Source organism: Myiozetetes cayanensis, unplaced genomic scaffold (genome assembly GCF_022539395.1).
Source record: "Myiozetetes cayanensis isolate MyiCay16 unplaced genomic scaffold, myiCay2020 scf2-11, whole genome shotgun sequence".
NCBI lineage: Eukaryota > Metazoa > Chordata > Aves > Passeriformes > Tyrannidae > Myiozetetes > Myiozetetes cayanensis.
This window is the reverse complement of record NW_026087411.1, coordinates 65,969,091-66,029,009: the sequence shown is the minus strand read 5'-3', so window position 1 is coordinate 66,029,009 and position 59,919 is coordinate 65,969,091. Positions and strand designations below refer to the sequence as shown.

Below are 59,919 nucleotides of genomic sequence, written 5' to 3'. Positions count from 1 at the left end.
AATGTCTTGAATAGCTGGTGCCTGAGCTTTATTAGAATTCAGAGCATGGCACCTACCACATCAAGATGCTGTAGGAGTACAATCTTGAGCTACAATATCTAGCTGCAAAGCCTAGGATTTTGCATCCAAATTATGGTTGCATTTTTGGTATCTCTTTTTTTTTTCTTTCCTTCCTTCCATCTGATTGAAAAGATTGCTGGTCCTCTTGTTGGAAGTTCAAAGTCAGAGGTCAGGTGATGCAGTGGTTACATAAGTCACATAAGAATGGAGTTTTGGGTTTTTTGTTTGGTTGGTTTTGGGTTTGTTTGTTTATTTCTGCTTTTTTGGTGTTTTGTTGTTATTTTGTGGGGTTTTTTGGAGGGGATGGGGTGGGTTGGTTTGTAACTTATTTTCTTCATTATCAGGGATACAAATTTCCAGGAGGAACTTCTTGTAGACTAATTACATGAGGTCACCTTTACCCAGTGGAAACAGCTAACTGTGCCTTGCATCAAGCAATTGAGTACTGGTAAAAGCAGGAAAAAAGTACCTTTAGAAGGCTAAAATGCGTGGACTGAAAGTGAGAAGGAGGAGCTGGTCCCTTGAGACTCACGAAATAAGCAAGCAGTTTGTGAACTGCAAGGTTATTTTACATTTCTAAACAATTCATGGAAAGGCCGAGGTTAGATGCTCTTTGTCAAATCAAAGTGATTATTTGGAGTAGTTTGGGTTTTTATTAAATAGAAGCTGTATCCTGCTATGGCTGGTTGTTAGGGCATTGATTTATTAGCAATCAAAGGAAGTCACCATAGTTTGAGCATGTAGACATCACAGCAGGAAGCAGGAGTCAGGGCTCAAAACTTGTCTTCCTCACCAGGGAAGTGCAGTTGGTGTCTGAAAAAAAGGTTGGAAGAAAATGTTCCCTCTTCAGATCATGTCCTTTGTGCTCCTGGCTGGGGCTGTGCTTAAATGGATGGAAGGCTATGGGAGTGGGAAAAACGCTAGAGATGTATCAGAAACCTAGCAGGTGCATATATGGGGAGAAACTACAGCTCTAGTTTGTGAGTGTTTCAATGGACAGAGCTGAAGCATATCTACAAGAGGTTAAAATGACTGTGTAGCTGCAAAACTTCACATGACATGACGTGTGCCACACAGACCAGGGCTAATAGGGAGCTGATGTCCCTAGTGTCAGCCCGTGTCCTCTCCTAAGTACTGAAACCTTTTACAGCTTACAGGCCACTGGAATGAATACCTCCTTACATACCTACTGAAATGAATGCATTTTCATAATTTTTTTTTACTTTCATGCATATTTCAGAAAAATCAGTGATTCATGGGTTGTAATATCTTTACATGCTCAAGTGTTCCACTACTTCCAAAAACTGCCAGAGTACATGAAAGCACATGAGAGAAACAGGTTCATGGAAAGGCTCTTATACCTCTTAACTAGGGGCTAACATAGAAAAGAGTCTAAATGAAAGGTCCAGTTACAACTGGATGCTATGGCACGATTCAGTTGCTTAAGCAAAGGCATACAATGCTATCTGCAACACACTCAACCATCCCTCCCAGCCTCCAGCTGCCCTCCCCGAGAGGCATGGCTCTTACTTTCAACCAGAGCAGCATGTCTTAAATACAGTAAGGTGCCTCAAACACCACAATACTTGTTTCAGCAGATGGCTCCACAGTTTCTTAAACCGCATTAACCCTGCACAGCAGAGTTGCTAGTCAAAAGCCAGTTCAAATATCCTTTTGAGATGCCTTTGAGACCTAGGGGTTATACATTTTAAAACATACACAAACATAGAAATTAAAAAAAGGAAGATGTTAAAGAAACACTTTTAAAAACATATTTATTTTATTTATCCACGCTACAAAAGAAATATCTTCCTATACCTCAAAGGATTGTCTTGCGCAGCATCTAAAGCACACGTACTCTATCTGGACAGTACTTTCTTAGACCTCACAGCCAATGCCAACATTGATCCACCTCTGTGTTCATGCTTACAGATGATACCTCTAGAGAAACCACCTAACTGAAAAGAAGTTCAGTAGTAAACTAATCCCCTGTGGAACAGACTGTACTGTGAAGAAACAGAGGACCAGTCACAGAGGGCAAATAATTACATTTACAGACATAAACCATGACCAGGAACTCCAGCAAAGTAGTTCCATAGTATCTTTATCCACTGCTTATTAACAACAGTGCATAGTTTGATACAAGACAGTAGGTGTTGCTCATTTAAGCAACTAAGAAAATAACACATTTTCTAGTAAGACAAAGACTGCAGCACTTCAGAGTTAGTTACATCAGGATGGCAGTTTTGACTGAACACCAAAACTACAGGTTTACTCCAGTGTTGTGCTTTTCCAGAACCCCCAAGCATTTACAGAGACATAGTTCAAGTCTAGAAATTGTTGAGTTAGAGTCACAGTCCACAAGTTTAATGTTTTGCATCCAACAAATTCCACAAACAGGTAATAAAGGTATCCTTTAAGGAATCTTCTCTGATGTTAAGACCTGAGAAGCACGGCAGCGAGCCTAAAAATAGGTGAGGAGAGAGGGAAAGAGAATAATTTAATTAACAAAATCGCCACTTTAGAGAGCTTTTTCCAAATTAGTACTGTAGTAAGCTTAATGAGTATAAAGGCTTATATTTCATTTTAATTAAATGGGAGCTTTCAAGATAACATTTTAAACAACTGATATTTTTAAATACAAATAAAATCTTTGAAAATAAGGAAAAAAAAGTACCAAACTAAAGACAACAAACCCACCCCTTCCCAATCCCAAATGACACTTCTTTTTACTGTCTTGAATTTTAAAGCTTTTGTCAGTAGGAGGAGAGGACGGACACATTTCACTAATATTTCTGACATGTTCAGGGCCAGATAACACTTAAGACAATACCCCATTTCAACATACATATGTTAAATACAGTTGAGCAAGTAATTCAGTCACCAGTTATTTAACAGCTTAAATGAAAGTCTGTCCTGAAGTTTGAATGTAAGGCACCACAGAATTGGAATAGGTGTCCTCAGAATCAATTTGTTAGTGTAGGAAAGAGAAAGTCTTAACACAAAACTACATATGGCAATCAGCTGAAACCTTCTAAGGTCTTAAAAAAGCTAAAATGCCCAAAGCCAAACACATGGGAAGGGTTTAGAAAAATTGCAACAACTCAAACATTTAAGTTTCTCAGATCTGTGTTTTAGATATATGAAGTTCTAAATACTTCTAGAAAGCTGAATGCACTAGTTGTAGTGTCCAAGCTGAGAAGACATTGGATGGTTAGGCTCAGTCTCTGTGCACCTTGTTCTTCAGCTAACAAAGGCTGATAGACACCACACAGCTTTACAAAATTGCAATAAAAACCTCTGAACGTATTTTGCACTACGAATCTTTGTAAGTAACTTCCATGGTCACAATTAGGTATTTAGGAGAAAACATTGTAAGAAAATGAAAAGTTAAGAAAAAGCCTAATAAACAGCTGAAAGCTTCATATAAGATTTAGAAGTTGTCAGTTGCAGCAAAGTGGCATTCATATATATGCAAAATGTTTTTGGTTTTGATATCCTGGGATTATATAAACAGAAAGTAGCACAGAAGAAGAACAGGGATAGTGAAGAGATGAAAAAAATCCCCCATGCAACCATGTATGAATGTGCATTTGAGTATTAAAGAAGAGATGCAGATTGTCTTAAATGTTCTTAGACTAAAACTATTTTCTGAAATACATACAGCTTTCTCTTCCAAAGACAGCACCCCATCTACAGCCACTATTTGGTATTGCTTTTCTTTTAGGCTACCCATAAACTTCCGAAGTAGTTTGAGATTAGTTCCATCACTGTTTTGTTTCAGCAGTTTCTGCATTTCTTGGGAAGAACATCCTGGGTCAAATAGTAGCAAACACAAGCTTTTGTTTTTCTTCTCTTCTATTCCAACAACAGTACGACTATGACCTAATATCAAAATAGAGTTTCAGTATTTTAAAAACATATAAATCCCATATACTTCCTTGTAGCATACTAGTGATTTTCAGATCAAGGAATGCATTACTTGAAATTTAGTAAGATAGTTACAAGTAAAGAGCACAACTCAGAAAGTTGAAATCCCAATCACATTCAGTTCTTCCATTCAATAAATTATTCAAAATAAATTTGCTCTTACTAAATACAAAATAAAGCCATGCCTTCAGTTCAATGAGGAAGGATTTTGAAATGCTGCTCTGAATTACAGAACATATCAAGAGAGATAGAGAACAGTAAGAAACCAGCATATAGTGATACTGACCTTGATGTTGCAAGTAGATGGGTGGTTTGGAAGTACATACTACCTTTGCACCACCTTCATTATCTGTAGAATAGTAATGCAAAATCCACTCAAATAAACGAGGGTGTGTACCCATAGGACCAGTTGGTTTGTGAAAGTCAATGATTTGGCATCTACAAAACACAGAGAATGAAAACAACAATAAAATTTCAAGGAGGTTGTTTGCTAAAAAAAAAATTAAAATTCACCTCTTCTCCCTTCCTCCTTCACCAAGAATGTTTTATAAATACAGCAATTCAAGGCATCAGGTGGTCCTTACCACCTTTTTTTGTAATACAGGATAAGGGACAAAGCAATGCAATATATACTGTGCCAAACTGGAAGACTTCTTACATAACAAAGAAATGCTCTATTCTGTTCTGTCTAACAAGAAGTTGTGAAGCTTGTAAAAATTAATGTTAGATTTCTTGTATGTAATACACACACACTAGAGAATCCAATTAAAAGATATAGAAAATAGCTGAAATTCAGATTCTTCTTGAGAAGAGACTTTTAAAGAAATTAAGCTTTTAATCAGTGTTTGAATTCCTGTATATGTGGAATATATATGTGTGTATATATATATATGTATATTTTGCACCAAGTCTCAATGATCTAAACGGTTACTGGGTTTATGTACCTCCATAAGTAATTATACAGATTCATGCTGCACTAAATCAGATCTGTTCACAGACTGGTTAAATTTAAAGTCACTAAGGTAGCTTTGTCATTACACACAAGAATTCTAACTTTTAAAGGTCTAGCACTTAAATTGGCAGTTAAAAATAATAACAAAAAACAGTATTTACTTCATCCTGAGACTGGTTAACAGTGAATAAATTTCACATGCTCCTATCCATGCTTTGGAACCATGTAATCTGTTGTTGAAGTGAGATGCCCCATGAGGATCAAAACCTTCTCTCCAGGCATCTTCAATCATGGACTGAATCTTTGGTATACTAGGAATTAGTGTAGTATCTGGAACAGAAAAGCTTTTGAATTGTAGTTACAGTTATAGAAATAGTCTATTAATTAAAAATATTCAGCTTCTTTTATAAGAGGCAGTTAATGTTACAAAGATGCACCAAAAAAACTGAAGGTAAAACTTCAACCACATCACGTCTTGCAAGTATTCGCCTTTCTGACTCTTTCCACAGTTAAGTCCCTGGGGTATAACAACCATTTAATAGGTATCATTTACCTTGTACATACTTGCTGTGTAAATGAAAGGCAAAACATCAATCAGCAGGTTGTCATCCCAGGTATGTGAAACAAACAGCATTTTGCTTAATACCTCTCAAGCAGTCTCTATACAAGCTGTTCTGCAACAGTGAGGAGAGGAGCATTTGGAAGTTCCTGTAACCACAACCCCAGCCTCTGTCGCCCAAGGATGAGTGGAAGTGATCTACTCCTGCTGAAAGCCATACACGCCTCACATCTTTGTTCTCATTCTGATAGTATTTGCACAATGCTTCAATGACTCCTAAAAGAAGACAAAATATAAAGTTTATCTGCAAAATGAACTACAGAATTTGCAAGAAGATTCTCTACCCAGTTTGGAAATTATACAGATTAATACAATTTATTTTAAAACTTCTAAATGATTCTACATTAAATTTAGAACCCAAATCACAAAACCAGTGGACATTGCACCTACCTAATTTCAATGATCTTTACTTTGATGAATTTATGTACTATGAAGCTTTCATAATGACATCTATTTTTTCACTGTTGCTACACAATGAGTATTTTAAATTAAACAGCTTGGACTACATTATAAACTGCAATAGTCACATTACAATGATATAGAAAAAGTATGTCACCAATAAAGCATTCCTATGTCTCTGCCACCCCCAGTATAACATCCTCTTAAAAACATGGCAACACTTTTTATTCCCTACAACTTATTTTGCCAGGAGAAACAAAAAGGAAAAAAAAAAAAAGGAATGGGACAGAACTTGAGAATTACTGTACATATTTTAAAATAATGTACTCGCAAGATATTCCAAATCCTCCTTTGTTACATGAAGGAACATACTTGGGAATGCTCTCTTCAATCTGTATATGTAAATTCTCAAAGGCCCCTTATTGCCATGCTATTGTGAAGACAATTATTCCATAGTCATCATAAATTATTTTCTGAATACCTCTCTGAAATCCAAATCGTTATCAAGAATGAAAACTTTAAACGTGTTATTTCCATGCAATATACTTAATAGAAGAAATTTTATTTCACCTGTCAAGAACCAAATGGATATTTTGTGAGCTATTGTGAGCTACTGCCATTAGCAATAAGCTAAAAGACCTTTGAAGTGTGGTCTTGGAAGGGAAAGACAAGAGACTCTTTTGAAAGGGACACAGAAATCTATCTGCACTGTATTTTTTTAACAACTATAACACATTTAAAAGAAGATGTATCAAGTAGATGTCTATTCCTCCTAGTCCTCTCTTGGACTTTGTAATCAGATGTGTAACCAGGACACTGTGCTTACCTGCAACAAGCTTACATGATATTACATATAACTGAAACACAAGATTAAAAAACTACTGTAAATCTGAAATCCTACACTAGATTAGGAACCAATTAGTACTAAGTAGTAAACAAGCATACAGGAAACCAACTTGTAATGACAGTTACATCTTTTGATACATACTCTATTTGTGGTCTTAACCAGACAATGTGGTCCCAAAGTTCCAGGGGGGGGAAGAAAAAAAGGAGTAAAAAAAGCCTACAGTTTAGATTACAGATTAGAAACACACCAAGTTTTAATTTCCTTATTAGTTTAGGACTACAAGGGTATAGATTGATCTAGAAAATAAGGATTAGAACTAGGATGCAACTAATACTGAACCACCAATTACATGTTTTGTTACAGACTGGTTTGGTCACTACAACCTAAGTCTAGAGAGTAAAGTCTTAGTCGTATAATTTCAGCATTTTTACCTGAGGTCTTTGTTTTCCCGTCATCTATACCAAAAGCCAAACTTTCCATCATGTCAGCTTTTCTTTTGTGATATTCAAAGGGCTGCATCCTTCCTCTATCAACTTCTCTTTCCATATTCTTTAGAAATTGCTGCTTGTAGCCACCAGAATTATCCAAGCCATACTGTCTCTGTTAGGGATGGAAAGTGCATGACTTACATCACAATTTTAAAATTTACCTGTTGTGCACGTAGCTTTTCAAAATAACTATCACTAACTTTGAAAAACAGACACTAAAACTTCAGAATTACAATTATTTTAGAGCTGAAGGCTAAGTTTCATTCCTGAATATGAGTGTGGGTCTATGAAAGCCGCACCTGGAAAAGCAGGCACATCCCTCTGCTCCCTCTTGGCAGAGCCACTGGCACAGAGGCAGTCTGGCGAGGAGGTGGTAAGAGTGGAAAATGAGTTACCAGGGCTGTGAGGTGGAAGGCAGAGGGAAGCACGACAGAGAGCAGGTGATGGTATTCTGGAAGAGGAGAGCCAGGATGCTCAGGGCCCTTGGCACTCTGACTGCATGCTGCACTGCAAGGCAGAGCACTAGGGCTGGGTGGAGCACAGGCAGCAGGTGTGCTGGTGAGAGCAGTACGGCACGCACAGGGAGCACCCAGCCCCATCCTAAGCCAGCACCACTCAAAGCAGTAAAGCCAAACAGCTAAAGGCAGGCAAGTCCAGCACCTGTGCCAGGATCAGGGTTTCCAAAAGCATCCATTTGCTTCCAACCCACTCCTGCACCATCACCTCAACACAGACTGGTGACCTGCACAGGTCTGACCTGGTTGGGCCACCTCGGGACATTTAAAATTCCAAGATACTCAGTTTCCAATGGCACAACTGTCCATAAGTTTACCATTTAGAAATAATAGTGTACCTGCAGCTTTTTAAATTCCTCCCTCTCTCGCTTTTCTTCTTCTGATCTCTGCCATTTATCTTCTTCAGACTGGAGCTGCTGAGCCAGTTCTAAATCTCTTATGTGTCCACCTACCCCAGAATAACATTCCAAAGAGAGGTGATTTGATCAGAAGGTTAATAATGCTTCGATGGATCACTTATTTAATTTTTAAAGATTCCTTTCTAAGCAGACATATGTAAACACAACTGGGCATTAATTTTAGGAAATGCATCCTAAATTATTTTGAGCTATTAGCAACAAATACTGAAAGGGAATTCAGACTGCATTCAGTCTGCCAAGACTCAGACTCTTGACCTGGACAAAATTTATGCAGTTATTGGAGCAATTACTTAGCAAATAATGCATGTACCTCTACCACTAAGAAGACAGTTTTTGTTTATTATGTTTCATTTCATTGTTAGCAAGAAGTCCCAGTCTCTTGAATACTACACACTTATTAGCTTCTAGGACCATTGCTAGCAGTCTCATAAGGACGTGACAAAACCAAATCTAGGATAAGGAATTTCTAGGATTTTGTTAGCCATGCTAACAAATGAAAGCCATTCTGATATGACTAATGAATCAGCACAAGCATTTGCAGAAAAGAATTGAGGAGAAGAAAAGAACTCATAATATATGTGTTCCATTCTCTTTTAAAATACAGAAATATTTATATTAAATTTTGTGTGAGATTCTATTCGCCAACATGCAAATACTTGTAAACGCTTTCAAGTATTATCCTGCCTGTATCCTTTCACGTACCTTCTGAAAAGCTACGTTCCTCTAAGTGCAAATTCACATGTTCTTCAAGAATCTGAATGTTCATACAGGTAAGACTGCACATAGGACATTCATACAGCTGTTCACCATTTCCAGTGTCTGAAAAAAAATGTAAGTTTCTTGATTAATGCAATTACAGAGGGTTTTCATGAAAATTACCCCCCTAAATGATATACAGTCTAAGTGTTACTGTTGAAATTCTCCAGTGAAAGGCAGTAAATTCTAAACAGCTGTTACTCTCTTAACCACTTAAGAATTTGTATCTAAATACACATCAATTTTAAGACATTTTTCCTGCTTTCCATTAAATTTTGCCCCATTTAACTTACAGATCAAAATTTGCTATGATTATATTTGTATTAAGAAATGCTTAGTCTTAAATATCAAACCCCTAATAAAAAGATCTGTTCTGCTAACAGAACACTTGCTTACAAAAACTTAATATTCATAACACGGTGGTTGATGGGCTGAAAGAATAAAATAAAACGTATTGTAATTCTTACTTTGTTGGTCTTCCTGCATCTCCTTAAATAAATATTCTTTCTGCAGTGTTAGTAGTATTATTGAGAGTACCACATAGGATAAATAAAGTTCAAATGTATTTCTTAGTTCCTCATAGCAGGGTCAAATTTAAACATGTCAAGTTACATGGGGCCTTTTCCAGTCAGTTTTTGAATTTCAAGGACGGACACTCCATACGCTCCCCAAGCAACATATTCCAGTGTTTGACCACTCTCACAGTAAAAAAAAAAAAAAAAAAAAAGGTGTTCTTGCATTTAAATGGCATTCTTTGTATTTTGATTTGTGCCCACTGCTGGTTGTCCTGTCACTGAGATCCACATTGAAGTGCCTGACTCCACCTTTACTGCTCTCCTTTTGAGTCTCTAGATTTTACTTGCACCTTCCTAGGCTCACAAAACACAAGATTTATTATTCTATGGTAGCTGTTTCTGGAAAGCATTTGTCCAGGCTAAATATTCATGATGGGCTGGAGGGAAACTTGGTGGTATAATAAGCTAAATTCACCAGGAGCATTTTACATAACACTGCAAACACAGGGTTTTCTTAAATATACTATGCACACAAAAAAACCAAAACACCCATAAAAACCATTTTTAAAGCATAAATTGCCATGCAGGTAATTTAGTTATTTATTTAAGCTGCACATTATTTGCACCCATAGAAGAAAGATGTTCTTCAATGTTAAGACCTGTTTTTTTGGTTAAAAATAACATTTTAATCACAGATTATGCAGTGTGGTCGATTATACTGCCAAATTCTGCATTCTGATAATCTGTAGTGGGTTTCTGTGGCTAGGTTTTGCTAGCGGGCGGGGCTACAGGGGTGGTTTCTGTAGAAGCTGCTAGAAGCTTCCCCTGTTTGATAGAGCCAATGCCAACCAGCTCCAGGACAGACTTCCTGCCACCGGCCAAGGCCAAGCCAATCAAGAGCGATAGTAATGCCTCCGTGACAGCATATTTAAGAACAGAAAAGTATTGCACAGTAAAAATTCCAGACAGGGAAGGGCAGAGTGAGAACATGTGAACAACAAGGCAGACACCAAGGTCAGTGCAGAAGGAGGGGCAGGAGGTGCTCCAGGCTCCAGAGCCGAGGCCCTGCAGCCCGTGGTGCAGACCATGGTGGGGCAGCTGTGCCCCTGCAGCTCATGAAGAACCATCGGGGTGCAGAGACCCACCTGCAGCCCATGGAGGAGCCCATGCTGGAGCAGGAGGATATCCAAAGGAGGCTGTGGCCCTGTGGGAGGCCCAAGATGAAGCAGGGTCCTACCAGGAACCTGAGAGGACAGAGAAGCCCATGCTGGAGCAGGTTTTTCCCAAGTAACACATGGGACAGCAGTTTGTGAAGAACTGTTGCCTCTGGGATGGACTCATGCCGGAGAAGTCCATCAAGGAGTGTCTCCTGTGGGAGAGACCCCATGGGAGCAGAGGAAGGACTCATCTGAGCAGCGACAGAAACAACTGACCATAACCCCCATCCCCCTGCACTGCTGTGAGGGAGGAGGGAGAACATGGACGCAAGGAAGGGTGGCGGGAAGGTGTTTTTAAGATTATTTTACTTCTCACTCTTTTGTTCTGACTCTGTTAGTAATAAATTCAATTAATATCCCCACTTGGAGTCTGTTTTGCGTGTGATGGTGACTAGTAAGTGACCCCTCTCAGCTCTTAACTCATGAATCCTTTGCTGTTTTTTTTTCTCTCCTCCATCCTGTTGCAGAGGGGAGTGAGAGTGCGGCTGTAGTGACTGACTACCTGCCCTCCAGCCAGGGTCAATCCACTACATCATCATTTTTATCTTGCCAGTATATATAGTTTGTTTCATCATGAATGCCGTCTTCTAAGGGAATTATCCTCTAGCAAAGATGCCATCAGTAAGCTTCTGAAACAGCTACCAGCAACTTTGGACAGTTAGCCAAAATAAAATTCTGACCATGCCTAAAGTAAAATAACTATTCAGTTGCGCTTTCGGTCACTCGCTTCCCCTTTCTAAGTGACTCTTCCCCATCGCCCTCAGTCGCTGCCCCGTGTTTGCACCCAGAAGCGGCCTCGGAGCTCTCCGGGATGGAAGCACAGAGGAGGAGGCACTCCGGGAGCATCCCAGCGCGATGCGCTCATCCCGGGTCGGTTCTCCGCTCCCCGACCGCAGGGGGAGAACGCCCCTCGCTCACCCGTGCCCGGCGCGCCCAGCAGGTGCCCGTGCCGCTCCCAGACGTGCTCCTCCAGCTCCCGCCCCGCCGCCTCCCCGCAGAACGGGCACTCGTGCGGTGCCCCGGGGCAGGAGGAGCCCGGAGGCCCCGGCTCCGGGTGGGCCGTCTCCAAGTGCCGGCGGAGCGGGCAGCGGGGCTGGCGGCGGCACAGGGGCAGCGCCTGCCCGCACACGTCGCACAGCACCATCGAACCCGCACAGACACCGATGCCCGCCCAGGAAACACGGCGCGCCGGCTGCCTCCCAGTACGTCCAATCCAGCCTTGCCTTGCCCTGCCCCGCCCCGCTTTGCTTTGCCCTGCCCTGCCCTGCCCGCGCGCGCGCGCGCTATTCCCGCTAGGAAATTCTCGCGACGGGGCGGGCGCGTGCCGCGCAGAGCCAGCCGGGAGCCGCGGGCTCCGCCCCCCGGCCAGCGCGGCGCGCGGTGGGGCGGCGGCCGCCATCTTGGCCGGGGTGCTCTGCCGGCGCCGGGCGCTCCGGGGCAGGGAGCTTTGGCTTGGAGAGCGGCGAGCGCCGGGCGGCTCCGCTGCCATGGGTAAGGGCGGAACAGCGCCGAGAGCCGGCGGGCAGGGGCTGGAAAGGCTGCACCGCTTGTGGGGCGGAGCGGGGTTGGGCGGGGTGGAGTGCCGCGCCGCGCCGCGCCGTGCCCATGTAGCCGGGCTCCCCGGCGGAGGCCGGTCTCTCGCTGGCTCCGGCCGGGCATTGCCTTCACGGCAGCTCGGCCGGGACTGGGACGGGGCCGTCCCGCACTGTTCTTAGTCAAGGGGGCTCTGCTGTCATCCCGCTTCCCTGTCCTGCTGCTGGTGGAGGGCACTTTCCCATCCCTTCTTCTGGGGACGCGGGTGGAGAGCTTCGCTACTCGCTGTGTGTAGCCGAGGTGTGTGTGGGGGGTTGTTCGTCCCCTCGGACTGACAGGTCAGCCCTGGCGGTCTCGGACTGGCCAGTCCTGGCGATCTCGGCCGGTGCGAAGCCCGTGGGCAGCGTCCGGCCGGAGAGGGGGCGGCGGAGCAGCGCGGCGCGGTGTTCCGGGAGCCTTGCGGAGGCAGGAAGGGGGAAAAAAAAAAAAAAAGTAGTACGATAGGTCCTAGTCTAGGCACAGCAGGTGGGCGAGATGCAGGATGTGGTGGGTGGAGGAATTTGGTGATAAAACGGGTGTAGTTTTGCAGCACAGAAGTGCAGGCTCTCTTGGATCTGGATGCCGAAGGTGTGAAATCAGGGGCTGCCAGTCTTTTTGCCCTTACGATGGCTATACCAAAACCCTTGTGGGGCGGAAAGAAGCTATAAATTCGTAAGTTTTTCTTTTTGAGACCTTCCTTCCAGCTGACCTTCTTTTTAGAGATGGTGACTGTGTGTCTTTGCATGTACACTTTGCTTGGCCTGACAGTGTTACTGGCACAACTGAATTAGGACGGTGGGAATGACTGAGAAAGGGACGGTGTTCTAGGACTAGTTAAGCCAGTAGCATTGCTGGAAAACTTATCTTTTTAAATTATACATTGAAAGTTATGTGACTATTGCTAGAAATTTGCTTTAGACAGTGGCACACTTATCATTGTGGTCCAGAGATGGCAGTAGTTTACTTAGGTTCTTGTGAAGCAAATATGTTTGGTGAAACAGGCAACCGAGTCTTTGGGGTATCTAGTTGATGTCAGCCTAAGTCTGCAGTCTGTTTTCCTCTCACAGCTTGTGTATCTTGCTCAACAGTCCTTGGTGCTGCTGATATAAAAAAACTAACCCAGACCAAACAAACAAAAAACCCAGAACCACTAACAAATTGTCTCAGTGTGAAAACTGATGGAGAATGTGAGAGCGTGCCTATCTGGGTGCCACTGACCCTTAAATTGTTCTTCTGTGTACAGTTTAGAAGGAAATGTAGCATAACCTTTAGATCCTGATGTGTCTGCAAGACAGTGAAAGTAAAGAAACAATGCCATAAGATATTAAATGAAGCAATAATTACTGTAGGTTTTCTTCTTGGGTTTATCCTTATTAATAATACATTTAATGTCATCTTCATGAGAGGAGAAATGCAAATTTCTTGACTTGCTGACAGAATGAAAATTTAGCAGCATCGTATTGTTGCTTTTTATTTTGCAGTTTGCTTGTAAAACCTATAATTTCTTTCTACAGTAGCTTATACCCTTTAATGATGTATCTGATCCTTGAGATGAACTGTACTTTAATCTGCAGTTTAGAAATGGCTATCTAGGTAAAGATTTTTCTGTGATTTCTGCCTTAAAGATTTTTGTTGATGAACTGGGTATTGCAAGCAGATGCAGGAATATATAGCTGCTGCTGTAGATACTTTTGTAGTAACAGAGATGGCAGGTTTGTCTTGCACGGTTTGGCCTTTTGGAGTAATTTTTCTTTTCTTTTAAATAGACAACATGGCAAGCCCGGGTAAAGATAACTTCAGAATGAAAAGCTACAAGAATAATGCACATAATCCCCAAGAAATGCGCAGGCGAAGAGAGGAGGAAGGAATCCAGCTTCGGAAACAGAAAAGAGAAGAGCAGGTAAGTATCTTGGTGAGCTGTTAGTTGTTCAGTGCTTGTGAAGCTGTATTCAGATATGTGAAAGGACTTGAGCAGACTCATCCCATGGAATAGAATCCAGAGCTCCAGATTGAACATTTGTTTTCTTTGCAGTCTCAGGAAGCAATAGGCCCATCTCAATAGCATCATAAAATAGTGGACAGAAGCCCTTTTAAGTCACTAGCGCACATGGAGGAGAGACCTGTGACTTTAATCCTTAGTCTAGGTTTACATATGTGAGACTGGACTGAAAGAATACTCTTATTTCCAGTAAGGATTTGAAACCTTGCGTTCTCTTCCAGAGTTTGGGTCAAAGTTTTACTATTTGAAGGAGGAGGATTATTTTCATCTTTGATACCATAATGCAAATTGCCCAGGAGCTCTTCTACAGTAACTTAATAAAGTGTCTACCAGTTAATGTCCCTGAATTATTGTATCAACATTTGCAGTTGTCCTCATTTAGTGATCAGACTATGTGAACATTGTATAATTTAATAGTTTGCAGTAGTCCCTGATTCCAAAATGTTTAGTAGATTCTTACCAGGAAGGTAAGGAATGTAGTATGTTTTTCTGGTTGGTCTAAAGTAGCTGAAATTGTCTCCCAAAACCTAAAGAGTGTCCCAGGCACTTATCTACAGTCTGCTCTGAGGTAGGAATGCTTACACTTCTACTGGGAAAGTGGTGCTACTGCATGGGAAAGGAATTTTAAGTTATTTGGACCAGAAAAGTAAGAGTCAGAAGTGGTGTGATACTGGAGCATTTCCCTGTAAATGGGTAACAGTTCCTGCTGAAAGTTTTGTTTGTGTATTTTGTACTACATACTCTCTAGATAAATTATGAAAATAATGTGTGATTCCTCTCCTATACTGACTGTTGTAACAATGGGACTACTGTTATGCTCTCCTTGATCCTAGTTTGTTGGACTGGTGTTTTTAAGCTCTTCCTGAAGTGGGGAGAACAAGCAGGGAGATAAGACTGCTTCGGTTCAAGAAGAAATTATAAGTGGTAGATAGACCAAACAATAATAGTTTATACATTTCAACCAAAAACTTCTGCATCTTGTTAAGTGCTAGAAAGAATGTCTTCTCTTCCAAAAGAGGAATGTTGTTTCTTCTTCCTTTGTGGGTTTAAATGGAGTTAAACCTTATTTACATTCAGATAGTGCAGTTGTTTTGTGTCCAGGATTATGCCCAATCAGAAGTGTGTTGAACAAGGGAGAGAATGTCTTGTTTTAGGTTCCTGTTTGAAATAGAGCAAGATGTAAACATGGAGTTGTTTCTGCAGTTTTATACATGTACAGCAGTAGAAAGCTAGGTCTGTAGGCACCCTAGAGGACAAAACCATCAGGAGGTGGTTTCATTCTTATGCTTACAGGTGACATCTTAGTCAATGGACTGAGATTTTATTGTTTATGTTTAAAGGTACCAACATAATATGCTTTGAATTATTAATTAGAGTAGCTGTAAGTGTACTACTGAAATAAAGATAAAAACTTTAGGTTTGGCTTCTGGAAGAGAACAGGCCAATGTGAAGGTTTTGCTTGTGTGCCAGAAAATGAAGAGGTGCTCATTAAACATTGCTTATTAAATACTACAGTGCAGGTATGTATTTTGAGTGTAGGCAGTGCATGCAGCCAATTGTAAAGGAATGTTTAATGTTACATAGTTCGAAAGTTCACCTTGAAGCTATGCTGTTTTTATCTCCAGCTATATTAAAATAATGTTTCCAGGTTAATATTTCTGCAACTATCTATGAAATGCAGTTGAGAGGAGGAATACAGTGTGCTGAAATACAAACACTGGCTATGTGTTGATGATTTTAGCCTATAAATGAAAAAAAAAGGGGAAAGTAGCCTATAGAATACTGTTTCCTGCTTAAAAATTAATGCTAATTATAAGGGATAAAAGAATTAAAGTAAAAAGATCAGTATCTTCTTTTTCTTGCATGTGGAAGAATTTATGGATCTTTGATTACTAATCAGAACTTCAATTTTAAAATGTCTATCTGAAGTGTTCCTGTGCAGTTTGTCAAGATACAGATATAGTAGTGTTTTTCTCCTTTTTGCTATTTAAACTTTCAGGAAGGATTCCCTTTGCATGGATGAGTAGGAAGGTGAATAGTTAAAATTCTTTGACTGGTATTGGTGGAAGCACTTCTTCAGGTGTATGTCACCAGTACCCACTCTCTGATAAGTTCTAATGTGTCCCAAAAATTTCTCCTTTGTTTAGCTGTTTAAACGCCGAAATGTTTCTCTGCCGGGAAATGAAGAATCTATGGTAGAAAGTCCAATTCAGGATCCTGATGTCAGCTCTACTGTACCTATTCCAGAGGTAAATACTTTGAAGTGTGCTTGGAATGTTATCTATTAATGTGCATAGTACTAAACATAAGAAATCTTCCTTGCTTTTTTAGGAAGAAGTTATTACAGTAGATATGGTACAGATGATTTTTTCAGATGATCCTGATCAACAACTCACAGCAACTCAGAAATTCAGAAAATTGCTATCTAAAGGTAGGGAAATGTTGCCTGATTTTTCTCTTTGCTTCTTTCTGTGTTATTATGAATTACACTTACCATCAGTTGACCTTTAGTTATGTTTAACTTCGAAATAGAGCTTTCAGAAACTTCTAGTTCTGTTTATAGAGAAACTGTGCCAAATCTGTTCCGACCTAATGGCTAAATACAGAAAGCTTCATTATTCTAATGCTAAGTCTTTCAGACAAAGTAACAAAAACAAGGATGTTTTGATTGAGGTGTCCGGGGCAGTAACTAACTGCACAGTAATGTAGTAATTGTTGCAGTGATTCAGTTTATGATTCTTATTCTGTAATCAAGGGGAGAAAAATTACATGGCTGCCAAAGAACACTTGCAACTTGTTTTTGTTGGGACTGTAAGACATGCTGATATTTGTATAGCGTGAGAGGAAAGGTGTGCTTGGTCATTTAAAATAATATCTAATCGTAATTGCTCTTCCACTGTCCTGAGCTATTGGTTGAAGGAAAAGTGTTTTGTGTTACTAACATCTGAATGGATAGTATGTGTTACCATTATCATACCTAATAGGGTGTTTACTAAGTTGTAGCACTCTATAGCGATGATCCTGCAGTCTTCTCAAGTCAAAAGAAGTAACACCTTCATTTGAAAATAAAATTATTGAATGAAATTATAAGAACTGCAAATTATAATCGTGTTTTGTGTCATACTGAAAAAGTAACTTATTTGGTCTTTTTACACAGAAAACTTTGTTTTTATTCCCTAGAGCCTAATCCACCTATAGATGAAGTCATACAAAAACCAGGAGTAGTACAGAGATTTGTGAAGTTTCTAGAGAGGAGTGAGAATTACACTCTGCAAGTGAGTTTGGCTGGTATTGGTTGGGGGTTTGGAATGCGATTTATAAACCTTGCAAAAGAGCTTTGGAAAGCACCTGTTGTTCTGGTGGGTTTTTTAATTTAGTTACTTTTAACTGCTAAAGCCATACATTTTAGTTATTGCTGTTAAAATTTTGACTTGACTCTGGTGAATTTCATAGTAGTCTTTAGAGTGATGTGTTCAGCTGGACAAATAGTTGGGTATTGGAAACAGAAGGTGTTCAAGAGGATTTACAGAGTGGTATATTAAGGATAAGCACTGATGTGTGAGCAAAATAGGTTTTGTTTGTGTTGAATATTTTTTAGTACTTTTCAACTGAAATCTTAGTTTCCTGTATTTTTTGTTATTTTCTGAAAGACTTGTTTGAAATAGAAAGTCTTCGCGAACTATCCCATGGGAATGGCAGTTAGGCCTTGTGGACATTCGTACCAGAAGAATTAACTTAATATAGAGTAAACAAAAGGGATTTTTACTATTTAATAGTGATTTGAAATCTTTCTTACGGTTAGTGCTGTAAGCCAAAATGTAAAAGTAATGGAGCTACTGAAGGTTCTTACTAAACAGAGTTTTTGTCAGTGCCAAGTATGTTACTGAATAGAAAGTACTCTAATAGTAATTGCATTTCAGTGTCCTAGGAAAAAATTTGGAAAATTAACCTCTGTAGCTCTAATGTCAAACTGTATTTCATGAATTTAAGTTTTAGTCCTGAGTGTTTTAACATGGTTGTCTTTGTGCTCCTCAACAGTTTGAAGCAGCTTGGGCCTTGACAAACATAGCATCTGGAACTTTCTTACACACTAAAGTTGTAATTGAAACTGGAGCAGTTCCCATTTTTATTAAGTTGCTTAGTTCAGAACATGAAGATGTACAGGAGCAGGTAAGTGTTTTCTTGAGGAGTTTTATAATTCTTTAAAATTCCTTTATGAATGTCTTTCTTGGGGTGTGTGGGGTTAGAGAGGCTTTGAGCCCCATTTGCCTACTAACCAGTTGATCTGTCTCCAGAAAGATAAAAATATACTATCAGTGTATTTTTTCCCTTACGATTTTTTTTTGTATTCTGTAACGTTTGCTGTAGAAAGTATAGATTATCCAAAAGTTGGTTTGCAAGCATGTAAAAATTCACTAGAACACTTTGCTTTTTAAGGCAGTGTGGGCTCTTGGGAACATTGCTGGTGATAATGCAGAATGCAGAGACTTTGTTTTGAACTGTGGAATATTACCACCCCTCTTGGAGTAAGTATTGTAAACTAGTACTATAACTATAGCATACATGTGTAGGTAACTGTAAACTTCAACTTAAAATATATTTGAAAATAATATAAACTTTTTTCCTAAATTGAGAATGCTGTTTTTTTTATTATATCTCTATAAATCTAGTGGTTTGGATTGTGTGAGATTCATGCATATCTTTAATTAATTAGTCCATGACTGGAAGCTTTCCAATGTTTGCAAGAGGAGAGAAGTGTTATTTCACAGATGTGAAATGTCTGTGTTGTGCAGAACTCTGTGTTGCCAGAGTTCTGGATATATAGGCTGGAAAATATGACTAAATTCACACTTGTGTGTTTCCAGCTGACTGGGCAATAGAGTGGTTTCCCCACCTTTGTCCAGTAGCTCCAAGCTCCAGTCTTCCTACTTACCCACTTGTTTGTTGAGATGAGCTGAGAGAGTAGTTGTTACACAAGCTGTGTTCCACTAGAAGATTTCTCTTAATTAGGGGTATCATTCCAGCATTTACATGGGCTTACAATTGTATGGAAGGTAGCTTCATCACAGGGAAAAAAATTGCACAACACAAATTTTGTCCAGTTTATTACCTGTTAAAGTAATGAAATTGTAAAATAGCTTAAAAAAGCAGAGGAGAATGTGATTACCTTCGTCAAGGGTTTAAAGCGTTAACAGTTTTAGATATATCTGGAAGTGAACCTGATTTTTCAGATATTCAGTCTTTCGTGTTCTGTTTGGCAAAAACAATAAAGTGTTAGTTTTCTTAGAAAGTCTTTGAAGTTCTAACTTTCTTATGAAACTATTTTTATTATTATTAATTGCATTCTCTGAATGAAACCATCAAATTTTATTCAAGGGAGGGGCCACATCTCCTGGTCCCTTCTAAAGACCCTCAGAAAAATCAGTTGAATGATTTTTCATTTAAACAATGGTTTACTTTATATGCATATATTCTATATGCAAATAGAATGAGACATCCACGCAAAATAATCTGTTGAAATTCAGTTGATTTTAAGAATGTAAATGTAAGACTGCAACCTGTAAGCTATGAAGAGAAATAAACTTAAACTAGTGCCCAGTAACAGGATTTCTCTTCCAGATTTGAGGTACTGTTGGTAATAATAGACAGGAAATTACTTAACTTTTTAATAAGAAATTACTATTTTTATTATTATTGTCTCTCTTCCACAGGCTGTTAACAAATTCGAATCGTCTTACAACAACTAGAAATGCAGTCTGGGCTCTCTCAAATCTTTGTAGAGGAAAGAACCCACCTCCAGACTTCAGTAAGGTATAAATAAAGTAGTAATTTTGAGAAATCAGAAAGCTAAAGGATACTTACGTTTGTAATATTTTATAACAAATAGAATCTTTGAATCTGGATATGGACTCCATTTTATGTTTTAATGTCCTTACACAGTTTTGTCCATCTGTTGTATCTGGGAAACCATCGCTTAAAAACTTGAGACTAGAGTTAGTCAAATGCAGATAGTCATTCACTAGTGGGAAATGATGGACAAATTATACATTCAGCACCAAACCCTTTGGGCCTGTATTTTCTCCAGAACTGTTTTAGAGGATGTGAGTTATGATTGAAGCTTCTTTAATTTTTTTTTGTTTATTTTATGACTGTGAGTGCATGCTGCATGGTTAAAATTTTGAGTTTTCTGCCCTGTCAGATGCAGTTAAATCAGAGTATGGTGACAGGAGTGATTTGCCTGTATGCTCTCCCCTTTTTATCTCTTCTCACTAATATGTAGTTATAAAGGCGGGATCACTATAGGTGCTAGTAGGAGTTTTAGATTATTATTTTCAGTATGAAATTAATTCCTGGTAAGGTTAGTGACATGAAAATACTGAACATTGGATATGCTGGTAAAAGAGAGGTTAATTAATCATTAATCTGGAATGAGTTTACCTCATGAGTTAGTAATGGTACTTAATAATTCTTGAACAGATAATAACAAAAAGGGGGTATTTCTGATGTCAGTTAAACAGTTACCTCACAATTTCTCTGCGTAAGTTAAATCTTTTAGTAGTGTTTTGGTCTGGTAGAGAAAAACCAACAAGATTTCATGCTACTTGAACAAAAAACTGCAGAGGAAAAGGATGCCCTTTAGGCAGCTGCTGATAAGAATAGGTCCTTTGCTTTTTGCCCTTTGCAATAGTGCCAGTTGGACATGTAATGGAGGCTGAATTTACATAAGCCACATAAGGTAAAAAATTAAGTTCTGCAAAGAATATGAAATTCCCAAGCTGTACAGCAGAAACCTCTCAGGTTCCAAATGGTGTTAAGATGGTCTAGTTTATTTGGCTTTGTCTGTGTGGAAGTTACTGGAGATAAGGCCGAAGAGCACAGCTGCAGGGAGAACTGAAATCAGACATTGCTTGTTTGATTGGTTTGGTGAGTGTTGGGTCCTCTGTGAACTACTCTAAGTTGGTTATTGCAAGTAACTGCCAGTACTCCTACTAAAATGGCAATAAAACCCAAATTTTATTTCTTTGGAATTCTATTCCCTGAGTGATTTAAAAAAGCATTAGTAATTCCTGATCACCTGGTTACCTGTAAAAGCAGATGTTTTTTGTTTAAGCTGAGCAATTATATATTTAGTATATCTGTAAATAAATAGGCTGTGAATCAGAATTTATCCAATTTGCCTGTTTGTTTGAATTTGATATCTAGTTTAATCAGAAAGTGTTCCACCTAGGTCCTGATTCATTAAAGAGGTAGTGTACTTTGGCAGTAAATAGTTTTGCACTTTTATGCCTTTGCAGAGTGTTCTCTGAAACTTGAAAAATACAGAACACCTAATTTTATGCAATATTTTCCTTTAACCTAGGTTGCTCCTTGCTTAAATGTTTTATCAAGACTGTTGTTCAGCAGTGACCCAGATGTGTTAGCAGATGCTTGCTGGGCCCTCTCCTATCTTTCAGATGGTCCCAATGATAAAATTCAAGCTGTTATTGATTCTGGAGTGTGTCGAAGATTGGTAGAGCTGCTTATGTAAGTATTCTCTTCACCAAATAGATCTCTTAGAGTTAATATTAAAATTCAGTTGTGTTTTGTCACCTCAAGTTTTTATTTTTGTGAGAAGCAATGAATATGAATTCAGTCCAAAACCTTTAAAGCTGCTTGCTAGGTTGCTCGGCTCCTGGGATTGTTCCTGAGACTGACAATGAAAAAAAGTTTTCTTCACAGTATTCCTTTATATTCTTTAAAATTTAATGCAGGATTTCATATACATATAGGAATAGAAGGGTAAAGACCAAAGACCAAACTTGAATTGGAAATTAATTTCTCATCTTATTTTTGTTTTAATGTCACTGTTTTATTTTCCTTTCTAGGAGATACAATTTCAATACAGACAGTTCTTGGACTCAACAAAGTCCAGAGGCAGGCTTGAGCCGCTTTTGAACTGTTCGAATATATTTGGTTTATGGTTCATTATTTTTCTTGAAAGCAAGACTAAATCCCTTTGTTCACATGAGGCTGCAGAGTGGGTCAGGGATAGTAGTTCCCAGCATTGACAGCTCAGCACAGTTCCCTGTGAAAAACTCACTTGTATAACTGTCAGAAGAGGTGAGCTTCTCTTCCATAGAAGCTCCAGAACAAGTGAGTAATTTCCTTCCCTCACACCTCAGGAAACTGAACATGGACTTCATGTGTGCTGGCTTCTAGGATTATTGACCTACAAAAGGGGGAAGTTGGCTTACAAAGGGAGGCTGTTAAGTTTTAGTATACACCAAATAATGCCCCTTTTGTTTCTGTGGATGTGGAGTGATGTATGTTCCAGTCTTGTATTTGATAACATTTGAGCTTGGTGAAATGGATCTGCTGGGCTGATAGATTGCTCTGAATTGTGTTGTTCCATAGAGGTGGCCTTTCCTTGATCAGCAGTCCAGCTGTGGGCTTACAGTAGTCAGATCTGGCTAAAGAGAGGGGAAGTGTAATAAGTAATGCAGCATTTATTTTATAACTAAAAATTTAGCACCTGAAGGAAACCGTAGTTCACTGAAAATGCAAAGTTATACTTTAACACTTTGTGTTAAATCAGTATTTATTAATCAGTATTTATCAATCAATTAAATTAATATCAAGCAATTTAATATTTGTCTCCAGGCATAATGATTACAAGGTGGTATCCCCTGCATTAAGAGCAGTTGGAAATATTGTTACTGGGGATGATATCCAAACACAGGTAAGATTACTTGATTAAAAAAAATTATTTGGCAAGACACAATTTTGTAAAAATTGTGACAAAATACATGTCCAGTATAGGTATCTGCATACATCACTGAAAGAGGCTCTGTAGAAATCTATCATTATTTTGACAATTGGGCTGCTAATGCGAGAATGAACTTCTATTTTACAACGTTGTAGGTAGTGGATTGCTTTCTTCCTGTATGGTACTTTGACTGTTGCTTTCCTTTTTTGATTTTCCCCTCCTTACTGGGGGATCAGTTAGTTATTCTAGTTCCCCTTTTCTCAGTCTTTAAAGGCAGTTAGAGTTTTCGCTTTTAAGCATTTGTGATACACAATTTGTCTATGAATTTGTATACGGTAGTCTTACTGATGTAATTTGTTCTAAAGATTTATTTTTTTAAATTTTATGCAATGTAATTGAGTTTGAAGCAATGCAGAAAATATCAAGTCAGGTCCTGCTTTAAGAAGAATTGTATTTAAGAGGCTGACAGCAAAATAAGAAAAAAGGTTAATTACATAAGTTGTGAGCAAAATCCTCTCCTCTAGAGTTAAAGAATTACATAGAAAACCTTTGACTCTTAAAAAATCCACCAACAAATTAGATGTGTACTTCTCAGTTATTTTGAGTTACTCATATTTTAGCCTTAAGCAGCCTAATTCAGTCTTGCTGTTGTCTTTTGGTCTGAACTTAAAAGAAGGCAAATTCTTTGAAATTGCTGGATTGTTAGTTCACACACTAGAACATTGAACACTTAAATTTTGCAGGATATTGTCTATGATACTTTATACAATATAAACATGTTGCAAAATCTTTTCAAGTCATCCCTAAAATACTCTTTTAAAAAATATATGTATGTATATTGTGCAACCCAATTTTCAATTCTCAAATTATTTTAGGTGATTCTAAACTGCTCTGCATTACCCTGTCTCTTGCACTTGCTTAGTAGTCCCAAGGAATCCATTAGAAAAGAAGCATGCTGGACTGTTTCTAATATAACTGCAGGAAACAGAGCTCAGATTCAGGTAAAGTCTGTGAATTTGTTGCTTGGTTGGTTTTGTTTGCATTTTACTACTTCACCTGATTTTTCTTCTCAAGGACAATTCAGTAGATACTGCATTGATTCCGCATTATATGTTTTAGTTGTTTCTATAATTTAACCTAACTTAAATATTTTCTTCTACATTTGGAAATACTATTTTAAAGAAAAATAGCTGTCATGATTTGTACTAGTGAAGCTGGTAAATTTCTCTCAAAGAGATTTGACTTATGCTTGCAGAACAAACAAAAGGATACTTCTCTTAGATCTGATATGAAGAGTTACATTTTCCTTCCGGGAGCATCATCTACTGCTACACTCTCTATAATTTTGTTCTGCATTGTAATATATGTATTAAAGTAATAAGAAACTCTGCTTCTTTTAAAAGTTGAAACAAAACATCTTGCATAAATTTGTCCAGTGAAAAGTGGACCAGTTTGGAATGTTGAACATTTTTCTTGGATAAAAAAACCTGTGTAATTTTTACCATGCTGAGTTGTATTTTTGTGGAAATTACTAAAATCCTGAGTATTGTTCCAGGTGTCCACAGCTACCTTAAAAATGGTTCTGATCAATAAAAATGAGAATTCTGAATTGGGGCATATTTCAATATGTTACTTCTTGATATAACTTAAAATATGTTATCTGATTACAAACATAGTCTCTCTATGGAGACCTCAAAATTAAAAGTGAAATTTTGTTCCAAGGCTTGCTCTTCAGTTCAAAAACTGAGGGTGTGTTTTATGATTTTTAAATGGGCCCATCCAGTAAGCAGAGTTCTGTCCACCACAAACAGAGAAATTGAAAAAGAAGGTATTCTGATTGCTGCTGCAGTGCAATGTCAGAATAGTTCTGAATTTCAGTTTAGCATTTCTAGTTTGTGTGGCAGCTTCTAACAAAATATTCTTTGATATTATATCAGCAGGTGTCACTAACTCTTGTACTTAAAGCTATTAGTATTCTGAAATCTCTATTAATTGTCATAAAATACTGCAATTTCATCTCTTAGGCTGTTATAGATGCAAATATTTTTCCAATACTGATTGAAATTCTTCAAAAAGCTGAATTTCGCACCAGAAAAGAAGCAGCATGGGCCATAACTAATGCAACATCAGGAGGAACACCTGAACAGATCAGGTAAGTTTGTGTATGTTACTATTTTCTCTGCCTAAGTATCTTCTCTGGGGCATTTGGATTTCTGGATTTGAATCTTGACAATCATAGCAAGAAAATCATAGCCTGAATTCTTGAAGCTGTACAGGGACTAAACATAGAAATTCAAAAAAATGAGAGAAATGCATGCAGCAAACTTAATAAATTGACCAATACTACTTTGTTTCAGTAGTTTTACACAAGGTTTTCACAGGGTTATCTTCCAGAGCTGATATTACATTGCCAAACACAACTGGAACAGTTAATGAACAGTTTCAGTGTTTCAAAATGGAAAACTTTGGGAGGATTGTTTAGAAAACTTGTGCAATGTGATTGTGTATTTGTGGAGAGACTTCAGGAATTTTAGTGTCTTCTTCATGTATTTAAAATTCACAATCAGTATTATTTTAAAGCAGATATCTAAACTCCTTTTTCAGAGCTGAGTTTGATTAAAATTTTAGTGTCAGTAGGTATTATAGGCTGCAAAGATAGGACTTCTTGAATTGCCAGAATAAAATACTCTCTGGTTTCTCTGAATACTGTCAGCATAATAATCACTTTGAATCAGTAATCGATAAATTGATTTATAAATTACTGTATTATTTGGAAACCAGAACTGAAAAATGGTGCGATAACTCTTCAGCATATTTGGGAGAGCTGTTGCAATGAGTACATGTTCATTTATTTAAAATGTAAATAATCCTGGTTTTCTTATAAACACTAAGTGTTATCAGAGGTAAGGAAAGTGTGTTGGTATTTTTTGTTTGTTTTTTAATTTGATTACTTGGATAATCTTAATATTTAACATTTAAAAAATAAATTTTAATTTAGGACCTTCAAATATTTACTGTTCTACACATAGTTAATGTGCATGAAATACCATAAAAATAGTTTCTCATCAAAAATAGTTATCAGTGTCATGAGGTTTTAGCCCTTCTAATGTCCTCAAGGTACTACTGTCTAACAGCAGGATAATTTAAAACTACTAAATAAAATATATTTAGTGCAAATATTGCTGTCTTCATTTTACTTACACACTGGAAACAAAGACACAGGTTATGACTTCCTGAAGTTCATACACAATTTTGTTCAGAATTGGAAAAGGGAACGAGATACTCAGAATCCCACTATTTTTTCTTTATAATTATGTCTTTCCCTTTATTCTAAGTGATGCTAATATCTTCATGAACTAGTAGTGTGGAGTGTGTTAGCAGAGAGCAGTGTCCAATGTTCTTATGTGTATCTAAGGTGTTTTACTTGATATTTTTACTACTACAAAATTTCAACTTCCTGAGAAAAGAACTTCTAGCTAAAACTTTTTCTCTTATATTCAGTTAAACCCATCTGAAGATCATAAGTGAAAAGACTACAGATTCCACACTCCAATTAGGAATACACACATTAAATTTTCTTATTAAGATGAATTGTTGTATTTATTCCATTTCAGACTAAGTTTATCTTTGTGTTGTTGCATGTTTTAGAAATTCTTTTCTTTCAGCCACCTTTTATATCAATAGTAGTAGACTGTCATGTCAGAATAAATGTGCTAGATTATCAGTTCTTCTTTCCCCCTCCCTCTGTTTTTATTCTGTTATGAAGGTATTTGGTAGCACTAGGTTGTACCAAGCCTCTTTGTGACCTCCTCACCGTGATGGATTCTAAAATAGTACAGGTGGCTTTAAATGGACTTGAAAATATTCTGCGTCTTGGAGAACAAGAATCTAAACAAAATGGAATGGGCATTAATCCTTACTGTGCCCTAATAGAGGAAGCATATGGTAAGAAAATACTTTTGTGAAACTACAAAACCTGAACTTCTTTTTTCCAGACTGTAAAAATAAAACCATTGTGAGTAATTTTGAAATTTGTAGGTAAGTTTATTACAAGAATTACTTCAAGCATAAGGAGACATAAGGTATCATAAATGAAGTAATGTAACATGGTGGGAAAAGTGGTTAAATACAGAAAACATCTGGGTGTGTATCTGTGGTCAGTTTATGAAATGTTCCTCTAGAGAAACATTCTCAGAAGTATTTAACGTGGATGTCCTAGTCTATTGGAGTCATGCTTTGCATAAGTTTATCAGACATTCCAAAATATAATTTTTATAACTTTAATACATAGTCCTGTCTGGTACAGTTTCATTACCAATAGGGATGCAAAATCAGGGTTTGTTTTACTGATTCCCAAAGTTGGATCACTTTTTAGAATAGTGAGTATCAGTAACAGCAAAATCAACTTCAGATTATAAAACTGAGCAAGTTTTCCCTTGTGAAAGTATTTTGTTCTTCTTCTTACAGAAGTTATTGAATTAAACTATGTTTTAAAGGCGAACTATCAAAACTAATTAGTGAAATTCCAAGACTGGAGGCTTTTGATTTAACAAAATCAGTGTTAAAATTGGCTTATAATGAAATGGCATTATTTATGGAGATTTATCTTTTTGTAGCTCTGACATAACAAAACTGGCAGACATTTGTATTTCAGAAAGTGCTAGAAACGGTTCTAGTTGACCACATTATATCTGATTAGATAGTACTGACTTTTCTGTAAAGCAGTCTTTGAATCTGAATTGCCTGTTACAGAGTTTAATTTCTAAAATCAAGCGCATAGTTGAAGAACTTTTCAGTTTAATGTTTAAGAGGAATAAGTACTGAGTACTTTATTGGAATTTATTCTGTTCTAGATTTTGAGTCCATTCATAACTTTAACTGTTGAATATCTAGGTTGTCTTTTTTCCCTTACTACTTAACCATAGTCTGCTGAAGCTGCAGAGTATAAGTTTAAGAAGGCAAAACAGCTTATTATATCACCCTCACTGCTTTAGCCTCTTAACTGAGGCCTTTATCTTGGCCTTAATCCAACTTAAGTGAAAACTGAATTATTTAAAATAGCTAACCAGCAATTTTGTATCAACCTAACTGACTGCCAAAGACTTAATTCAGCTAACAAAGCAGAGGTTACATCCTCAGTTTGCAAACAATAAGTCCTTGGAAAGTTAATGTCTTCAAATCTCACAGTTAAATTTGAAAAAAGATACCAGACTCTGCCAGTGATGACTCCATAATAGGAGATAGAATTTAGAGTTGGAGAAGACTGAAAGAGTAAAAGAAAAGAAATTGACATATGAGAAATTGCTATAGCAAACAGTTTTGTGCTATCCTAATTCTATACAGATTCAGTGTCTTTATAGGCATGGCATATTTCTTTGGAGATACTACAGCCTCCTTCCCAGTTTAACTGATATGCTTTTAGCATAGTTTTAAAATTGATTTGGACAGCAGAAAATGAAGTAGAAATACGTGGGTTAGGAAATTAACAATTAATGATACTGAATGAATTGAGGTGACTTGGTTTTGCATTTTTTTATCTAAGAAGTACCACTATACTGTAAGCTGTTTCTCTTTGAATTCATCATTCATTTAAACAATTAGATTTTTGAAAACGTTTTTTGTTTCTAATTTAGGACTTGATAAAATTGAATTTCTTCAGAGGCATGAAAACCAAGAGATCTATCAAAAGGCTTTTGAACTTATAGAACATTATTTTGGTGTTGAAGAAGAGGACTCTAGTATTGCACCTCAGGTGGATGAAAGTCAGCAGCAGTTTGTATTTCAACAGCAGGAGGCTCCGATGGAGGGTTTCCAGCTCTGAACTACTGAAGTAGTTTATGCATAAAATTTAAACACTTGTACGGTGTGAGTTTGGTTTGCGTTTTTTTCTCAGAGGTCTTTTCTTCCTGGCCAAAGTTAGAGGAAAAGCTGAATATGTTTTGCAGAAATAGATGAAGAAGCAGCTCATGCACTTTCATATATTGTGTTAGAGACAACTGTTCTCTGTTTTGTATTTGTGTTTTTCATTATCTCCTATGTACAGAAAACAACTGTGAGTAATCATGTCTAAAAGCATTAAATGTGATTTAACAAGAACTGTTAAGCTAAGACTTGGTAGGATTTTAGGTAGTGGTTCTGAATTTTTCATGTAGTCTCAAACTTCATATCAGCAATACAGTTACTGACAGTTGCATTTTTGGCAGTAAGCTTGACTTGCCCAGTCTCTATCAAATCTACCTCTTGCATTGAAGCAGAAATATTGCTTCAAAACCAAGGCATGAAATAAAGAAGAGCTTGTAAGAAGCTGAATTGGAATGTGAAAAATATTTATTTAAATTGTGAAACTTTTATGCATTACTTACTTTACAACACACTGTTGAAGTTTATTTATAAAATGTATTTAAAGACATAATAGATATACATATATAATGCTAATTACCTGATATGATATTGAATATATGAAAAGGTTTTTTCTGAATTATGTGGGAAGAAGACTATTTCAGAAGTCTCCAAATTGGAATCAGCAGAGAGCTTGCTGGTCATTTGATGTTGGCTCTGTAATGAAAGCTGATAAATGGCATTACAAACCAGCCACAACTGCAGTACTTTGCAGTGGAAGCAGTTGCTGTAGTTACCACAAGAATGCTGCAATTATGAATGACAGAGATGGTGATTTGCACAAATCACCAAGCAGATGGTTTACAGCTGTCTTCTGTCAAAATGTGGTAACACCACTTTAGTTTGAGAAACATTGTTTGCCTTTCTAGTACAGTAGCTTTTTAAAAGTTTAGACAGTAGGTGTTGTTTTTTGACCAAATATGCTACCACCACTTGAATTGTTCCTTAAGTTAACGAATTCAGTTTTCTTTTGCTAAGACAATAGAAATACTGCAGTGAAGAATGAATAGTGAATCACTCCTTTCCAGTTGAAGGAAAAGTTTGTTGTACTGTAAATAGCATTAAGTATGTGGACACCAAAACTAACTAGAAGTTATTGTCATCTAAATATTTAGGCTCTACAATATACAGTGTTTGCTGTTAAACACTAAAAGAAATAGAATTCTAATATTTTATGTTAACAGTTTTGAATACAGAAAAATGTATGCTCTGCTTCGACTTGCATATAAATAGTGTTTCTGGTGTATTAGTAGTATATATCGTTTGGAGAAATCAATACTTTGGGTTATCTCTGAAGTATTGCTATTTTTTATTACCTGTAATTAATATATTAACATCAAATTCCTGGGTTAAGTGAAATCCTTGACATATGAGAGCATTTCATGCTTCAGAAAAAGCTGCAGTTTGAACTTCAAATCACTCACCCATGGCACTGTGCTTATCGCTAAACAATATTTTAGTGCACTGAAAAATACAGGTTAAAGGTGGTATCATTTACAGTACCATTTTATATTTAGAATTTTTTTTTTACATGCAATTTAAGATTCTAAGATGTTTCACTTTGATGTTACAGCAATATATTCTATATTGTAATTGAATGTGGGACTTGAAGTGGATTTTATAAGATTAATGGTCAGTTTTGACTAAGATGTAACTGGGAGGGAAGAAACCTCCCTTTGAAGTCTTTTTAGTGGAAGATAGAAGTGTAAGAAGTGTATATAGGAGTGCTGTTACTTTATGAACTGAATAATGAGATATTTTAGCAAATGACACTTTAAACCTAGATTTGTACAGCATACAACAGTTTTGAATAGTGTGATAATACTGAGTACAGCTGCCAAATTTTCATATAATGTTAATTGATTGTACTTATGCCCTTTTTACTCTGATAGTTTTAGGTTTTCATACACCAACCTTCCTTCTTTCACGTGCTCTCCCCTTCACCCCCCCATCTATCACAGTACAGGGTAACAATCATGAAAATCTACCAAGATTAGTAGCAAATGCTGAATTTCAATATTGTTCTAGTGTAAGAAAATTATTCAGGTAACAGGGTATTTCTTTGTTTCTAACAACCTTGTTTTGATAACAACCAGTTGTGCCTGCTTCTTATTTGAAGAACCCTGTAAAAACTACATTTATAAGCCTCTCTAATTTAAACCAAATCTGAGCTCTGAAAGTCTTGACTGAAAGACTTGAAAATGAAGAAAAGAGGGGACATTTAAAGTATCCTATTTGTTTTGAAGGAATGTGTTCAGTTGTGTGGATATATTATTCTATATGTGTGAACAGTTAGTGACTGCACTTTACACATTTAGATAAACTGTATTTCATGCCTCTGATACATTTAAATGGAACAGTTTAAAAGGGAACTAAAATCGGTGAACTTTGGGTAATGAAAACCATTATTTAAACTCAACATTTGGTTTACCCTAAAATTGTTAAAAAATAATGATGAAAATCCTTTAAAGGATAAATATACAGGATGGCCTCTCCTATTTTATCACTGGATTTACATCATACTTTGTTAAAAGCACATAAGTGAACAATATAAAATCAGAGATTATGACTTAAAGTCAGTTCTGTTGTACTCATTTGCAGGTAGGAGCATGATTATGATGATGTTGCCTTAACAGATGAAACCAATGTGCAGAGGAAAACAAAATAAAATGGTGATATGAAAGTCTCTTAAAGTTTGCTATCTAATACGGAATCTGAAGTCCTCCATCAGTTACAAAGTCTGTTTAAAAATAAAGGGTTTTGGTTTTATTAAAAGGGTACCTACCATCTGTTCTGTTTAAATGTGAATACTAACTAGGTAATCTATGCAACTATGCAGAGCATAAGATTTTTTTATTAGTTCCCTCCTCTTGTTACACTGAATCATATCTAATTATTTTGTCATTGCACTTTTGTCTAAGGACTGGTTCATACAGCTTTTTAATTTTCTAGTATTTGCTTTAAACACTGTTGCTAGCAGCAATCAGAAAATAGTGATAATGTTGGCACAGAAATGTTCGCTGTAGAACAAGTTTGCAACTGGAAACTATTTATTGTTAGACCTGTCTTTAAGAAAATAGTAAAGATGCACTATTGTCTTTCCTCTGTGGTTATTTCTCCGTTGGTTTAAATTTATTAAATTGTTGTACAACTGAGGATTGTTGTAATGGGTGTGAAAATGGATATATGAACTTCAACTGTGACCTTAAGAGTTCACTGAAATCCAAAATGAGAGATTTCAGTAACTTATGGCACAATGTCTTTATATAATGTGTGGAAACTACATAACCTATATTAACTTCAGATAACAATAGTGCATCTTTAAATCCAGGCCAAAGGCCCATTACTGTAACGGAACACATATGAGTAGTATGCAATATTAGGGAATGTTAAATCTCCAAATACCGTACAGAAACCAATAAAACCTATTTTACAGATGTTTATTGTATTTATTTAGTGGTTCAATAAGTTCTTCTTAAACTGGAAAAGCAAAAAGCATTTTGAATACAGCATTGATGCGAGTAAGTTCAAACTGGCTGATTTGTGTGCTGAAAAACTAGGCATTATCTAACCAAAGATGCCTGATATTGTTACAAAACTACCTCCTCTCCTTTAAAATGAATGACTGCTTTTAAGCATATGCAAAATATTCTAACTAATTTTAACTATATGCAACACATACACCAAATATCCCCCTAATAAAAGAGACCCTCCCTTTCTTTTTGTGATGCCCTAACTACCCTTACTGTGTGTGCATACTATTGTTGTCCATTTACGGGTGAAACTCACTAATCACTCTCAGCAACAGTTAATTTGGCTCCTAGAAGGGCATTTGGCGTTTCATATGAAGTTACTTTGCCTTTGACTCCGCGGCTAGCGCAGCCTCCTCCCGCCACTTGGCCTTCTTTGCCAAGTTCCAGCTTGTTAGGGACTCATGCCGTGCAGCAGCCTGTGGAAGTAAAACATCTTCTGAAGGGTAGGGTAGTAGGAGTAACAATGTACCCACGGCAAAGCTACCCAACCTCAGGAAGGGACAGCAACTACTTGTACAGTGTGGGCTGGCAGAGACCAGGTCAGCTAAAACTTGCTTAGGTGTAAACTGCTGCTCCTGGTTCAGGTTAGTCTACTTTTCACAGAATTCCATAATTTGAAAGTATGCTACATGGCCGTACTCACCTTTTTAGCTGAAGCAATCACTGCAAAGCAGGCAACAATTGAGAGTCCAATCATGATGTAACAAGCTTTCACTCGAGCTTTGTTTCTTGCCTTGTCTAGCATCTCTGGCCTGCAATTAAAGTTGTTGAATTGAATCATTACAAAACAGTAAAGTATCTGTTCTTCAAAGCATCACACACATAACATCACAACTGAAATAATAATTAGCTTCTGAAACAAGCATCTTCAGCTTGCTGTGGTTGGTTATGTACCACCCATTTTCTGACCCTAATCCATTTCCCATGGAAAAACAACATTTAATGGATTTAGGCTGATTTTTTTTTTTTTAAAGCTAAAAAAAGTACTCAGGCAATAAATATTTGCATTTAAATGAATACACCAGAAATCATATGTTAACCTCTGTTTAAACAAGGGAAAATTAAGGGGGTTAATCTGTTTTAAACAGATGAAGAAGTATATGTGGTGTCAACCTGATGGGATGAAAGCAAGTTGCTTTTATTCAAAATTAACTTTAGAAATCAATTAGTGTCATATCTAAGCTGTTTAACCGGTGTCCTGTAGGCTACAGACCTTAAATACATGGATTGGATTAAAGCAGAGTTTGTACTGCTACGAGTTAGAGGTTTTAGTTTTCTATTAAAGCAGCAGCCTCATAGAAAGCAGGCAGCTGATGTCAGTCACATCACTCTCACAGGAACAATCTACGTGATTACTTTTGCGGATCATCAAAGGCAGAAGTAGTGAGAACTTCTGCCCTCTGGCAGTAGTTGCTGCAAGAGAGGTGTATAGCCCACCAACCTGTGTTGGTGCAGCTCCCATTTCCACCTCAGAACCAGCAGTACAGGAAATCATGAAAATTGTCCCAAAACTTTCAGTCTTTTTTCCAAGTCAGACATGTACAGTTGCATGGGTGTAGAGTTTTTAAGATGTTCATAATAATAATGCTGGCTGTGCACCATTTTCCTTTCATAAATCATCATGGGTATGCTTTATATATAGATAGAGAAATAGATATATTTGTAAGATAAAGAATATAAATATATATGTATAAAACCACAACTATATATGTAAAAAGAAAAGTTTTACAAAGAACTGATTTTTTGATGTACGTGAAGATTGTGTAATAATGTCTTTCCAATGAAGCACCTTTAGCTTTACTTTAAAGAGTTAATGTGGTGGGATTGGGCAGAGCTGTGTTTTTACAGTGAAAGTTCTGCCCATGAAAGCCTGTACCAAGGCTGAGGGCTGCAGTGCTTCTCTCTAAGGTTTAACGCAATGGAATAGGGCAAATCCTCTGAATGGCAGTGCTGTACTAACCCCCCATCCCCCTTGCCAAGGCACACAGGAGCACACATGCACATTGTGTTTCTTGCAGGTGACTGACAGTGCCTGCAGTTCTAAGTAACTGCTTCTGGTTTGTACAATGGTAAAAATCATCTTCAAAACAGACCACACGTCAGACCTAGCACATAAAATTATTAATCCATTTGTAGCAACAAAAGCAAAAGCATAAATGTTATTAGGGTGGCGCATTAGCCTAATCATATTTCAGAATGCACTAATTGAAGCTCTTCTGAAGCAGATTTTCACTTCATCTGCTTTAAGGAAAACAGACCTTACAATTTTCTTCCCTAATTGCAAATTACGGCCTTTGCTACTCAATCCTTAATCAAGACTCGAGGTAAATCTCTGCTGGAGTCAGTGACAGCTGTTTTTTTTTTTAAACAAACAAACAAACAAAAAACCCCACTAAAACAAAAACATAACAACCTTGAATAAGGACTGCAGATTTGTTCTTTAGTACAAACTATCTTCAGCAGCTAGGTTGTGTTCACAGGAAGCAACATCTTGCAATTCTTTTTTCTTTTAAACAACAGTTAAACAGTGTCTAGCTACTTCTAGTATATACTTAGGATCTTACAGTTGCAAAAAGTCTTTGCTTACCCAGAAAGCACAAGGTGGTAACATGAATTTGCCAGGCCGGCTATGGCACAGAAATGAGTGATTTGTGTGTGTGTGTATGTGTATGGACTGGCAAATGCAATGTGTCTTTATAAACACCTACCAATGACTTTACTAGCATTTACAGCTTCTGAAACCTGTCTGAACCTTTCTCTAGGGGAAGATGGTGAGACTAACACAGTGCAAGAGAGGTTAGACTGTTCAGAAAGCCACTGTCCAGCTCAGCAAACAATAGTGAAACTGTCAGGAACCAACAGGAGCAGGCAGAGGACGTACCTGTGTTACACAGCTCTGCATGCTGCTTATGTCACCAAAGACAGGGATGTGCCATGATGATAAAAAGTAGTGTCCTGGAGAGAGATGCCTAACACGCTAACATCCTAAGAAAAGGCAGCAGTTGGTGTTGGAGGAGTTTCATGTGTTTAGTGGCTGACTCCCTTGGGGAATGCTAAATTTCAGCAAGTCAAAGAACCGCAGAGCCAGGTTTGGGTGGGAAGGAACCTTCAAAGGTCATCTAGTCCAGTGGGTCAATAAAAATGGGCAGTTAAGGCTATGTTAAGTACTCAGTTTTCCTTGGTGGGAAATGCTCCTCTTGAAATTTACTTCCATGTGTTTTCCTCAAATTCAATAATAATAAGAATGAGAATGAGAATAGATAATAATAACAATAATAATTACTTATGTAATTATTCAATAACAGCTCAGCTCTCAGAACTGTTTATGGGAGCTATAAACAGAAATTATTGTTTACCAATAACATCCTTCTCCAATTGCACATTAGGAATAAGCAAAACAAACAAGCCAGTACATAAATGTAACCAAGGCTGTCTACTCGGATCCAGTTCTTATCCCAGGCTCTGGGGACTCCAGAAAGGAACATTTTCTCATCTTAACCTCTAACCAGGACAGGAAATTCTCTTGCCCTCTAATTTGTTTCCAAGTTTTCAGCGCTGAAAAACCGACTGTTTTAAACTCTGTAGAAAAGCTGTAGATCAGAATCAAGGCCACTGCTTTACCTTCAGCTCCATGTTCCCCTCGGACAAGGGCAGTATACTTACGGGATTCTCAGAGGAATCTCTTCTTCTGTCTTGAAACGTCCAGTCCAGATGAGGATTTTTTTGTCAAACTTCGAAGGTTTGTAACTTGCGACCACCTTGTGAGCCTGCTCAGCTTAACGATTAAGAAAAAAACACTTCGTCAAACCGTGCACTAAGAGTCAATGATGTCTGCTAGTAACGGTGGAAGAGGAAAACCCTGACCGTCCCGGTCGTTGGAAGAGCAACCCAGGGATTAGACCTTCAGGTCTCGCCTACGCAGAGTGACCTCTGCGGGGTCTCTGGGGCACCCCCGCATGCAATGAGTGTTCCTGCGGGTCTGCTTCGACGCCCCGCCGCCCGCGGGGTACCCGAGCCAGCAGGAGAGCACTCGGGACCACCCGAGCTGCCGTGCCATCCGCGGGCCGCACCACCGGGAAGCTCTGCCCCGCTCAGCCCCGGCCCCGGACCGCCCGCACACCTCCTCGTCAGCCCCGGGGCGCTGCCGCGGAGCCGGTGCCCCGCAGCTCCGCTCCCCCCTTACCGCGGGCGGTGCCCGGGCTGCGGGCGGGCTCCCCGGCGGCGGCGGCTCCCCGCGGAGCGGGCGGGCGGAGCGGCGCGGCGGAGAGCAGCCGCCCGGGGCGGAGAAGAGCCGGCAGCATGGCCAGGGCGGCGAGGAGCGGCGGCACCCTCTGCCTCGACGGGACCCTCTGCCTCGACGGGAGTAGTCCGGTCCCGGTCCTGATCGCGATGCTGGCCCCGCCCGGCCCCGCCCCGCCCCGCGGACCCTTCCAGCCGCCTCGGGACGCGAGGCGAGGATGGATGGCCGCCTGCACGGCTGGGATCGGTCCTCCGGAGAAAGCATCCTGCTCACCTGCCTCGCTCACGGGCTGCAACTCCAGAGTGGAAAGGTCAGCCTTCAAGTCAAAATTTGGCTAAAGAAACAGCCACTGTAGTTCACCTTCGTGTCAGGACGTGGACCTGCTGGAGTGAGTCCAGAGAAGGGCCACAAAGATGACCAGAGGGCTGGAATACCTCTCCCATGAGGACAGGTAGAGAGAGCTGGGGTTGTTCAGCCTGGAGAAGTTCCCAGGAGACCTTAGAGTAGTCTTTCAGTAACTAAAGGGAGCCTACAAGAGAACTGGAGAGAGGCTTTGTACAAGGGCACATAGTGATTCCTATACCCCTTTTGCAAGGAGTAATGGCTTTAAGTTGAAACAACGTAGGTTTAGATTGGAAGAAATTCTTTCCTGTGAGGTTGGTGAGACACTGGCACAGGTTGCCCAGAGAAGCTGTGGGTGACCCATTCCTGGCAGGTGGGATGGGGCATTGAGCAACCTGGTCTAGTGGAAGGTGTCTCTGCCCATGGCAGGGAAGGGTTGGAAAATCTTTAAGGTCCCTTCCAATGCAAACCATTCTACGATTCTATGTTTCAGAGCAAGGTGGATTCAAGTTCTGTAACACAGCTGCCCACATCCATATTTCTGCTTTCAGAAGGTTCAAACATATTGATTATCATCATATACTTTTCCATTTACTTCAATTAAAATCCTTTTTTCTTTTTTTGCTTTCGTGTCCTAGTCAAATTAAGCCTTTATTAAAAAAACCTAAGGCAAAACAAAACAAAAAAGCACAAACAAATAAATTTCAGTATGAACATATCCTTGAACAAAAAGACTGTCAACCCAGAATGCATATTTAGTAAGCAACAACCCATGTCAGCATGATACCAGTGACAGTGTCAGACAGGGTCTCAACAGAATTATGTCTGAGGCACCAAACAGTGGAAGATTTTACGTGCACCAACCAAAGCCAGAAGAACTGCTGAGGAGCAGAGGAAGTCTTGCTCCCCAGGGAGAATCACTGTCCAGCAACAGCTACACAGTCCTGTGCTCGGCATGACAGCACAAATGAGGAGTATTGAATTGTTTGCAACCAAAACCTCCAGCTATCTTTTTTTCAGGAGCAGAACCAGAGGTAAGCATCTTTTTCTGAAAGCAAATTGTTGGGTATAGGAAATCAGAAATTGGTTTCACCAAAGTGAGTTCTAGCATCCTTGATATTAGAACTGTTTTTAAAATGTCATTTGAACAACATTTGACTCTGGAAAGATATTCAAAAAAGTACTTTCTTTTAAGTAAGTAGTCCCATGCTGATGTTTTCTTATCTATACATGTACAGTTTTATTCCAAAATCATTAAAGTAACAACATGTCCTTATTGTTGGTAAAACATCAAAGCCATTCCAATCTATTTAACTCATTCCAACTTAAAAAAACAAAACAAAACAAAAACCCAAAAAACAAAACAAATTAATAAATCAATCTTTCCACATTCTATTTCAGAACAAAATTTCTATTTGCTAATCAGCCAGTCTCTAGATGGAAGAATCTAGCTCCCTGAATCAAGGCTCTATGCCAGCTTTCCCATGTCCTTCTAAAAATAACACATAGGAAGAGATGCACCTCTTTGTGCACTCACATACACTCCCTGAGCAGCTCTGCCCCTTTCGGAATGTTGTCAAGGAGGTGAACATACACTGATAGAAATGACCTAGAGGGTGATACTTTACCTTTGTCTTCTTCCTGCTCAAAGTGAATGACGTAGGGTTAAGCGTACTCCTTGTCCCTGGAGACCCATCTGGGAAGGGTAGGAAGAGTCAGCACATCTGGACTGGGCTGCTCAGTGTCATACATTATGAGCAGCATCCCAAACACTGCTATTAGCTGCTACTCGTGATGGTAAACCACACACTTAGAGTCACTATAGTTCCAGTGGCCATGAGCAGAGCTGCTGGGGAGAAGCCTGGAACACACGTAAATAATTTTCTGCTCTTGCCAAAGAACCATCCTAAAGATTCTGGGCAACTGAAAGGCATTTCCACAGCCAGAGCTCCTGAAATCTTGAGGAAATTATGCCCCGGAGAAGAGGACTTGAATACTTGGTGGCCTTCATCGTCTTCAGTTTCCCTGAAGGTATTGTGCACTGTGTGATAGTGGGTTCAGAATGCATCATTTAGCATCATTAACAATGAATGAGACCCAAAAAGCTTGAACAGTGTTTACATCCAGGGCAACCTCCTGCTGACTTCAACTAACGCCATTTTCGTATTCAATTTCTCTGTGAACAGCAGTGTATTTGGGGACATTTGTTCTCTCTATTACTCTCAGAGACAGAAAATATGCCCCTGGGATATTAGTGTTTTGAGAATTAGTTTTAGGATCTTTCCAAAGTAAACAAGGAGAGTGTGCTGTGAGCCAGAAAAAAATGACCTGTCCCCTTTGGCCCCACATGACCTGATCTATGGGCTGTGGCTCTGGGAGCATCCTGCTGAGACTTTGCTATGACTCTGGAAGGTGATTCTGTTCTGCGCTCTGGGAATGAAAATTTGCTTCATGCTCATTTCATATCCCCATGACTGGGAACAGGAAGAGTTACTTTGGTGGAACACTTACTGCTCTGGGCAGGTGAAAGTGCACAAATCCTTTTTTAGCATAATGAACTCCTATTTCAAGCCTTTTCATATCCTCTGTAGCACAATCCCTTTACGTTCTACTTACATATGATCAGTTGTTTCTTACAGATAAGACATTTAAAAACATGTAACACAGCTTGGTATAGTGTCTCTTTTTTCTGCCAAGGCAAGCTAGCAAATCTGTTACACGCTCTCAGCTCCACTGTTGACTGTGCTTTGCACAAGACCCAAGTAGCTGAAGAATTAGATGCAACAGGTAGGGCTCCTTTGAAATTCCGCCATATATGGTGTCTTTCCTTAAGGGTACCTCAGTAGAGACCTTCACATTGCTGTCACAAGGCCCTGTTCCTCTAGGCATTTTCCTCAGGGTCCTGTAGGAGGAACATCCTACCACACACAGCTTTCAACCTAAAGGAAGTTTCTAAGAAGCAGACTGAGATCTACCATGGAAACACCTTACAGGTGATGTGTATTGCTGTTGTTCAAGGTCAAACAGAAGATCATGTGGAGAGGTGAGGAAATTAAGTAAACAAACTCAATTTGAAATAACAATATGGCTTTAATCATTCCCTTTCATATAGCTTCAAGACATTTGGAGCTTCAACACTTTTGGAAACAATAAATGCAGATATGACATTTGAGCCAAATTAACGTTTCTAACCAGTTGATTGCTGACAGTCATGCAATGTAAGCTTTGCTTCACTCTTTTAGGGAGAGACATCTTGCTGCATTGGCAGTCAAATTGCAGTAATTGTAACCTTATTATAAATAACTTCACATCTGGAAAAGTATTTGCAACAACTGATGTATGGACAGCATTCATCGTTTAAATGTATATGCATAAAACTTCATTCCTCCAACCAGCAACAGAATGTTTGCAATTACACAAGTCCATATGTAATAGCACTCTTGCCATTCAAATGACTTTAAAATGTCTTCACAGATTCACAGTACATACACAGTCTAGGTGTCATAATTTCATTGCCCATGTCCATTCTTGAAATGTGATTTATTTTTTATTTTTAACAAAATATCAATAGAAAAATACGGATAAGGGTTACAACATATAAATAAAAATTTTATAAAAATAGATATATTTTACATAACAATAGTACAATATGCCACTGTAACACCAAATCTACTGAATTTTATTTTGCTCTGCTACAACATCCAGTTATTCTGGATCAAAACAGAAGCATGGGCAAAACTCAAGGAATTTAGTATTATTTCAGAGTAACTTGGCACAGAAGTTAAAATACGTTTCAGGCTTTCAGAATATGGAAAAGAATTTTTCCTGGTCCTGGACTGACAGTGTAGCTCTGCTGTTTAGAGTCTGAAAAAGCTCTGTGGTACCACTACCCTGAGAGAAAAGTCCCCCCTTCTGCTAACTTGCCTTTTGTCTCTCATACAGAGGGCACAGCACTGCTGTGCTCAAGTTGCTACAGAGCAGAGACTCATCCAGTGCAGATCATGCCAGTTCAATCTTGTGCTATTTCTATGTACAGTAATGATGCATTGGCATGTTCTTGTTGAAAATCAGATTTTTAAAATTTATATCCAACCCCCCGAAATTCCCAGAATGTACTCATGCTGATACTGGTAATTACGTTCTTTATTCTAATGAGAGGAATCAATGAGAGTTTTAAGTTTTGACATTACACATTGTCCTTACACTCTCAACTAAGAGGACATCTGGGGGCAAACACAGTAGGCTCTCTCCTCTTGTGCATCAGAGGAGGTGCACGAGGTGAATCAGTATATTTCCTCTGAGTATGGGGAAAAAAAGGTAGATGAACATATGTATAACTACAGAGCTCCAGAGAAATTCTTTAATTCTTTTATAGACCTGTCTCCAGTTCAGTACCATCCTGATAAATACAAGAAACTTAAAAAGTTACTACAGCACTCATCTGGAATAAGGTGTGCAATTTTGGGGAGGAAAAAAAAAAGAAATTCACTGATACCAGGTGAAAAAGGTTACTTTGGGAAGTTCAGGAGAATGGAAAGCCTATCTTAAAAGTGGAGACTACAGGACTCGTCTTGTTTATCCTAGCAAACAAAGGCTGGGACAAGGCTCTCTTTGATCTGTGAAATGGGGCCAGATGAGAAGAATTGCTCCTTAAACAATTGTGTATCAGAGGCAAAAGAAGTGGAGTAAACTCATGTGGTCCCACCTATATGACTGTAAGAAATAATAATTTTGTGATGCTTCTGCCTCACTTGAGGAAGGGAGACTGCAGAATAGGCTCCTACAGGTCCTGCTGAAGGGGATTGCGCATCATGGAGCCTGCAGGAGCAAGGGCTGGACTCTCAGAGCCAGGAAAGCCTTTCAGATCTGGTAATGGATAACTGCTTAAGTACAGGAGGAGAATTTTCACATGTCCTGCTCTCCTTGGGGATGCCAAAAGGAAAGAGATCTGAAAGATAAATGGCTCTCTAAGATGGCTTTTTATCTTCCAGTGCTTTACCACTGGCCAGTCATATGCTGGAGACTCTCTTCCTGGCAGCGTTTTTAGGAAGAACCTTGCCTGTTATTAGTGACTGCCCTGGCACTTGGAACTGGCAATTTCCATTCACAGAGTTTTTGTGAGTTTTACATGAGTCTGAGATAGGAGCTCGGAAGCTGGAAGACTTTGAATCTAAAGAAACCTGACTAACAGCAACACTACCTGCACTTTTAGAGGAATACGTGTAAACCATTTTGAGAAAGGCAGATTTTGTGTTTGTTTCTTGCTTGTAAATGATGATATAGCACTTTGGAAGAAAAGTGCAGCAGAGGATTCCATAATTGGATATTAAAACAACGATGATTTCCACTGCTGGCAAGTATTTGCCAAATGTGGTCGCATAGACAGGGATAAATACAATCCATGCTATGAAGTAAATTAGCATGCCAAAAGTGATGAATTTAGCTTCGTTGTAGTTCTCTGGCAACTTCCTACCTTTAAAGGCAAATATGAAGCAAATAAAGGCTAGGGCAGCAATGTAACCCAACATAATACCAAAAGCTACAATAGACCCCTCATTACACTCCAGAATTATTGCTCTTGGAATTGAGAAATTTTGGTTTACAAAAGGTGTGCTAAATATTAGCCAGAAGGTGCAAATGATGACTTGAATTCCAGTGCAGGTGACCACAGCGGGAATAGGTTTATACATGCATTTCAGGAAATTCTGAAGCTTGGGATCAAAGCTGAAGGCTAGTAAAATTTTTAGTGACTTTATTAAAATACATGAAATGCAGAGTGTAAAACTTATGCCAAAGAGTGCTTGCCTAGTTTTACATTTGAATTCTGTGGGTATGTCTATGAAGAAGATGGTGCTTAAAAAAATTAAAAAGTGACTGAAGAGAATAATATAGCAGACAGTCAGACCACCAGATGCCTTTACAACTGGTGTGTTCAAGTTTTTAGTAAATATTACACATATTGACAAAACCAACACAACCCCAAAAGCAGACAGAAGGAGGAGGAAAACAGCAAACCAGTCAGTCCAGGCGAGGAAATAGACTGTCTTTTTGTAGCATGTGGTACTGTTGATGGGAGCCCAGTAGGTTTTGTTGTTGCATCGGTAGCAGTAATCCATATCTGGAAGCAGAAAAAGAGGAAAATAATTTAGAAACCTAAAGTAAATAAGCTTTGAAGTGATTATCGGGTCTTGAGATGCAGGAGCAATGTGGGAAGGGATGGTAAGAGAAAAAGACTTGTCTTAAATGCATCTGACTGCTGCTGTCGCTGTCCAGGTGGAGGAGCTGCAGGGCTGCGGTGGCTGCGGTGGCACTGGCAGAACTGCCTGCCAGCTGGGAGCAAGGTTTTCCTGCAGCCAGGGTCAGGGAGAGGACAGGGAGAATGAACAGGGCTCTAAAACTGTCTCGGTCGTCACTGACCAGCAATATGTGACCTGGCCAGAGCTCTGGGCAGGCAAATTTTAACTAAAACCTGACAATAAATAATCAGTTCTCTTGCAAAAAATGTTATCTATTTTTCTTTATTTGTTTATTTTGACAAGAAAACACCCAACATGCGTATATCTCATTGCAGATAGCTTTTGTAATACAATAACAAGAACAAACAATGCTTTAGTTTATGATTTGAAAGATGCTTTTACTTTGAAATTCCTATCCTCTGATGTGGAGAAATATCACAGCTAATTGAATAAGAAGGTAAAATTTAATTTCCTTCTGCTCTCAGGATAATAAAAGTACACAGTACCACAATTTTCTTAATTACATCTCTCTCCTCCATCTTTAATTTTCCCCTAAAATTTTTGCTTAAACCTCTAAATGAACCACTAGCTAAATTTTACATCAGATTTGATACCAGAAAATACTACTGTACAATTCTGGTAAGCAAAATACATAACTCTTGAACTTCATAGATGCATAAGCTCATAGAAGGACTGGAAGGGACCTTCAAAGACCATCTAGTTACAACCCCCCTGCCAAAGGCAGGGGGACCTTCCACTACATCAGGTAGCTCCATCCAACCTGGCCTTGAACACTTCCAAAGATGGGGCATCCGCAACAACTTCTCTGGGCAACCTGTTCCAGTGTCACCACCCTCACAGTCAAGAAATTCTTCCTTATTGGACTGGGTGTACTATGGAATGACAGGGAGGCAAGACTTTATTTAAATGAGATAAATCTCACTGATAAATCACCAGAATTTCCATCCTAGCAAAGAATAATACTAGTTAGCTGACCAATCTAACTGCTTTAAGTTTGGTCTCCTAAGAAGCATTTATACCAAGTTTTATGGGAAACTGATCATAAGCAAATATTTAAATCCTATTCCAAAGTTAAACCCAAGGTTGTCAAGGTGCACTATATCCAAAAAGCAATTGTACTAAATGTCTAAATAAACCTTTATTTGGATCACAATTCTTTACCTGTTTGATTGCTGTAATGGTTTTCTGGGCAGTAAACACACTCATAACAGCATGTATGTGGACTTTCTGTAACCTTTTTCATCTGGCCTGGCCTGCAGTGCTGGGAACACGTTGACTGAACCTTCTGCAGTGTACAGTGAAGAGAAAACAAATTAAAAAAATCACTAAGGAACATTAATATAAACCTCCAGTAATGCTGCAATTCGTATTTTTTTTTAATATATATTTTAAGGGAATCTGAAAATTATATTGAACATTTGCTTGTACCACAAAGAGGGAGAAGATTTGAGGTTTTCTTCTGTCCTTAGCTATGTTCACATGCTGAGACTAGAATTCAACCCACCTAGTAAAGCAGTCTCTCCCCATCCCACTGGTGGGGAGCTGCACCACAAACTCAGACCTCCAACCATGCACAGATGACAGATTATCCACCTGGAACTGTCCAGGACCACACACTAGTTCTGTGTACACCAGTGCTGGGGCCATGTATGGCACTGTCTACTCAGTTGCAAATTCTGGAGGGAGAAGAAATCATATGAAACAAATTTCACGTGTTATGTCAATAAATTAAAAATTACCTTTAAATTCATAAAATCTTTTTTTTTCTCTTCATCCTCGAAGATAAAGTCACCTTTCTCTGCATCATATTCTGCCATAGTGGTGATTTCCATGTGGCCATCAATTTCTTTCCAAAGAAGTACATCATAACTGGTGCTCATATCTCCATTGGAGTCAAACTTGATTTCTTTGTCATCATCAATGAGTATAACTTTTTTAAGTTCTTCAAGGAGCTGCACATAAGTATAAGGAATGATAACATACATCAGCATCATGTCAGTGTGACAAACTGAGTAGTTTAACATCTGTACAATAAAATCAAGTTAAAAAGAAATGCTTTTAGGACTAAGAGAAGTATTAAAATATAAATTCATCTTTATAATTGTTTACAGAATTACATTGTACAGACAATCCTGTTGACCTTAAAAAAAAATCTATAAATAAAAAATTAATACTTTCTTAACTCTATGCAGTGTGCACAAATACTCAGATTAGTATTTTTTCCAGCCATGTAAATTTTGATATAATGTTAGGAAAAAATATTTTTGCTTGCAAGAACTAATGGTCCTTTGACACTCCCTTTAAAGCACAAGGGAAGTTGGTGCTTCTGTTGCTCGTTTACTGTCATCAGAGGCAATCTGGGCAACACTTTCTTCCAGAGTAAATTCCCCCAGTATGTCTAGCATTGTTCTCAGCTATGACTCTGACTGACTTTGTGTACGGCAATGGTAGATTTAGAATTGTTAAGTGAACAGAATATGCCAGTTTGCTCAGATGAAGAGATCAGTGGCATAATGGCAATAAAGTGCAAGGCCATATTTGACAGGTCATAGGAAATACCAAAACAAGAATACTTTGATAAGGCAACTGTCCAGCTTCATATTTCAATTGATTGTATTCAACAGGGTAACATTTCTGCCTCCCTCATCACAAAAAGCCAGATCAGAAAGGTCTGTGTCAATCTAGAAAAGAGCAGGTTAAGGCACATATAACCCACTCTCAATCCATGGGCATATCGTTGAAGAACTTCCATTTGCTATCATGATTCTTAATACAAAAAAAAAATCTTTATTATTTTGCAGGCTTAGTGATTTTTTGGCACCAGGAATTAACTGAAAGGGAAAAAATTTCAATGTTTTGGTGAAAGGCTGAGTTCAACAGCTTTTGAAAGGCATACACTTACATGAATCCATTTGTGATATTCATAGCATTTAACAAACATTCTGAAAGGTGTATTACCTCAAAAGGCTTTGTCAAATATGCGTAACACATCTGGTGTATATAACATGCCACTTTTTCATGTATAATCTAATTTTTTTGAGAGTTCATATAATTTATGAAAAAAATAGTGTGTTTCTGACCAGTAGTGCATTTGATTTGGATGCTGCATAATTGTGTGGAACTGAATAAGACTTATTTTTATTGTATATACTCAGACTAGTCTTTTAATATTCCTCTTCTCTACTTTTCCAATTTCTCTAACAATATGAGGACACCATAGCTTTTTGAATACATCTAGAGCTTTAGATGGAAGGGGCTAATATTTAGCAACATTTTGATGTATCTGATGATTATTTTTGTGAAGTCTATAACACCAATCACTCTGTTGTTTCTCTGTATATAGAGATGTGTGACATGGATTAGTTGGATCCTAAGCTTTATCTATCTATCTATCTATCTATCTATCTATCTATCTATCTATCTATCTATATCTTTCTAGAAGGTTTAAAAATGTAGTGTAGAAGAAATATGTAATGAAAACAGCACAGGGTAAATAATTATCACTTTCAGTTTTCTTCACAAGTGCTTAACAACTTAAAAGGATTTTTAATTTTGATGGTTTGGGATTTAGCTTAACAATTATGTAAATACAGCTCCATAAAGTTGCATTCCTACAGAGCAGTCCTGAATTTGTCCCATTTGCATTTACAAATTCATGTAAGAGTACAATTGTTACTGGGTTGTTGGTTGGTAGGTTTGTTGCTTTTTTTCTCAAATCCCCTATCTTGGTTTGACCTGCCCTGACCTAGGATAAGAGGTCAGAGCCAGTCAGAGTGGTTGTTTGACTTTTAAATTTACCTTTGTTTAATCCTCTGAGTAAAAGTGTGTAAAAGTGAATACTCCTGAACAGATTCTTGGGTAAAAGGTCAGGTCAGGTTTACTTGTCTGATTTTTCCTCTTCTTTTCCCACCCAGTTGAGTGTGATAATGAGTGCCTCACCTGTCTTAAAGATTATGTCTAATTTTCCAACCAGACAATTCAGGATAAATCAAGATGAAACTGAAAATACGTTGCATTTTCAGTTGCAACACATGCAAAACAAACTGAAAATGTGTTGCATTTTCAGTTCTAAGTAGAGATTTATTATAGAGAAAAATACTTGTATTAAGAAAAAACAGATACAACGGTGAGAGAGAGAAAGCTGAAACTCTTTGGTGAATGCTCCTATCCAGCAGTGTCCCCATCTCTCACGAGTGCTCATAGATTTGTATTACAGTGGTTTACAGCAACAGAACCAACCACTAGCAGCTGAAGAGCTGATAAGTCAACTGTAGATTGACTACACATTTTATTTCATCCTACGTGAGTAGCTAGCAAGATGTTCCAGCAAGCAGCCTACAGAATGGAGCCTTCGTTCAAGCTGGTGCCTACTCTATGTGCTCTTTGAAGGTGATGGAGGAAGTGTTAAGGTAGCTAATGAAGCCCAGAAGCTAAAGATCCCTTCTCCACTTGTGGAATCACATATTTACAGCCATGTTATTGTACCCATCAAGGAGGAGGTGGTGGTTATGCAGTTACCACCATCCAATAGCTATCTGTATCTAGAGCAGAACACATATGCTGAAAAAAGAGACACAATACCGGACTGTAGTTACCACTGCAGCAGCTAGATACTGCTGCTCTGGCAGGAAGAGGAATAAAATATCATTTAGAAAAAGGACCAAGCTAGAAAATCTAGGAATGTGGGAACAAAAAATGAGGTGATAGTTAGGCAGAGATAATAAGACCTGAAAGAATTAACATCATACCTCCCAGGGAGTGAAGGCAGAGGGATCCTTGCAGTTTCTGTTTTTGCACAGTCCTTTAATGGCATGAGCTATGGCGTAAACTGCAAGTATAGTACTTTGGATAAATCCTGGTTCAATGTTAGCATTCAAAAAATCATCTCTCCAGATCTGATGTTTATTCTCAACATTTTCCAATAGATCATTCTGGGACTGGTTTGAAATGCATGTTTGAAAATCATGGTATTCCAGGTGTGCACAGACTGACAAAAGCATAATATATTCACGTAAAAACTTGTTGTTTTCAGTAGGCTTTTCATGAAGGTTTCTCAGAAAGTCTTGGAATGAGGACATATCTCCACTTTTAAATCCAAATCCCACAATGGTTCCCAGCTGTTTGATATTGGGGATTGTACTGATTTTGACTGCAGCTGACCAGTTATCACTTGCAATCCAGATTTTATTAACGTTCCTCTCAATTGCCTTCTTAAATAGTTTGAGTACATGGAACTGTCTCATAAAGACAACAATAACATTTACTTTTGTTTCCTTGACAATCTTCTCAATTGCGTGATCAACTTTGGTGTTAAAGGTGCTGTCAGAGAGATAGGCTGGCAGCATTTCTTTAAAAGCTATGCAAACGTTGTTTACCATGGCCTGGACCCCAAAGCTCTCCAGAGCAAACCGCCCATTGTCATCGTCAGTGGCGATTACTCCAATCCAGTTCCACCCAGCTTCACAGATCAAGTGGGTCATGGCTCTTGTCTGATGAAAATCACTGGGGATAGTCCTGAAGAAAGAAGGAAACCTGATTTTGTCACTGAGGATTTCAGCTGATGATGCCGGACTGACCTAGGAAGAGCGAACAATTCAGTTATGGAGTTGGTCTCCCCCAAGAGATCCAAAGCTGCCACAATTGCCCATTCTTCCAGCCTGACCCAGCCTCCCTTCTCCTGTGAGTGAGCATCAACAAGCTACAGCCAAATGGGGCAAGTTTCCTCTCCCTGCTCTTAGGATACAGACTTGTGCCCAGTACCCGTTCCAATTTCCACTTTTTTTTCATCCTCACCCACATAATTCAGTGAAGGCAGAGAACAAAACGTTTCAAAAGGGATATGACAGTTATGATGGTATAAAGATTTTGGTTTGCTCTGTTCAGATACTATCAACATACTTTTCAAAACAATATTTCAAACACTGGAAGTGTTAACTATTTTTTGAGTTACTATTCAAATTCCTAGTACTTTTACATATTGCAGCATTTTTTTGTCACTGAGTGTGTTAGTATGGTTCACCCATATATATATATTCTTTCCAAGATTTAATTATTATATACATTAAAAGAATCATTACATCTGTTTGAAGAACCTACCAGAAAAACAAAGAGTACCAATACTACAGAATGCTCTAATTCTTTTGTACAAAATATTTATTATCTTTTTCTTGTGAATGTAGCTAGAAAAACATAAACTGAACATTGCTATTCAAATCTCTCTAGTTTTAATCCTTCTCCATTTGTTTGATGGAACTTTTTTCCCTGCATTTCTTGACAGTTCTTAAAAAATAAATCTAAGCTTTCCAAAATAAGAGTCACCTGTCTGAAGGTGATACTGGTGTCAGATGATTACAGATGCTATTGATAAGAAAAATCTGCTGGGTCCCATTTTCCATCTATGCCCTAAAGCAGGTTTGTTTCATACCACTTGCCTTTGGGTTGTGTTCAAGTGTGGCACTTTAGTTTTCATACTTACTATATAGCTCCTGTAGTGGCGTTGGAGGTCAGAATTACTTCCTACCATTGCAGAGGAGAAGATTCAGTTAGAAGTTATCCTTTGTTCAAATTTTATGCCTTTTCCATGTGTTTGGTTACTATATTGCTCCTTTGTAGAGTTAATTTATATCAATTGGCAAAACCAAAGTGCAAGACATGATGGTGTGGAAGTTATCTGCTTTTAGGTTGTTGGTCCCAGCCTTGACCCTTATTCTTTTACAATGGTGAAAGTAAGAACATAACACTGGCCAAACCACAAGTATGGGGCAGTACTAGTCCTAGAGAGGTCAGAAATAAATAACAATGCTTTGGGAAGGACCATGGATCTAAATGATTGTATTCTTTCTCTTCTACTGCTTGAGGAGTAACAGGATGTTTAGAGCACTCTTCCTCACTTCCCTGTCCATAGTTTTATCTGACTCTAATTTCTCCTGGGCCGAAGAGAATTCCCAGATTTCTGTTCAGATTTGACTTAATCTCTATTTTTTTTGTTGGTTTTTTGTTTTGTTTTGTTTTGTTTTGTTGTTTGTTTGTTTGAGGTTGAGTATTGTCATATTTACCACCTGGCAGAGTAGACAGGGTAGCTGTAACCTTGTTGCCTGAACAAAGTCCTAGAGTGTCATCCAAGGCACATTGGAGTAACTGGCGCAAATAGGACTGGCCAATGGCAATGCCAGGCTGACAAGAGCCCAGCATCACCCTGAAAGAGCACTTGGATGCATGTGCCTCAGGCATATAAAATATTCTTTACTACTTTTGTTTTGGCAAGTGAATCAAGCCCTCCGTTTGGAGCTGAAGTCCACCCCTCCTGACGTCCTTAGGTTGAGCTAAGTCCTGCCCTGTAGTAAATGTGTGGCTTTTGCAATTCCTGTGATCAGGACTGCAGCTTTATTCTAAGGTAAATTTGAACCTCTGTTCAGAATAGTGTAATTCCCTAAAACCTACCTGTGGGATTAGTTGCAAAGCCAACAGCCTTGAAACTGCCATCGACACCTCCGAGTAGCTGGCTCCAGTGACTGCCTTAATTCTCGGGATATAGTCTGAGTAGTTACACTTGAACTCTACAGCATCCTCAGAAGAATTGAATTTTGACAGGAACCTCAGAGCAGATGCCATGGCTTTTGTAACTTCTGCACACGTGTCATATATCTCGTAGCCCAGAGTAACTCCAGACAACAGTGTTGAATTGTTGATTGTTTCAATAGCGTGTATCATTGCAAGTGTCTGAAGGAAAACTTGAACTTCAAAGCTGTCAGGAAACACAGGAGGTATTTTTTTGAAAAACATTGCTGGAGACAACGATTGAGAAGAAATGATGGGTAGTAAGTTTTGTGTGATTTTCTTGGGTTTTAGTGTACAAAAGATTAGAAACCATATATTTTTATCTCACCTAATGGGAGATTAAGGAAAATGAACACTAAACTTAATATATGCCTGAAAAAAACCCTGTTTTTCTGAAAAAAAAAAAAGGACTAAAAATTTAATTTTCATGCTACATGAAAATTTGCTAGTGATATCTTTGGAAAATATCTGTCAATGTCAGTTAAAATATTCCAATTTACTATATCTGCCCAGTAAACCTTTTAAAAAATGTGTTTACTTAAATGCATGAAGCAAAGAAAGTACTAAATATTTCAGAGTAGAAGAAAATATTTCAGAGGTTGAAGTCTCTAGTGATTGCTTCTAAAATCCTCTTTGGACCTGGGGAAGTTAGTACAGCTATTTCACTCATCTCCAGTGGATGTCAAAACAGATGTTTAACCAGAACTGTGCTAGCACAAAATGTCTGTGATATAACCAACCCTACTCTCAGGTAAACTGCTCTAAAGTTTACAAATTTTGTGAACTAATTTAAATTTCAGATGGACCTGAGACAATTTATGACTCCATAGAGAAATAATGGAAGACTGACAAAATTATCAACTTTATCAACATTTTGTTGTAAATCGAAATGGATGCCTCTCTGTTTATTAGTTCAGATGTGGGATTAAGATGAATGTAAAATTCAAATAAAATTTGAGGATTTGAACCTGTATTTAAATTCAACAAAATGCATATTTGTGGTTCCTGGGCTTAGGAAAGCTTTGTTTTTTAAATGAAGTTCTTCACCAGGTTTCCTTCTTATGCATTCCAGAAAAATGGATGTTTCAAGCACAGCAGGATTTGGAGCCAACAAAACAAATATTCTGATGCACACTCTGAACCTGAATGCATTCTTGACATGGTGTTTATATAGTCCATCATACAACATAAGTAGTCTATCATATAACATAAAACCATGATTATAATTCCAAGTTTAATAATTACAGTAATTATAAATATAATTACAATCCGTCTGCAAGGTATGTGCCCTCTGAGGTGGGAGGCATACTTGACTAAGGGCTTAGGTAAAATGGAATAATCTGCCTGTGTTCAAATCATGTGCATTCAACTTCTCAACAAAAAATTATCAGCTGCACAGCAGAGTCCTTCGGACCTATACAGCAAGTTAACATTTCCATGGAAATTAAATGACTATTCAGCACAAACCTCCAAGGCTACTAGATTATCTAGGAAGATTGAAATAGGATCAAATGCTCATCCATTCCTCAGGCAGCCATAGTATTTTTGCAATTTTGCACAGCCACTGTAAATTTGTGATGCTTTTGTCATCCTGTGTTAATTTACGTGAAACTTGTGTGATGTCCAAGGTATTTTTAAAGACTAAGAAAAGCAAAAGAACTAGAATTTGTTGACCTTAATGTAAGAGTTACATGCCCAATTTCAGTGATCTCTTCTAAGTTATATATGTAATTTCCAGTATTACTCACCCAGCACAGTTCTGAATTACTGGCTTGATGGGATCTTCTTCCGTATGCAGCATTTCGCTGTGAACTGCAAACAAGCCTCCAATAACAATGTCTCCTGGAGAACTGGCCCCCACGAAGTCGGCAGCATTCTGGCAAGAGAAAGCGGTATCAGTGCCCATCACAAAGCAGGGGATTAAAAAGCTGACAAATGCCATGTTTCTGTTCCACTCGCTCGCTCCCAGCTGCAGGGCCAACAAGGACTCCTGTGTCATCTGTAAAGAGCAGCAAAGGACAAAGTCTGCACTCAAAGTTAGTCACACCTCATAAGGTGGTTGTAATTGCTTCACTGGCTGAGGCTGTTTTATTGAAGCTACTGAAGCAATGCTGTCACAAAAAGTGTGAGGGTGCAGGGATGTGAGAATGAAGTGGGAGGGAGAAGTGTAAATGAGTTTAAAAGGAAATGTTGGCCATTAAATCTGTTTTGCTGTGTTCAAAGTTTATTATACGTTATCTGAAACACATGGCAAATATTTTGGTATAAATTTGGGCTTGTTTTGAATACCTTCCAAGTGAGTGCAGGGTGCAAAGAAGTAATCATATAATATGGTGGTGATGCTACTGTGACAATATCTTAAGGGTTTGGTTCAAAGAGTACTGAGAAAAGACACAGTGTGCTTTAGGTCAGACTCTGGTCCAAATAAAAACCCCAACCCCAAACTACCAAAAGACTGCTTTTCTCTCAATGTTTTTCTATATGTTTTAAAATCTTTATATAAAAATTATTTGATTAAGTTTGTATTCATGGTTCTGGTGCACACACATCTAGGGACTTCAGTGGGCTTTGGATCAGGTTCTGTACTCACAAGCCAGACCAAGTCTGCTGCAGGCTAATGTGATAAACACAGAACAGTGGGAAATATTAGTCCTAGTTTTTGCTTTCTTCCCCCTCTGACTGAGGACACCAGCACATGAAAAGCACCTCCTGTGCTGTGCGAGAAATGGGAAGTAGCTGTTCTCACTGTTACCATTCCCCTCAGATTTTCAGGAATCAGACATTGTGCCAGGAGGGAACTGGAGAAAAAAAGAAGCAGAGGCTGGACTCCGCTTTCATAAACTCCAACCATAAACACCAAAGTGAACCTCTTCAGGACAGTAACATGACTTATGCTAATAAACAACACCAATTCTCTGAGGGACACAGATCTGACAATAAACCCTCTCTGATCTTGGCATTGGTTTAGTTCTCTGTTTTCTTGTAATGGCTTCTTCAGATTTTGCTTCTTTTGGTAGTATGCCAAAACACTCTGAAAAGAACAGGCTCAGCCATAGTGTTTATTGTGTATTATGGTATAAAAGCTGGGTTTTACATGGAAAATTTCAGTCAATGATTATTTCCCGGCAAGCAAAAAGAAAGTTGGGATGTCTGTTATGTGTTCTTTCTGATAAGCATAATGCACACCATATGAATTATTTGAGTTATTATATTTCACTTGTTTTCTCAATAATCTCTTTGTAGTTAGTACTCATTTACAACAGAGATATTTCTTCGAAATGCAAAGGCAACAGACATATTTCTTGCAAATGCAAATGTTAATCCTTAGTTAACTGAACATTTGGCCTCTTTATTATAACAGTTTGTGTTTCTTTCATCTGTCTTCTTTCTTTCCATGTGGAATTCTCACTGATGGGTCAGTGCATATAGTAAACAGCTGCCTGCATTTTATTTAGTGCATCTGATCACATACCTTTATGGGCAGATGTTGTTACTGGTTTATGCTTCTTCTGCATTGACTTGCAAAAATTCCAGCTATTCCAAAAACTTTCCTCTTGACTTATAACAGTGTTAACTGTAGTCAGACTCTGTCTCTGAGTTATGAGACATTAACTTGCAAATATTCATTTACTTGTTCTTTACCAGCCATGTAATGCATCCTAAAGCCTGGTTCCACATATTCTAGCATTTCCTTTACCTTGCCTATAACTTTGTATATGAAACTTGTGCATACTTAGATGTAGCTAAAGGATAAGACTGGAACTACTGATTTCCTTAAGCAAGTCATAAGAAATATTCAGCCACATGCCCTTTGTATAAAATGTAACTTTTAAAGGCTTAACACTAAGGATTAAGGACTCAGTGAAAATACAGTACTGATCATTTGAAACTTCCGATTTGTTATAATTTATTATTAGAAACAGAAAAGGAACTTTAATCTCACCAGTCTCTAAAAACCTATTAATATCCATAGAAGAGGAAACTTTTTTACCTACAAGTAAAAAAAACCTTACTTAGTCACTTTGGAAAGTGGAAGTTGCCAAAATAAACATCGCATATAATTGGTGCATAATTTCATGTTATTTATAAAAACACGACAAAATGAGGTATGCTTCCAATACAACTACATAGATTTTATGTCACAGTGTAGAGTTTTTTCAAAAGAAAGGAATTTTATTGTTTTTATTTGTTTTCAAGATCTATATCTCATAATTACTACCAGTAATGAGAAGTACTTAGAAGTCTTACTGAGAAAGCTCAGCCTACTCTAATACTGCAGAACTGACTGGGATTGTTTGCAAATATCCTTTTTCTTTGGCACTTAGATACAATAGAGATAAATGTATAGTACAAAATGTTTCTTGCTTCAAGTTTAGTGACATATCATTGACACAGCACTAGACTTTCACAGTTGTCTGCATAGGAATATTTCCTGGCAAGTAGAATCAAGCATAGGATTCTTGAATTAACATCATGTCTAGAAATCAGCCTTTAATGGACTATGCAAAGATGGTAAACAGGACCTAACAATCCCAAAGCTACTGGGAGACAAAGATGCTCTGTTACTATCTCTGTATGCCCCAAGGTTACCTGTTGCCATGCCAAGATGGTTACTTCAGCCACCTGGACTTCAGCTTCACTTTGAGAAAACCAGAATCCGTGAGGTTTGGGTGGCCCTTTAAAGCTCAGCATTAATCCTGAAGGTGACTGCTTGTAATTTCATGGCTAATAAATTTTTGGCAGCAATGCTATATCTATAGAAAGGATCCAAAATCCAAAATGTGTAAGAGAAGCCAGGAGAACTTAAGTCCACTGTCACAGCAGTGGATACCTATAAATGGACCACCTACCCTTCCTATCTTTGCAGCCTCAAGACTTGGATAGGTTATGGTTTTTGTGCAGAGGAAAGTTTTGCAATTGTCAGTAGCTTGGTCAAGCAAAGAGAGACTATACCGTGCAGGAAACAAACACCAATATTTTAGATGAATTTCTTATCCTTGCTGGTGTTTTTCATGGAGCAGTTAATGGTTTAGATTCCAACTGGAATATCTTTTCTCTGAAGGCCATTCAGTCAGACACTGTTAGAGGAAAGAGACATTTTTCATTACTTTTTATTTTAAACTGTTTTAATAGTGCTGCTTCCAAACCAACATACAACAGACAGCTAAATCCTCTGCCAGGCATGTACAATAGCTAAGGAAGGAAAGAAGAAACTTGGATATTCTTGCCATTATTCAAAAGAGTAGGGTAACCTCTCCTCACTCAGAGAGGACCTACACTGACATAATGGCAATTGCCCTGTTTGGAGAACTTGGCAACATTCAATTAAAATCCCATCATTTGCATTAAGAGTATTAAATATTGGTTAGCACTGCTAGAGTTCAAGGTCAATAGAACCATTGTTTTTAACCCAGTCATTCTGATTTACCGAGTTTCTTTTAAGGAAGTTTAAACAATGAAAAAAAAAAACCAGTGGTTATTTCATTGTTTAATTTCAATTACCTTTTAAAAATTCTTCTACTTATTGGAACCCTGTATAGCTTAATATTAAATATTAAAATTAAAGAATGAGAAGAAAAATACCCATTATTTTGATGTGTGGTATGTTATAAAACCAAACAAACATAAAAATTAAAAACACATCAACAGTGAAATGGAATTTGGATGGAAGCCAACGGTCACATTAATTCATGAGAAACAAACTAACTCAATTTTCAAGTTCATTAGGTTTGTCCTCTAGAGGGTGTCAGCTGAGCTGCATGGTGGGAAGGACAAATCCTGTTTTTCTTCATCAAGTCACAATATTGTAATGTACCTCTTGATGTTCCCTGAAAGTTGAATTTTCCCTGATGCAAATGACCATGTTGGAATACTTCTGGTGGAAAACTGAGATGCTGGATTGTCTGCATAGAGGAGGGCTATGACAGTGCCTTAAACCTCCTCCCTGGACTTGTCAGGGCTATCCTCACAGTAATTTCTTTTTCAGAAAGTGTTTTAGTTAATAATCTATGTTGTATATATTCAATGCACCTCTGCTACTTGTGCTATGGTAGAATAAAAGAAAAAAATAGATAAATAAAATAAATTAAAACAGAGTCCTGAAATGGGAAATACATCTACTTTCTAAATATTTTTAGTTCAGATCAGAGGCAATTTTTTCACTTAGCTTCTTTTTCCAATATTTTAATATATTAAATATCATGTCAAATACAATTCTGACACAAAAAATCAAGGGGATTTGAATTTTTTGATGTTGATGACAAATATTTTTAAACATTCCAAAACTGAATTTACCTGTAAATTAACTGTGTTTTTGTTTTTGTTTTTGTTTTTTTTCAAATAATCCAGCAAGGCTGCCCCTATCCCACCCAGCCAAGATAGTCAGCTGCATAGGTTGGATGCAAGACAATTTTTCATAAAAGCCAGCATAGTAGGCATGACCCAGCTTATTGAGATGCCATTTCCAGAATTTTTCACCAGGTTTAATTCTCTCCTTTGTTCCATTTTCCCCTTTCTTAATCAAAAAACAAGAGAGCAAAAATGTCATTCATCTGTTGACAGTGCAAATATTTGGTCCCAGACTGCAGTGAAAGGGTCCTTCCACAGGGAAAGAAAACCTCTAGATTAGGTATTCAGGCTTTCTTCTGAGAGACCAGAGGCCAGGGGTCCTTCTGCCAAGGACAATCCCATAGTGACATCTTTCCTACATAAAGGAGGGGTCTCAAATCTTTCTACTTCCAGTGCCCTCTACTCACTGGAATGTCACTGACAATTTGTTTGAGAAAGTCTTTCTAGCCTGAGCGTTAAGGACCCTCCTCAGAGACTCGTATAGACAGAGATACCAGGGAGTGTATTAGCTAGTATATTTGGCATGTTTTGGAAATACCTATCTGTAAGAAAGTCAGGCTGTAGATATCTCACGTGAAAATGCTAATGGCAAGTAGCTATGAAGTTCATTTATAGGAATTTAAAAATAAAAGTAGTTACAATTTTTAGACATCTCCAAAGGAATGGATTGCAGAGGATCTGAGTGTGGTAGGTTTGAACATAGGCTGTTAAAGGGACAGATAACTACCTAATTCAGCTGAGGTCACTTCTTCTGTTCAGCCTGAAGAAGAGGAGACTGAGGGAGACCTCTTCTCAGTCTCTACAACTTCCTCGTGATGGGAAGAGGAGGGATAGACACTGAACTCTTCTTTGTGGTGAGCAGTGACAGGACCTGAGGAATGGCCTGAAGTCGTGTGAGGGGAGGTTTAGGCTGGATATTAGAAGCACATACCTCAACCAGAGGTTGACTGGAACAGGCTCCTCAGGGAAGTGGTCACAGGATCAAGTCTTGACTCTTGGGGATGCTCCTGTGCAGGGCTAAGAGTTGGACTCGATGATTCTTGTCAGTCCCTCCCAACTTGGCATATTGAGTCATTCTGTGAATTGGTCATAGCCATCTTGGTGATCTTGTGCTTATTATCATTAAATCTCTTTTGCAAATAGCACTTAGTGATTTTTAAAATCTTGCAGTTCTTGTCCCACAAAAATTTTGTTTAAAAATACAAGCACTTTCCTGCAGTCATTTTGGAGATAAGTTGGAACTGATAGTATTAAACTGTAATTTGAATAAGAGAAATGAAAACTGTTTTGAAAGCATGGGACTGAAAGTCAGTTGGAACCTACTTTGAGGGAGTGCATGAATCACTAAAAGATAACATGAAAATACTTGCCCAGATGTTCAATTACTCTAGGCAAATATCAGAATAAAAACAAGTGAGAATTCATTTGATTGCCTCCCTCAGTATATTTTATCAAGAACACTTTTGGAAAACATGGATTTAAGACTCTTCATATAGAGGAGGAAATCGAGTCCAAATGTGTTGGCTGACAATATCTGGAATGGTACACCAAGAAAGGAACTGGTCTTCACTTGCCCTGATTCCATATGAGTCTGCATCTTGTCACTGTCTCGAAACCACATATCTGAGCTAGGACACAGCTGTTTAAGTTCTCTCTCAACACTGAGTTATTTAACACAGAGAAAGATACCTTGGGATTGGAATAGGGGATTTCCAGAATTCCCTTTCAACCTCAACTATTGTGTGATTCCTTGATAATGCTACTTCCAGTAGTGTTTGGGAGGTATAGGTGTCCACAGATGCCAGACTATAGAAGACCCAAGTGAGATCTGAGGGTTCTCTTAGGACAAACTACTGTAGGTAGTCCTGAGCTCAGCCAGCAGGTCTTAGGAAACTCTGTTTCTGAGAACCTAAATCTCCTTATGTTTATACAGGATATAGGCTGTTAGGAGCTCCTTATGCAGCTGTAAGGAGCTCTGCAGGTAAGGGACAAGATTCCTGAAAAGATAGGTTTTATGCCTTAGTTAACTCAGTTCATGTTTTATGCTTATTGATTCAAGGTTGTTGCTGTCACACTTATTCTGGACTTTTTAATTTACTTTGGTTTTCTTTCGAGAACTTAAAAGATCTCAGTTCACCTTACAAGGTTTAATGGGTTGTGTTATAAAAGTAAACATACATCTGCAAAGAGAGTAGTACAGGCAGAACAGGTGACACTCCTAAAGATTCATTTCAGATAAGGAAAAGAACCCAAAACAGCAAATCCACAGGAGTCACTCTGGATTTCAATCTTCAGAGTTAAAGACTGAGAGGGGAAAAAAAAAAAAGTTTCACATATTAAAACCACTGGGAAAGTTTCTTGCTAAAACGTTTATTCTTAAAGTCTTGCAGATTAACATAACATTCTACACACTTCCTACAGAATACCATACACTGTTTGTTAAGGAGAGCTTACATACACAAAAATACTGCATTACTGACTTTGGCTAACCAGAAAATAGGAAAGAAGATCTCGCTGTCATTTTGACTCCCTGACAAAAATTGTCTCTGAAGATATACCTCAAGGATGGATAAAACCATTAATCTGCAGTCACTTCTGCAAGCATTCTCTCATACACATCTTTTAGAAATACAATACAAAGAAACTAACAGTACATAAAACCACGATTGATCTCAAGTTTGGTATTAAATCTCTTTGCAATCACTCAGCC

The 59,919-nt window shown here is 38.3% G+C and overlaps 4 protein-coding genes across 5 annotated transcripts; 1 reads left to right on the top strand and 3 right to left on the bottom strand.

Moving 5' to 3' along the window:
• Positions 1 to 1,826: 1,826 nt before the first annotated feature.
• ZUP1 (zinc finger containing ubiquitin peptidase 1) lies at positions 1,827 to 11,881 on the bottom strand. 2 transcript variants are annotated; one of them, XM_050316887.1, is made up of 9 exons: positions 11,636 to 11,881; positions 8,932 to 9,048; positions 8,149 to 8,258; positions 7,239 to 7,407; positions 5,589 to 5,777; positions 5,104 to 5,272; positions 4,277 to 4,428; positions 3,725 to 3,945; positions 1,827 to 2,524 (listed from the first exon to the last, which is right to left on the bottom strand). In XM_050316887.1, exons 1-9 carry the CDS (start codon positions 11,859 to 11,861, stop codon positions 2,477 to 2,479), a joined length of 1,401 nt encoding a protein of 466 aa, XP_050172844.1. In that variant the 5' UTR covers positions 11,862 to 11,881; the 3' UTR covers positions 1,827 to 2,476. The 2 variants fall into 2 exon arrangements, with proteins under 2 accessions (XP_050172844.1, XP_050172845.1); XM_050316888.1 differs by lacking the exon at positions 3,725 to 3,945.
• Positions 11,882 to 12,070: 189 nt separating this feature from the next.
• On the top strand, positions 12,071 to 32,369 carry KPNA5 (karyopherin subunit alpha 5). Its single transcript, XM_050316886.1, has 14 exons — positions 12,071 to 12,208; positions 14,056 to 14,189; positions 16,436 to 16,537; positions 16,620 to 16,719; positions 17,469 to 17,563; positions 18,327 to 18,458; positions 18,726 to 18,814; positions 20,000 to 20,099; positions 21,649 to 21,812; positions 22,929 to 23,007; positions 23,910 to 24,035; positions 25,059 to 25,186; positions 26,801 to 26,979; positions 28,668 to 32,369. The coding sequence occupies exons 1-14, from the start codon at positions 12,205 to 12,207 to the stop codon at positions 28,853 to 28,855; spliced, it is 1,620 nt and encodes a 539-aa protein (XP_050172843.1). The 5' UTR covers positions 12,071 to 12,204; the 3' UTR covers positions 28,856 to 32,369.
• Positions 32,370 to 32,450: 81 nt separating this feature from the next.
• FAM162B (family with sequence similarity 162 member B) lies at positions 32,451 to 36,766 on the bottom strand. The gene is made up of 4 exons (XM_050315707.1): positions 36,649 to 36,766; positions 36,129 to 36,240; positions 33,109 to 33,217; positions 32,451 to 32,881 (listed from the first exon to the last, which is right to left on the bottom strand). The coding sequence occupies exons 1-4, from the start codon at positions 36,764 to 36,766 to the stop codon at positions 32,783 to 32,785; spliced, it is 438 nt and encodes a 145-aa protein (XP_050171664.1). The 3' UTR covers positions 32,451 to 32,782.
• A 5,290-nt stretch (positions 36,767 to 42,056) lies between these two features.
• Positions 42,057 to 52,836, bottom strand: GPRC6A (G protein-coupled receptor class C group 6 member A). Its single transcript, XM_050316884.1, has 6 exons — positions 52,610 to 52,836; positions 50,745 to 51,048; positions 48,053 to 48,880; positions 45,044 to 45,256; positions 44,466 to 44,589; positions 42,057 to 43,165 (listed from the first exon to the last, which is right to left on the bottom strand). The coding sequence occupies exons 1-6, from the start codon at positions 52,801 to 52,803 to the stop codon at positions 42,057 to 42,059; spliced, it is 2,772 nt and encodes a 923-aa protein (XP_050172841.1). The 5' UTR covers positions 52,804 to 52,836.
• Positions 52,837 to 59,919: the final 7,083 nt, after the last annotated feature.

What these genes read in the sequence shown, in the direction of transcription:
- KPNA5 (XM_050316886.1), top strand. An exon ending in AACAGAAAAGAGAAGAGCAG is followed by an intron (nt 14,190 to 16,435) that starts GTAAGTATCTTG and finishes TCCTTTGTTTAG; the next exon opens with CTGTTTAAACGCCGAAATGT. An exon ending in CAGAAAATTGCTATCTAAAG is followed by an intron (nt 16,720 to 17,468) that starts GTAGGGAAATGT and finishes TTTATTCCCTAG; the next exon opens with AGCCTAATCCACCTATAGAT.
- ZUP1 (XM_050316887.1), bottom strand. Translation starts at nt 11,861, where the DNA reads ATGGTGCTGTGCGACGTGTGCGGGCAGGCGCTGCCCCTGTGCCGCCGC. An exon ending in GCTGGGCGCGCCGGGCACGG is followed by an intron (nt 9,049 to 11,635) that starts GTGAGCGAGGGG and finishes ATTTTTTTTCAG; the next exon opens with ACACTGGAAATGGTGAACAG. An exon ending in CGGGAAAACAAAGACCTCAG is followed by an intron (nt 5,778 to 7,238) that starts GTAAAAATGCTG and finishes GTCTTCTTTTAG; the next exon opens with GAGTCATTGAAGCATTGTGC.
- GPRC6A (XM_050316884.1), bottom strand. Translation starts at nt 52,803, where the DNA reads ATGGCATTTGTCAGCTTTTTAATCCCCTGCTTTGTGATGGGCACTGAT. An exon ending in GTAATTCAGAACTGTGCTGG is followed by an intron (nt 51,049 to 52,609) that starts GTGAGTAATACT and finishes GTTTCCTGACAG; the next exon opens with CTTTGAAGTTCAAGTTTTCC. An exon ending in CTTTGCAACTAATCCCACAG is followed by an intron (nt 48,881 to 50,744) that starts GTAGGTTTTAGG and finishes CGCTCTTCCTAG; the next exon opens with GTCAGTCCGGCATCATCAGC.
- FAM162B (XM_050315707.1), bottom strand. Translation starts at nt 36,766, where the DNA reads ATGCTGCCGGCTCTTCTCCGCCCCGGGCGGCTGCTCTCCGCCGCGCCG. An exon ending in GAGATTCCTCTGAGAATCCC is followed by an intron (nt 33,218 to 36,128) that starts GTAAGTATACTG and finishes CTTTAATTGCAG; the next exon opens with GCCAGAGATGCTAGACAAGG. An exon ending in TGATTGCTTCAGCTAAAAAG is followed by an intron (nt 32,882 to 33,108) that starts GTGAGTACGGCC and finishes TTACTTCCACAG; the next exon opens with GCTGCTGCACGGCATGAGTC.